The 72,089-nt window shown below is 45.8% G+C and overlaps 1 protein-coding gene across 2 annotated transcripts; it reads right to left on the reverse strand.

The window, feature by feature from the left end:
- Window positions 1-781: 781 nt before the first annotated feature.
- LOC144600318 (cytokine receptor common subunit gamma-like) lies at window positions 782-47,861 on the reverse strand. 2 transcript variants are annotated; one of them, XM_078411886.1, is made up of 7 exons: window positions 47,736-47,861; window positions 38,695-38,782; window positions 36,204-36,385; window positions 26,319-26,458; window positions 23,801-23,960; window positions 15,017-15,107; window positions 782-1,785 (listed from the first exon to the last, which is right to left on the reverse strand). In XM_078411886.1, exons 1-7 carry the CDS (start codon window positions 47,836-47,838, stop codon window positions 1,770-1,772), a joined length of 780 nt encoding a protein of 259 aa, XP_078268012.1. In that variant the 5' UTR covers window positions 47,839-47,861; the 3' UTR covers window positions 782-1,769. The 2 variants fall into 2 exon arrangements, with proteins under 2 accessions (XP_078268012.1, XP_078268013.1); XM_078411887.1 differs by lacking the exon at window positions 15,017-15,107.
- Between the last annotated feature and the right edge of the window lie 24,228 nt (window positions 47,862-72,089).

The raw sequence follows: 72,089 nt of genomic DNA on the forward strand, positions 1-72,089 counted from the left end.
AGCAATATCACCCCTGCACGTAATGAGGATTATGTGTGGAAAAGAGGTTTAACATAACAACGGCTCAATATCATTGAGTAAACTGAGGAGCTGAGGAGATGTCAGAGAGATTCTGAATGAAGGGCTCAGGGAAGAAGGACTGAGAGAGGAGGGGTTTAGTGGAAAGGGAGTCTGAAGGGGGATAAAGGCTAATCAGAGGAGTCAAGAAAGAGAGTTTGAGTAAAGTGATATGTGTGTCCACTGTTACATGTGTGGGTGCATTGTGTGTGTGTGTGTGTATGTGTGTGGATCCACATGTGTTTGTGTGGGTCCACTATGTGCGTGTGCATGTCTACAGTGCATTCAGAAAGTATTCAGACTCTTTCACTTTCTCCACATTTTGTTACGTTACAGCCTTATTTTAAAATGGTCAGGCAGTATCTCTGGAGAAAAGGAATAGGTGACGTTTCGGATCAAGACCCTTCTTCAGACTGAGAGTCAGGGGAAAGGGAAACAAGAGATATAGATGGAGACTGACCTGCTCACCCCTAAGGGAGAGGTGGTGGTAAGATGCTTTTAGTGATTTGTAGCACTCATTTTGAAAGGGTCCAGCTTGCAGTTCCAAAACCCCGACCTTTAAGATGATGAAATTCATTTCACAATTTTGGTTCAAAGTTATGAAACTGATAGATATTTATGTGATAAACATTAGATCAGAAACCAAACTGAGGATATGGCAAAATGAGAAATGCTGTGTACTCAAAAAAGTCTTTAATATGAAAGAAAACTAACAGAAAACATCAACAGCAACAAAATAAAAGCAAAGTATTTGATTTATTGTAATTTCATTACATGTTAATTGCTATGTTAATGTATCTTGTGTTTAGTTTCTAGTTTAGTTTAGTTTAGAGATACAGCACGGAAACAAGCTCTTCGGCCCACCGGGTCCACGCCGCCCAGCGACCCCCCACATTAACACTATCCTACACACAATAGGGACGATTTTTACATTTACACCATGTCAATTAAGGTCTCTGAGAAACGATCTCGGAGAAAACCCACTCAGTCACGGGGAGAACGTGCAAACTCCGTACAGACAGCACCCGTAGTCAGGATCGAACCTGGGTCTCTGGCACTGAAAGGCAGCAACTCTACCGCTGCGCCAGTCTAATGGCCTGGACAAAATCTTTCATGACATACCTTCCTGAGGTATGCACTAGGGCCACACCATAGTTTGAGAAAGGTCCAGTTTAGTCTAGTTTTAGTTGAGTTTAGTTTATTGTCACGTGTACAGTGAAAAGTTTTTGTTGCGTGCTAACCAGTCAGCGGAAAGACAATATATGATTATAATCGAGCCATTTACTGCACCCACGTTCTTTTGTTTTTGAAACTGGCGTTACTGGTTACGAGAGGATATTGTCCACTTTATGTAAATACTTGGATAAAATCGGTGAAAGGTGCTGGACAATCACTGTGGAAACTTCCATTGTTAATTGCCTGTAGAGCAGAGATGCCAGCAAGCATTGTCGAGCAGACAGCAATGTGAGGATGTTCTGTGCAGACATAGTCTTCAAGCAAGCATCATTGTGTTTGGGAAAGTAATGAAAGTCGTCGTGAGGGGCAGTGATGCCATCTTTGTTTTTCAGGTTGCAAGTTCACAGTGAATCAACGACCCTCTGAAAATTAAACTCAAGAGCAGAGAAATTGTTGTTCCTTAATGTAGGCATCCACTTTCCTTTGGGCACTTGAAGAGATGCACATGGTGGACTATCCTCAGCCAGGAGACTATTTCACTTCATGCACTTCCTTTAAAAAATGACACACAATGGACTGAGTTAACAACAAAGAAACAATGGCATGGACTTCATCTCCAGATAGCTCATTACTCCCATATTCTGTCTGTCAGTTTCTTTAGTTTAATTTAGTTTAGTTTTGAGATGCAGCGTGAAAACAGGCCCTTCGGCCCACCTAGTCCGCGCCGACCCGAGATCCCCACATGTTAACAACATCCTCCACACACGAGGGACAATTTTACATTCATACCAAGCCGATTAACCTACAAACCTGCACGTCTTTGGAATGTGGGAGGAAACCGAAGATCTTGGAGAAAACCCACGCGGTCAAGGAGAGAACAAACAAACTTCGTACCCATAGTCAGGATTGAATCCGGGTCTCAGGCTAAGGCACCAACTCTACCGCTGTGCCACCATGTTGCCCTATTCTTAAAAGGAACAGTTTGGATTAACCCCAATCCTTAGGTGATCCTGCTGGCTCGAAGGGCCGAATGGCCTCCTCCTGCACCTATTGTCTATTGTCTACCCTTACTGTAAGGAGGTCTCACACCATGCCAAGGAGGTCTCTCTCTCACCCTAAGCAACAATCATACCCCTAGACCAATGAGCCAATTCTTCTTTAAATTTGCTTATAATCTCTTACAGTTTTCAATTCAAAATGGTCTTGGTGATTCTTGAGTTGGTTTTTGATTCCAGAATCTGCATTTGCAAGTTTATAATTTCAACAGGGACTGCATGAACACAGGACACCTCTTTCAGGGAGAGTAGTGGGATGAACATGTTTTATCTTCCGTTTGATTTTTACCATTCAGAAGGAATCACAATGGCCTGGACAAAATCTTTCGTGACGTACCTACCTGAGGTATGCACTAGGGCCAAACCATAGTTTGAGAAAGGTCTAGTTTAGTTTACTTTTAGCTGAGTTTAGTTTATTGTCACGTGTATCGAGGTACAGTGAAAAGCTTTTGTTGCGTGCTAAGCAGTCGGCAGAAAGACAATATATGATTACAATCGAGCCATTTACAGACACATGATAAGGGAATAACATTCACACAGGCTGGCCATGAGAGATTATCAGGCTGGAAGTTGATTGATATTAGTTAGAAGTATCCCAAATATTTTTTGAATTAGGAATGTCACCAGGACCACAAGTTTCTACTTTCTCTAAACATTAGCAATAACGGAGATGTAAGTATAAAAAGGATAAGCCCAATCAATTATCCATTACTCTTCTGGAATTAACGAATAAGGATGAATATGAATTTATAGCGACTCATGTGGATAGAGGATGAAAATAGATACAACTATTCACTGTGACAATCCTTGACCGGGCAAGTAGAAAGGACAAGCCCTAATGAATCATAGTCATAGCATCAAAGAGCTGTACAGCACGAAAACAGGGCCTTCAGTCCACCTTGTCCGTGCCGACCAGTTTGGCATGTTTGGCCCATTTGCCTGCCTTTGGCCCACATCCCTCTAAACTAGGGTTGCCAACTATCTCACTCCCAAATAAGGGACAAGTTGACATCACCCAGCCAGCGGCCACGTGCTCCCGCTCCACCAATGGCGGCCACCCGGGCCGGGAGGCGGGTTGCTACGCAACCTCCTTTAGGCGGCACCTGGCCCTCTGGACCTAGACTGTTCGGACCTACACTAACCGGACCCACAGTGGGCCTCCGGACCTACACTGTCCGGACCTACACTGTCCTGACTTACACTGTCCGGACCTGCACTATCCGGACCTACGCTGTCCTGACTTACACTGTCCAGACCTACACTGTCCGGACCTACACTGTCCGGACCTACACTGTCCGGACCTACACTGTCCCGACTTACATTGTCCGGACCTACACTGTCCAGACCTACACTGCATCGTGACACCCAACCTTTGTATTCAATACCCTTCCCAATGAAGATATGGGTCAAACGCCTTCTTCACCACACTGTCCACCTGACTCGTCAGTTTTGGAGAACTATACATCTTTACTCTGGCATCCCTGTTCTGCAACACTCTCCAGGGCTCCACCATTTACTGCGTAAGTCCTGCCTTAGTGTGACATACCAAAGTGTAACACCTCACACTTTTTAGAGTTCAATTCCACTTGCCATTCCCTGTGCCACCTTCCCAAATGATCCATGTCTTACTGTAGGAAAATAACTGCAGATGCCGGTTCAAATTGAAGGTGGACACAAAATGATGGAGTAACTCAACGGGTCAGGCAGCATCTCAGGAGAGAAGGAATGGGTGACGTTTCGGGTTGAGAACCTTCTTCGGGTCTCGACCCGAAACGTCACCAATTCCTTCTCTCCTGAGATGCTGCCTGACCCGCTGAGTTACTCCAGCATTTTGTGTCTACCTGTGGACCTTACTATAAAATTCCTCATTGCCTACTGTATATCACTGATTTTGGTGTCATCTTCAAACTTACTGACAACGTTAGCTACATTGTCATCCAAGTCATTAATGTATACACCAAACAGCAGTTGGCCCAGCACTGACTCCTGTGACACTGCTCTGGGTCACAGGTGATCAGGAAAACCACCCCCCACAACTCCCCTTTGCCTCCTTCTTCCAAACCAACATTCAATCCAATTGGCCTTGGATTCCATGCAATCTAACCTTCTGTACACACCTCATCAAAGGCCCTGCTAAAGTCCATATAGACAACATCCACTGCACCGCCTCCATCAATCCTTTAGTGACTTTTTCAAAAAACTCTGTCAAATTATAAGTATAAAAAGTATAAAAAAATAAAAAGTATAAAAAATAAAGTGGGTGAGCTTGAGGCTCAGTTAGTCATGGGCAAGTATGATGTTGTGGGAATCACAGAGACATGGCTACAAGAGGACCAGGGCTGGGAACTGAATATTCAGGGGTATACGACCTATCGAAAAGACAGACAGGTGGGCAGAGGGGGTGGGGTCGCTCTGTTGGTGAGGAATGATATTCACTCCCTTGCAAGGGGTGACATAGAATCAGGAGATGTAGAATCAGTATGGATAGAAATAAGGAATTGTAAGGGTAAAAAGACCCTAATGGGAGTTATCTACAGGCCCCCAAACAGTAGCCTCAACATAGGGTGCAAGTTGAATCAGGAGTTAAAATTGGCATGTCGCAAATGTAATGCTACGGTGGTTATGGGAGATTTCAACATGCAGGTAGACTGCGAAAATCAGGTTGGTAATGGACCCTAGGAAAGAGAGTTTGTGGAGTGCCTCCGAGATGGATTCTTAGAACAGCTTGTACTGGAGCCTACTAGGGAGAAGGCAATTCTGGATTTAGTGTTGTGTAATGAACCTAATCTGATAAGGGGACTCGAGGTAAAAGAGCCATTAGGATGCAGTGATCACAATATGATAAGTTTTACTCTGCAAATTAAGAGGGAGAAGGGAAAATCGGAAGTGTCAGTGGCTGATGCTGCGGGAGCGGCTGCGACAAGTCTCCGGAGGCTCCGGCGCGGGCTGCGTGGATGTCGGAAGCCTGCAGGCCCCTGGGTGGGGGCCGACATCGGGAGCACCGGCAGTGGCAGAGGCAGCGTGTTCGCCCGCCCCGAATCGCGGGGCTTGGGTCGGCCCGCCTTAGACCTTTCACCGCCCGGCGTGGCCTGGAGTAGGCCGTGGACCTTTCACCGCCCAGCGGGCGCTCCAATGTCGGGAGCCCCGACGTGGCAAGTTCAACAGCCTAACCGCGGGAGAAGACGGCAGGGGAAGAGAAAAGACATTGTGGCCTTCCATCACAGTGAGGAGGGACTGGAGGAGACTCACTGTGATGGATGTTTCTTTTGTTTGGTGTTAGTGTATGATTGTATTTGTTATTGCATTTTTATTGATTATTCTTATTGGTCTTAGTGTTTCAACTGCGGGTAATGTTTCATTTCACTACACATTTATGTGTATGTGACAAATAAACGACTATTGACTATTGACTATTGATTACAGTATAGCAAAGGGGATTATAGAGGCATGGGGCAGGAGCTGGCCAGAATTGACTGGAAGGAAGCCCTAGCAGGGAAGACGGTGGAACAGCAATGGCAGGTATTCCTGGGAATAATGCAGAAGTTGCAGGATCAATTTATCCCAAAGAGGAGGAAAGATTCTAAGGGGAGTAAGAGGCACCCGTGGCTGAGAAGGGAAGTCAAGGACAGCATAAAAATAAAAGATAAGTATAACATAGCAAAGAAGAGTGGGAAGCCAGAGGATTGGGACTCTTTTAAAGAGCAACAGAAGATGACTAAGAAGGCAATACGGGGAGAAAAGATGAGGTACGAGGGTAAACTAGCCAATAATATAAAGGAGGATAGTAAAAGCTTCTTTAGGTATGTGAAGAGGAAAAAAATAGTTAAGGCAAATGTGGGTCCCTTGAAGACAAAAGCAGGGGAATTTATTATGGGGAACAAAGAAATGGCAGACGAGTTGCTTTGGATCTGTCTTCACTGAGGAAGATACAAACAACCTCCCAGATGTTCTAGTGGCCAGAGATCCTAGGGTGACGGAGGAACTAAAGGAAATTCACATTAGGAAATTCACAGGAAATGGTGTTGGGTAGACTGATGGGACCGAAGGCTGATAAATCCCCAGGGCCTGATGGTCTGCATCCCAGGGTACTTAAGGAAGTGGTTCTAGAAATCGTAGACGCATTGGTGATCATTTTCCAATGTTCTATAGATTCAAGGTCAGTTCCTGTGGATTGGAGGGTAGCTAATGTTATCCCACCTTTTAAGAAAGGAGGGAATGAGAAAACAGGAAATTATAGACTAGTTAGTCTGACATCGGTGGTGGGGAAGATGCTGGAGTCAATTATAAATGACCAATTTGTGGAGCATTTGGATAGTAGTAACAGGATCGTTCCGAGTCAGCACGGATTTCCGAAGGGGAAATCATGCTTGACTAATCTTCTGGAATTTTTTGAGGATGTAACTAGGAAAATGGACTGGGGAGAGCCAGTGGATGTGGTGTACCTTGACTTTCAGAAAGCCTTCGACAAGGTCCCACATAGGAGATTAGTGGGTAAAATTAGAGCACAGGGTATTGGGGGTAGGGTACTGACATGGATAGAAAACTGATAGAAAAGTGTGAACTATGAGGAAGATGCTATGAGGTTGCAGGGTGACTTGGACAGGTTGTGTGAGTGGGCAGATGCATGGCGGATGCAGTTTAATGTGGATAAATGTGAGGTTATCCACTTTGGTGGCAAGAACAGGAAGGCAGGTTATTATCTGAATGGTGTCAAGTTAGGAAAAGGGGATCTTACAACGAGATCTGGATGTCCTAGTTCACCAGTCACTGAAATGAAGCATACAGGTACAGCAGGCAGTGAAGAAAGCCAATGGAATGTTGGCCTTCATAACAAGGGGAGTTGAGTATAGGAGCAAAGAGGTCCTTCTGCAGTTGTACAGGGCCCTAGTGAGACCACACCTGGAGTACTGTGTGCAGTTCTGTTCTCCAAACTTGAGGAAGGACATTCTTGCTATTGAAGGAGTGCAGCGTAGGTTTACTAGGTTAATTCCCGGAATGGCGGGACTGTCATATGTTGAAAGACTGGAGCGACTGGGCTTGTATACTCTGGAATTTAGAAGGATGAGAGGGGATCTTATTGAAACATATAAGATTATTAAGGGATTGGACATGTTAGAGGCAGGAAACATGTTCCTGGTGTTGGGGGAGTCCAGAACCAGGGGCCACAGTTTATGAATAAGGGGTAGGCCATTTAGAATGGAGATGAGAAAGAACCTTTTCACTCAGAGAGTTGTGAATCTGTGGAATTCTCTGCCTCAGAAGGCAGTGGAGGCCAATTTTCTGGATGTTTTCAAGAGAGAGCTAGATAGAGCTCTTAAGGATAGCAGAGTCAGTGGGTATGGGGAGAAGGCAGGAACGGGGTACTGATTGAGAATGATCAGCCATGTTCACAGTGAATGGCGGTGCTGGCTCGAAGGGCCGAATGGCCTCCTCATGCACCTATTGTCTATTGTCTATAAATTTGTGAGACACGATTCAGTCTGTGCCTGGTAAATTCTATCTGGTAGAACCTATATGGTAGAGTCTATATGGTAGTCTGCGGTAGTCTATATGGTAGTCTATATGGTAGTCTATATGGTAGAGTCTATATGGTAGTCTATGTGGTAGAGGCTATATGGTAGTCTATATGGTAGAGTCTATGGTAGAATCTATGTGGTAGTCTATATGGTAGAGCCTATGTGGTAGTCTATATGGCAGTGTCTATATGGTGGAGTCTATATGGTAGAGTATATATGGTAGAGTCTATACAGTAGTCTATATGGTGGATTCTATACGGTAGAGTCTATGTGGTAGTCTATATGGTAGAGTCTATATGGTTGCCCCTATATGGTAGAGTGCATGCGGTAGAGTCTATGTGGTAATATGGCAGAGCCTATTATCTAGAGCCTATATGACAGAGTATATGGTAGAGCCTATATGCTAGAGCCTATATGGTAGTCTATATGGTAGGGTTTATATGGTAGTATATATGGTAGTCTATATGGTAGTCTATATGGCAGTTTATATGGCAGAGTGTATATGGTAGAGCCTATGTGGTAGAGTCCGTGGTAAAGTCTATATGGTGGCGTCTATATGGTAGAGTCTATGTGGCAGAGTCTATACGATGGAGTCTATATGGTAGAATCTATATGGTGGAGTCTATACGACGGAGTCTATATGGTAGAATCTATATGGCAGTCTATATGGTAGTGTCTATACAGTAGAGTCCATATGGTAGAGGCTATATGGTGGTCTATGTGGTAGTTTATACGGAGGAGTCTATATGGTAGAGTCTATATGTTGGAGTCTATATGGTAGAGTCTATATGGTAGAGTCTATAAGGTAGAGTCTATATGGTGGAGTCTATGTGGTAGAGTCTATATGGTAAAGTCTATATGGTAGAGTCTATATGGTGGAGTCTATATGGTAGTCTATATGGTAGTCTGTATGGTAGTCTATATGGTAGAGTCTATATGGTAGAGTCTATATGGTGGAGTCCATGTGGTGGAGGCTATATTGCAGAGTATATCTCCCCGAATCCCTCCATCAACTATTCCACTACTGACATTACCCTCGCCAGCCTCACCAGGGTAGCACCCAGGCTGATACTTAGTGCCCTTCTTAAACTACAATACAACTTGCCACCTTCCACTCTTGTGGAGCTTGGCCTGTGGCTCAGGATGAAGCAAATATCTCTGCAAGGGCCTCCCTGGTTTTCTCCACAGCTTCCCACAAGGTCGGATGCTAAACTCGGCCAGGCCCTGGGGATTTATCCTCGTTAATAGAGTTTAAAATTCTGCCAATATCTCTGCTTTAGTAAATCATATCTGATTTAAGACATCGCAACTCCGAAGCCTCAAATCCTTAGCTCTCCCTATAGCTCACACCCTCTAGTCCTGGCAACATCCTCGTAAATCTTTTCTGAATCCTTTCCAGCTTGACAATATCTTTCCTATAACATGGTGCCCAGAACTGAACACAATATTCTAAATGCAGTCTTATTATTTATTCGTAATTGTTAACTGTATGTTTGTGTTGTCATTTGTGAGCGGAGCACCAAGGCACATTCCTTGTATATGCACATACTTGGCCAATAAACCTATTCATTCATTCATTCATTCATTCATTCATCTCATCCTTTATGGGCCATTCCTAACCCCACTCACTCTCTGAGAAATGCAACTAAAATATGCCGCTGGCCAGAAGAGAAAATCTGCTGTCATTGCGTGCAATCCTCAATGATGAATTTGCTTTACACAGGGGCAGCCATCAGCAGTTCTGTTCTGTAGCTCAATAACAGTGATGGCAATGCTTCGCGCTGGGTCAAAAGAACTTCTGCAAAACACTAAAATAAAACAGAAAACAGACACAAAATGCTGGAGTAACTCAGCGGGACAGGCAGCATCTCTGGAGAGAGGGAATGGGTGACGTTTCGGGTCGAGACCCTTCTTCAGACTGAGGGTCAGGGGAAAGTCAGACTGAAGAAGGGTCTTGTCCCGAAATGTCACCCATTCCTTCTCTCCGGAGATGCTGTCTGACCCACTGAGTTACTCCAGCTTTTTGTGTCTATCTTCGGTGTAAACCAGCATCTGCAGTTCCTTCCTATACAAAATAAAACAGAAATCGGACGGAGATCAATGCGAGTCTCCAGCATGTGTAAGGAACATACACCGTGCTCTTAGTAGGGACCCTCTGAAGGGAAATGTTTATCCTTCAACCAATGCTGACTAAACAGATGAGTGGTTGATTATTGTCACTGCTACACGGGATGTCTTGCTGTGCACAAGATTGTTGTTTAAAATGCTTGCCGTGATTATATTGCAAGTACATGTCAAATGAATGTGTTACATGCAATTTGCTTTCTGGCTTCCTGAAGCCAAGAGTGCTGATATAAACACAACTTCTTCTGTTCGTGATCTGTGTTTTTTTTCTTTGCCGATGTTGATGAAACTCTTGTGTATTTCCACAACTCTCTTCCTAACAGTACCTATCCTTGGCCTACTGGCTTTACCTCGCACGGAACGTTATTCCCTTATCATGTATCTATACACTGTAAAGGGCTCGATTGTAAAGGGCTGCAGGCCCGGACATTGCAGGCCCGGGGGCCGCAGTAAGCCTGGACAATGTAGGCCCGGATACTGTAGGCCGGGTGGCCGCTGTAGGCTCGGACTGTGTAGGCCTGGACACTGTAGGCCGGGTGGCCGCTGTAGGCCCGGACAGTGTAGGCCTAGACCCTGTAGGCCGGGTGGCCGCTGTAGGCCCAGACAGTGTAGGCCCGGAGGCCCGGGTACCGCCAAACGGAGGTTGCGTAACAACCTGCCTCCCGGCCCGGGCAGCTGCCATTGGTGGAGCAGGAGCACGTGACCGCTGGCTGGGTGAGGTGACGTGGCCACTGGCTGGGTGAGATCACGTGGAGCGCTGGGCGGTGACGTCGCCCTTTGTCTGTTATTTGGGAGTGAGAAAGTTGGTAACCCCATGGTGAGGCCATATTTAGGGTATTGTGTTCACTTCTGGGCCCCATGTTATAGGAAAGATGTTGTCAAGTAGGAAAGGGCACAGAAGATTTGCAAGGATGTTGCCAGGACTAGAGGATCTGAGCTGTCGGAAGCAGTTAAGTAAACATAGAAAATAGGTACAGGAGGAGGCCATTTAGCCCATTGAACCAGCACCTCCATTTAATATGATCATGGCTGATCATCCAAAATCAGTACCCTGTTCCTGCTTTCTCCCCATGTCCCTTGATTCCATTAGCCCTAAGAGCTATACCTAATTCTCTCTTGAATATATCCCATAGAGTAGGCTGGGACTCTATTCCTTGGAGTGCAGGAGGATGAGGGGTGATCTTATAGAGGTGCATAAAATCATGAGCGGAATAGATCGGGTAGATGCACAGAGTCTCTTGCCCAGAGTAGGTGTATCAAGGACCAGAGGACAGGGGTTTAAGATGAAGGGGAAAAGATTTAATAGTAATCCGAGGGAAGGTCGTGTCTGACTAACTGAAGGTCGTGTCTGACTAACTTGAAGGTCATGTCTGACTAACTTGATTGAATTTTTTGAAGGGGTGACCAAGGAGGTAGATGGGGGTAGTGCAGTGGATGTGGTATACATGGATTTCAGTAAGGCTTTTGACAAGGTCCCACACAGGAGACTAGTCAAGAAGGTAAGAGCCCATGGGATCCAGGGCACCTTGGCAAAATGGATAAAAAAACTGGCTTAGTGACAGAAGGCAGAGGGTGATGGTAGAAGGGTGCTTCTGTGATTGGAGGCTGGTGTCCAGTGGGGTGCCGCAGGGATCGGTGTTGGGTCCCTTACTGTTTGTAATCTACATAAATGATCTGGATGTCAACGTACAGGGCATGATCAGCAAGTTTGCAGATGACACAAAGGTAGGGGGGCTGGTGAATAGCGAGGAAGGGATCTGCAAGCTGCAGGAAGATATAGATGAGATGGTCAGATGGGCGGAGCAGTGGCAGATGGAAATTAATCCTGAAAAGTGCGAGGTGATGCACTTTGGCAGAAATAACTTGGAGAGGGAGTACACCATGAATGGAAGGACCCTAGGGAAGACAGGGGTACAGAGGGACCTTGGAGTACAGGTACACAAGTCCTTGAAGGCAGCAGGACAGGTGGACAGGGTGGTTAAAAAGGCATATGGGTTACTGGCCTTCATTAGCCGGGGCATCGAATATAAAAGTAGGGGGGTAATGATGGAATTGTACAGAACACTGGTGAGGCCACAGCTGGAGTATTGTGTACAGTTCTGGTCACCACATTATAGAAAGGATGTGATAGCTTTAGAGAGGGTGCAGAGGAGATTCACCAGGATGCTGCCAGGGATGAAGGGCCTCGGCTATGAGGAGAGACTGAGCAGACTGGGGTTGTTTTCCCTGGAGCAGAGAAGGCTGAGAGGGGACATGATCGAGGTGTACAAGATCATGAGGGGCATGGATAAGGTAGATGGCGGGGAACTTCTTCCACTGGTGGAAGGTTCAACAACGAGGGGACATAGATACAGGGTAAGGGGAGGGAGGTTTCGGGGGGATGTGAGAAATAACTTTTTCACCCAGAGGGTGGTTGGAGTCTGGAACTCACTGCCTGGGGTGGTGGTGGAGGCGGGAACACTCACAACGTTTAAGAGGCATTTGGATGGGCACTTGAAATGCTACAACATTCAGGGCTACGGTCCAAATGCGGGAATATGGGATTAAAATTAGACTGTGTTGGTAACGGGCGGCGCGGACACGATGGGCCGAAGGGCCTCTTTCTGTGCTGTAGGACTCTATGACTCTATGACTCTAACTTTTCACACAGAGGGTGGTGGGTGTATGGAACAAGCTGCCAGAGGAGGTAGTTGAGGCTGGGACTATCCCATCGATTAAGAAACAGTTGGACAGGTACATGGGTAGGACAGGAGGGTTATGGACCAAGTGCAGGCAAGTGGGACTAGGGTAGCTGGGACATTGTTGGCCGGTGTGCATGAGTTGGGCCGAGGGCCTATTTCCACACTGTATCACTCTTTGCCTCTATGGCTCTATGTAGAGCCTATCGAGTGCAGGGTCTGCATTTGAGTATAAAAGGAACGGGCTTCATTCTCCAAAAGCATATTCTGTTCTGCTTTACCATTTTATACACTTACACCAATGTTATTTTCTAAATGGTCTCTAATGCTCCTGGTTTTGCGGAACTTTTTAGGAGTTTTCGGAATATACAAGTGATTCTCTCTTTTGAAGTGCATCTGGAGTGTGGGTATCATCACGTGTCAGGTGCGGTGGACGGATTATGAGCTGTTCTGTGATTAATGCAATTCCTTCCAGCTTCACTAAAATGTTAGGCAACGGTCGATGTGCTCTGCTTTCAGAAAAGTACACAGAGTGCTGGAGTAACTCAGCGGGTCAGGCAGCATCTGTGGAGAACATGGACACAGAGTGCTGGAGTAGCTCAGCGGGTCAGGCAGTATCTGTGGAGAACATGGATAGGTGACGTTTCGCAGAGTGCTGGAGTAACTCAGTGGGTCAGGCAGCATCTCTGGAGAACATGGACACAGAGTGCTGGAGTAGCTCAGCGGGTCAGGCAGTATCTGTGGAGAACATGGATAGGTGACGTTTCACAGAGTGCTGGAGTAACTCAGCGGGTCAGGCAGCATCTTTGGAGAACATGGATAGGTGACGTTTCAGGTCACGAACCTTCTTCAAACTGATTGTAGAAGGGAAAAGAAAGCTGGAACGGGGGGAGGCAAGACAAAGCATGCCAGGTAGTCGGCCGAGACAGGTGAGGGTTTTTTTTTAAACTGCACATGGTTGGAACAAAAGCCAGAGATAAGAGCCTACAGTGTCTGGGCCTACAGCAGCCCCCGGGCCTACAGTTTCTGGGCCTACAGTGCCCCCCGGGCCTACAGTGTCTGGGCCTACAGTGTCCGGGCCTACAGTGTCTGGGCCTACAGCAGCCCCCGGGCCTACAGTGTCTGGGCCTACAGTGTCTGAGCCTGCAGTGTCCGGGCCTACAGCACCCCCCGGGCCTAATACGGGACAGTTGGCAACCTTAGAGAAGGCCCAGGTCAGAAGGTCAACGAGGGAATGGGAAGGGGAGTTAAAATGGTTAGTATCTGGTAGATCCAGTAGGCCTTGGCGGACCGAGCATATGTGTACAGTGAAACGGGAGAGAGATTTTTTTTACTGCAGTATGTTGGAACAAAGGCTAGAGATAAGAACAGGAGGTTGATGCTAGGTCTCACTGATGTAACTCTGATGTAACTCCTTCTGCAACTCCCTGGTCAACTTATCCCTTCCTACCGAAACCCCCTCCTCCCCAGGTACTTTCCCCTGCAACCGCAGGAGATGTAACTCCTGTCCCTATAGCTCCTCCCTCGCCTCCATCAATGGACCCAAACAGTCTTTCCAGGTGAGGCAAAGGTTCATGTGCACCTCCTCTAACCTCATCTACCGCATCCGATGTTCAGGATGAGGCCCTTGTATTCACTGGAATTTAGGATGAGGGGGGATCTTATAGAAACGTATAAAATTATAAAAGGACTGGGCAAGCTAGATGCAGGAAAAATGTTCCCAATGTTGGGGGAGTCCAGAACCAGGGGCTACCGTCTAAGAATAAAGGGAAGGCCATTTAAAACTGAGGTGAGAAAAAACTTTTTCACCCAGAGAGTTGTGAATTTGTGGAATTATCTGCCACAGAAGGCAGTGGAGGCCAATTCACTGGATGAATTTAAAAGAGAGTTATATAGAGCTCTAGGGGCTAGTGGAATCAAGGGATATGGGGAGAAGGCAGGCACGGGTTACTGATTGTGGATGATCAGCCATGATCACAATGAATGGCGGTGCTCGCTCGAAGGTCTGAATGGCCTCCTCCTGCATCTATTTTCTATGTTTCTATGCCTCCTGTACATCGGCGAGACCAAGTGTAGATGAGATGCTGTTTGTTAAGCTTGCATTGTCGCCTTGTTATAAGAATGGGCGTGGGATGGAGAATTGAATGCCCACTCTCACTCTGGCCCACCTGTCTGCAGCTCCATACAAACCAAGCACAGCCTAATGTGTTGGGATACTTTTCTGTCCGACAAAGCCTGAGTTGCTTTGAAGCAAAAGGAATTAAGACAATGTTTCTGACATTCATGATCATTGGGCAAAACAATTTGTTAGTTTAAGGAGTCACCTATATTAGTTTAGGGGACGCAATAATACTAGTTTATTGCGTCACCTATAAAACCATAACATTAAATTAAATTAACTTGTACCCACTTTTTACAGATTCGGTATATTATGAATAAACCCAAAGCAGGCACAGTAGTAGCAAGTAATCCCAATGGACTGAAACTTCTTTGCTTATTTCCTGAAAAACAAAACAGTTATCTGAAGATGGGTCTCGACCCGAAACGTCACCCATTCCTTCTCTCCAGAGATGCTGCCTGACCCGCTGAGGTACTCCAGCATTTTGTGTCTACCTTCTATTTAAACCAGCATCTGCAGTTCTTTCCTGCACAAAACAATTATCCATCCTTTCTACCTTTTCGCCTTTCAGTTTCTCCCTCAATCTCCCTGAATTGATGAGACATGTTGCCAGTCCTTCTTTGTCACTGGGTTTCAGTCTGGGAAGTCTATATCGAGCACTGCCTTGGGAGAGCTTACACTAGAAAGACTGCGGGCCATTTAAGAAGGTGGCTTATTTAGGTGGAGGTTTATTATTGTCACGTGTGCCAAGGTGCAGTGAAAAGCACACTATCCAAACCTAGAAACATAGAAAAATAGGAGTAGGCCATTTGGCCCTTCGAGCCAGCACTGCCATTCATTATGATCATGGCTGATCATCCAAAACCAGTACCCCGTTTCTGCTTTCTCCCCAAACCCCTTGATTCCTTTAGCCCTAAGAGCTAAATCTAACTCTCTCTTGAAAACATCGAGTGAATTGGCCTCCACTGTCTTCCCTGACAGAGAATTCCACAGATTCACAACTCTCTGGATGAAGAACTTTTTCCTCATCTCAGTCCTAAATGGCCTGCCCCTTATTCTTAAAATGTAACACCTGGTTCTGGACACCCCCAACATCGAGAACATTTTTCCTGCTTCTAGCTTGTCCAATCCCATGAGAATGTTATATCTATATACTAAAACTCTTGTTTGTTTGTTTGTTTGTTCCTGAACTACAGCCAAAACGGTATACGATAGCGCAACAATTTTAGGCCCACCTTGCTCACCGTTGTCCCTTTGGTGCTAATGGAAGAAGTTTCATTGAAATCAGTGTTATATATTTAAAGTTATTCACATCTTAAAGTTTAAATCTATCTACTAGGGAGGGTGGGAGGGAGAGGAGGGAGGATAAGGGGGGTTGAGGGGGATGGAGTGGGAGTGGGGGAGAAGGGGGGGGAGGGAAAGGGGGGAGTGGAAGGGGAAGGGGAGGGGAGAGTGGGGGGTGGAGGGAGGGGGAGTGGGAGGGGGAGGGGAGGGGGAAGGGGGAGGGAGGGGGATGGAGGGCGGGGGAGGGGAGGAGGGGAGGGGATGAGGGGGATGGGGGGAGGAGGGGGGAGGGGGATGGAGGGCGGGGAGGGGAGGGGGGAAGTAGATGGTGCTGCACCAATGCAGGAGAGGTTTGGGCCCAACGGGTCCACTTGGTCTAGTGTTTCTATAAGATCCCCGCTCGTCCTAAATTCCAGTGAATACAAGCCCAGTTGACCCATTCTTTCATTATATGTCAGTCCTGCCATCCGGGGAATTAACCTGGTGAACCTACGCTGCACTCCCTCAATGGCAATAATGTCCTTCCTCAAATTAGGAATTATACCATACAGAGATGTAATCAAGACAAGCTCAACTACAATAGATAGCGCATAGGAGAAGTTATAGAGTGCAAAATATGAGTTCTACAGGCAAAATCCAATGTCCAGGACCAAGATGAGAACGTTTTTTTTCACACAGAGTGGTGAATCTGTGGAATTCTCTGCCACAGAGGGTAGTTGAGGCCAGTTCATGAGCTATATTTAAGAGGGAGTTAGATGTGGCCCTTGTGGCTAAAGGGATCAGGGGGTATGGAGAGAAGGCAGGTACAGGATACTGAGTTGGATGATCATATTGAATGGCGGTGCAGGCTCGAAGGGCCGAATGGCCTACTCCTGCACCTATTTTCTATGTTTCTATGTTTCTATGTTTCCTTAATGGGGTAGAGTGAATCAAACAGTACCCCAGCTAATGACAGTGAGTCAGACAGTCCCCTAGGTTCTGGGGATGAATCAGACCATACCCTAGCTCACCATCACCTTCTCAAGGATGATAAAGAATAGACAATAAATGCTGGCTTTACCACTGACGCCCAGATCTTGAAAATGGATTTAAAAGAATAGAAAGTCAAGTCAGGTCAAGTCAAGTTAGACACAAAATGCTGGAGCAACTCAGCGAGACAGGCAGCATCTCGGGAGAGAAGGAATGGGTGACATTTCGGGTTGAGACAACTTCTTCAGACTGATGTCAGGGGAGGGGGCGGGACAAAGATAGGATGTAGTCGGAGACAGTAAGACCAGTGGGAGAACTGGGAGGGGGGAGGGAATAGAGAGGGAAAGCAAGAGCTATCTGAAGTTAGAGAAGTCGATGTTCATATCGCTGGGGTGCAAACTACCCAAGCGAAATATGAGGCGCTGTTCTTCCAATTTGTGCTGGGCCTCACTCTGACAATAGAGGAGGCCCAGGACAGAAAGGTCATAGAAACATAGAAAATAGGTGCAGGAGGAGGCCATTCGGCCCTTCGAGCCAGCACCGCCATTCATTGTGATCGTGGCTGATCGTCCCCAATCAGTAACCCGTGCCTGCCTTCTCCCCATATCCCTTGATTCCACTAGTCCCTAGAGCTCTATCTAACTCTCTCTTAAATCCATCCAGTGATTTGGCCTCCACTGCCTTCTGTGGCAGAAAATTCCACAAATTCACAACTCTCTGGGTGAAAACTTTTTTTCTCACCTCAGTTTTAAATGGCCTCCCCTTTATTCTAAGACTGTGGCCCCTGGTTCTGGACTCGCCCACATTGGGAAGATTTTTCCTGCATCTAGCTTGTCCAGTCCTTTTATAATTTTATATGTTTCTATAAGATCCCCTCTCATCCTTCTAAACTCCAGTGAATACAAGCCTAGTCTTTTCAATCTTTCCTCATATGACAGTCCCTCCATCCCGGGGATCAATCTCGTGAACCTATGATCAGATTGGGAATGGGAGGGGGAGTTGAAGTGCTGAGCCACCGGGAGATCAGGTAGGTTGAGACGGACTGAGCGGAGGTGTTCAGCGAAACGATCGCCGAGCCTGCGCTTGGTCTCGCCGATGTAGAGAAATTGGTTTTTTTCCTACTCAAGTCAAGTCAAGTCAAGGTTATTGTCAAATTCACAAGTACGGGTGAAAGGGGGGTGAGGTGTGGAGGGATTCAGATACAATGAAAATCTTGCTGGCAGCATCACCACCAGCACATACTGTAGACTCAGACTATATATCTGATCTATAGCACAGAGATAAGTTGTACATAAAACACACATAAAATTCTGCAAGACAGCAAAAAGAAAAAAAGTCCGTGCAAGAAAGAAAATTGGTGCATAGCACACTTATGGAAAACAAGTCCACTGCAGTGCAGGAGATGACCCGGAAATGCTTTGTGGTCGAGGTAGGATTTGGGTTGTGTGGTTGTAGGAAAGTAGCTGTTCCTCCTCGAGTTTAGTTTGGTTTTGTTTAGTCTCTAGATACAGCGCGGAAACAGGCCCTACGGCCCAACAAGTCCATACCGACCAGCGATCCCTACACACACACACATACATACACACACACATACAGCGCGGAAACAGGCCCTACGGCCCACCAAGTCCATACCGACCAGCGATCCCTACACACACATACACACTAGGGACAACTTTACATTGCACCAAGCCAATCAAGAAATGCAGGAGAAGACGGACAGACTCTTACAAGCTGCAACAAAACCTGGTCTTACACCCAATACAGCAAAGACACAGGTGATGAGGATCCACTCCAAAACCAGCAACCCTATCCTCACGCACAGCACTGTCCTGGAGCAGGTAGAAACATTCATATACCCAGGCAGTGTTGTGGACACCACCGGAGGGGCAGATGCAGACATAAAAAGTAGAATCAATAAGGCTAGGGTGGTGCTTAACATGTTCAGGAAGATCTGGAGCTCAAAATACATCTCAATCAACACCAAAATACGCATCTTTAACTCAAATGTGAAGCAGGTAATGCTGTGTGGAGCAGAGACATGGAGAACAACAAAACACACAACAAACAGGCTGCCAACATTCATTAACACCTGCCTCAGGAGAATACTAAACATCTGGAGGAGATGTGGACCTGTGGAAAAGAACAAGCCACGATCCCATTGACTTACAAATTCGAAAGAGAAAATGGAGTTGGATTGGACACCCCCTCAGAAAACCTGCCACAAACATCACCCGGCAAGCCCTGAAATGGAACCCCCAAGGAAAAAGGAAAAGAGGTGGCCCCAGGAACAGCTGGAGAAGAGGGGTCCAGGCAGAAATGTCTGGGAGTGGGCTCAACTGGGCGGATCTCGAAAGAACGGCCAACGACCGAGTGAGGTGGAGGACATTTGTCAATGGCCTATGCTCCCTAGAGGAGCCAAGGGCTTAAGAAGAAGAAGAAGAAGAAGAAGCCAATTAACCTACAAACCTGTACGTCTTTGGAGTGTGGGAGGAAATCTGAAGATCTCGGAGAAAACCCACACAGATCACGGGGAGAACGTAAAAACTCCATACAGATAGCATCCATAGTCAGGGTCGAACCCGGGTCTCTGGCGCTGCAAGGCAGCAGCTCTTGTTCAGTTCTTGAGCTGGTATTTCAGCTAAAGACTGCCCATCAGGCAATCCAAGTGCTGCTTTGTCCACACCCAAACACTTGCACTTTCAGAACAAGGAGCAATGGGCACATCACCAGGCCGCCCATTCTCCACAGTTTTCAGTTCCCTCTCACCCTGGCTGAGAAGTGCTGAGACATTGCAGCTGTGATCTTTCAGGCCAGGTTAGATCAGAATAGTGCGATATGCAATAATCTCAAAATGAGCCTATTCTGCAGATGTTCTATCTCACCACAGCTGTAACGTCTGCTTCCTTCTGACTAAAGGGACCCTACCTGAGTTGGGGCCTAACTGGTGCAATGAACTTAGCTCTGGCAAGTGCCCTTAAATTTAGTTTAAAGATACAGCGCGGAAACAGGCCCTTTCGGCCCACCGGGTCCGCGCCGACCAGCGATCCCCGCACATTAACACTATCCTATACCCACTAGGGACAATTTTTACATTTACCAAACCAATTAACCTACAGACCTGTACGGCTTTGGAGTGTGGGAGGAAAACGATGATCTCGGAGAAAACCCACGCAGGTCACGGGGAGAACGTACAAACTCCGTACAGACAGCACCCGTAGTCGGGATAGAACCCGGGTCTCTGGCACTGCATTTGCTGTAAGGCAGTAACTCTACCAAAGTAATTTATACCAAACTAATTAACCTACAATTAACCTGAAGCATCATGAGAGGCCCTTCCCCATGAAAGGATAATTCTTAACGCCCATTTCCAAGTGGTAGTCTCGTAAGGATGACAATTTACAGCAGATACTCAACATGCCTTTGCAGATGCAAGGGAAATTCAAGGTGTTTGTTTTTGTCCTTACACTAATTTGGCAGCTTGGTAGTAATCACGAATCAGCCCGATCTCTTCCATGGAATTGCTCTTAGAATGGGAATGTGATCACACATTTACATTATTTAAGCTAAGAAGCATTTTAGGCATACATATCACTGGATTTTTATTATCCCATTAAAATCAATCTTCTCCATATAATTGGTGGCACGGTGGCACAGTGGTAGAGCTATTGCCTTACAGTGCCAGAGACCCGGGTTTGATCCTGACTATGGGTGCTTGTCTGTACAGTTTGTACATTCTCCCCGTGACCTGTATCAGGGGATATGAGGAGAAGGCAGGAACGGGGTACTGATTGTGAATGATCAGCCATGATCACATTGAATGGTGGTGCTGGCTCGAAGGGCCGAATGGCCTACTCCTACGAATGGCCTATTGTCTATTATCTATTGACCTGCATGGGTCTTGGGCCACCTCCCACACTCCAAAGACGTACAGGTTTGTAGATTAATTGGCTTGGTATGAATGTAAAATTGTCCCCAGTGTGTGTAGGTTAGTGTTAGTGTGTGGGGATCGCTGGTCGGTGCGGACTCAGTGGGCCAAAGGGCCTGTTTCCGCGCTGTATCTCTAAATTAAACTAAACCAAACCAAGATACATAGATTATAGGGATCAAACTGTGAGAAATTCAGGTATAAATCCACCTTGGTGGGGTGGGTAATGGCTGAAAGTTGGGCAAATATTGGGAAGTAAACAAGAGGCCATAAGAGTCAATAAGTAAAAAACTTTGAGGATATTTACCCGTCATTTTCCCAGCACCATTGAACGACAGGTTGGAAAGCTTGCATTTGCCCACGTCAGCGGCAGATTGTGCAGACCACGCCAAATACAAAATAAAAAGTGGGTGGTTGGTGGATAGGGGGTGCCAACTATCTCTCTCCCAAATACGGGACAAGGTGACGTCACCGCCCCGCGCCCCACGTGACCTCACCCAGCCAGCGGCCACGTGCTCCCGCTCCACCAATGGCGGCAGCCCGGGCGGCAGCTACGCATCCTCCGATAGGCGACGCCCGGGCCTCCGGGCCTACACTGTCCGGACCTAAAATGTCGGAAACCTGCAGTGTCGGGGCCTACAGTGTCGGGGCCTACAGCGTCCGGGCCTACAGCGTCGGGGCCTACAGCATCGGGGCCTACAGCGTCGGGGCCTACAGCGTCGGGGCCTACAGCATCGGGGCCTAGAGCGTCGGGGCCTACAGCGTCCGGGCCTACAGCGTCGGGGCCTACAGCGTCCGGGCCTACAGTGTTGGGGCCTACAGTGTTGGGGCCTACAGTGTCGGGGCCTACAGTGTCGGGGCCTACAGTGTCGGGGCCTACAGCGTCGGGGCCTACAGCATCCCGGCCTACAGCTTCCCGGCCTACAGCGTCCCGGCCTACAGCGTCCCGGCCTACAGCGTCCCGGCCTACAGCGTCCCGGCCTACAGCGCACCCCGGGTCTAATACGGGACATGGGCGGTCCCGTACAGGACAAACCAATGTAGCCCAAAATACGGGATGTCATGGCTAATATGGGACAGTTGGCAACCCCATTGGTGGAGGAAGCCTGAGCTGTTAAAGATAAAGCCACTTAGATGGCGAGAAAGGGTATAATGTTGAAAATGCAGGCTGTTACGTTTAGGTAGAAAAAGGGTAAGATTGAACTCTTCAGTGGAAATAGTATGTGGGTCTCTGATCGTGGCAGGGAAGTGGTAGACCGTATAAATACAGACATTGAGCAGAGGTCGTATGGTTATAACCTTCACACATTCTATCTCATGTCTAAAGAATAGTGAGTTTCTTTACAGTGTTCAGGAAAGCTTTGCGAAAGAAATAACATTGAACAAAGAAGGGGTCGGACGATGTTAAATGAGGTCCGGATAAAGAACTATGCATACTTAACCACCTAGTGCAGGATGAACATTCATTTAAAATAAATTACAATGTAGTCAAGATGAGTATAGTGTTTGAAAAAGGGATAAATCAAACCAACCACACATTCTAGGTTCAGGTAAAGCTGCTTTCAAAATGTTGTTCCTGAGAGAGTGGCTGGGCAGACACAAAATGCTGGAGTTACTCAGCGGGACAGGCAGCATCTCTGGAGAGAAAGAATGGGTCGAGGCCCTTCTTCAGACGGAGATAGAATGTAGTCGCAGACAGTAAGACTGGTGGGAGAACTGGGAAAGGGGAGGGGATGGAGAGAGAGGGAAAGCAAAGGCTATTTGAAGTTAGAGAAGTCAATGTTCATACCGCTGGGGTGTAAGCTATCCAAGCAAAATATGAGGTGCTGTTCCTACTACTGCCTGACCTGCTGAGTTACTCCAGCATTTTATGAATAATTACATCTTTAATGATCGACTCCAGCATCTTCCCACCACCGATGTCAGGCTAACTGGTCTATAATTCCCTGCTTTCTCTCTCCCTCCTTTCTTAAAAAGTGGGATAACATTAGCCCCTCCAATCCACAGGAACTGATTCTGAATCTATAGAACATTGGAAAATGATTACAAATGCATCCACGATTTCTAGAGCCATCTCCCTGAGTACCCTGAGATGCAGACCATCAGGCCCTGGGGGTTTATCAGCCTTCAGTCCCATCAGTCTACCCAACACCATTTCCTGCCTAATGTGAATTTTGTTCAGTTCCATCCTCTCCCTAGGTCCTCTGTCCCCTAGTACATCTGGGAGATTATGTCTTCCTCAGTGAAGGCAGAACCAGAGTACCTGTTCAACTCGTCTGCCATTTCCTTGTTCCCCATAATAAATTCACCTGTTTCTGTCTTCAATGGACCCACATTTGTCTTAACTAATTTTTTCCTCTTCACATACCTAAAGATGCTTTAACGATCCTCCTTTATATCATTGGCTAGCTTACCTTTGTACTTCAGCTTTTCTCCCTGTATTGCCTTTTTAGTTATCTTCTGTTGATCTTTAAAAGTTTCCCAATCCTCTGGCTTCCCGCTCATCTTTGCGATGTTATACCTCTTCTCTTTTATTTTTATACTGTCCTTGACTTCCCTTGTCAGCCATGGTTGCCTCTTACTCCCCTTAGAATCTTTCTTCCTCTTTGGAATGAAATGATCCTGCATCTTCTGTATTATTCCCAGAAAGTCCTGCCATTGCTGTTCCACCGTCATTCCTGCTTGATCGATCTTTCAAATAGTGCATGCACTATAGGTGGGCCAAGTCTGAAGAAGGATCTCGACCCAAAACGTCACCCGTTCCTTCTCTCCAGAGATGCTGCCTGTCCTGCTGAATTACTCCAGCTTTTTGTGTCTATCTTTGGGCCAATTGGATCTCCTTCTGGGCTGTAGGCTTCTATACTTCCAAGATTATACAACAGAAAAACATCATTTACCTGTGTCATTTCTACCCCAGTGAACAGGGGGGCTCCACTCACTCCACAACTTAGTGGTGCCACAGTATTTGTTCACCTTGCTTTTCACTTGAAAGGTGTAGAGCTTCTCTGGATCCACGCTTGGCAAATTGAAGTTTGTTTGCTGCAAGACAAAGGCTTTCTATGTGGAGAAAAACGAGAAGTCAATGGAAGATGATGGCATACCTCCAGACTATTCATGGGTCATATTCAATCGTCATATGCACCACATCCGGAATAATGACATTCTTATTGGCTGCAGCTTTACAGGCACATTAATGCAACAACACGACAAATGAACATAGAACAACTAATAAGACAATAAATTTTCAGTTGCACGAGGTATCGAGATCATAATAGTCGAAGTATGTGGTGTGACCTTATACAAAGTATAAAATGGGCGGCACGGTAGCGCAGCGGTAGAGTTGCTGCTTTACAGCGAATGCAGCGCCGGAGACTCAGGTTCGATCCTGACTACGGGTGCTGCACTGTAAGGAGTTTGTACGTTCTCCCCGTGACCTGCGTGGGTTTTCTCCGAGATCTTCGGTTTCCTCCCACACTCCAAAGACGTACAGGTATGTAGGTTAATTGGCTGGGTAAATGTAAAAATTGTCCCTAGTGGGTGTAGGATAGTGTTAATGTACGGGGATCGCTGGGCGGCACGGACTTGGTGGGCCGAAAAGGCCTGTTTCCGGCTGTATATGATATGATATGATATGATATATATATATGAAAGTCCCTTGTAGCCTAATATTTCGCTTAGTTTAGTTTAGTGATACAGCATTAAAACAAGCACTGTGGCCCACTGTGTCTGCATCCACCAGCAATCACCCTGTACACTCTCACTGTCCCTGAGTTTAGGGACAATTTACAATTTTAACTGAAGCCAATTGACCCCCTACCTGCATGTCGTTGGAGTGTGGGAGGAAAGCAGAGCACACAGAGAAAAACAATGCATTCACGGAGAGAACATGCAAACTCCGTAAAGACAGTACCCATAGTCAGCATCCATAGTGGCATTGAGAGGCCACCAGGCCGGCATCAGCAGACCTGAGCGCTGGAGTCGGGGCAGAGGGAAGGAGGAACTGTAAAATATGCTGCTCCTCAGCCATTTAGGGCTTTACAGACAAGAAAGAGGAATTTATAGTCTATCCTGGATCTCACAGGCAGCCAATGAAGGGAGTGTAATACTGGGGTGATATATTCCCTGTACTTGGTATACGTTAAAAGCCGTTCTGCGGCGTGTTGAATGAGCTGTAACTTGTTGGTGGATTTTGAAGACAGACGGGTAAATAAGGCATTACAGTAATCACGCCTGCTTGATATGAAAGCATGTATGAGGTTGTTACAGTCATGTTGAGTTAAGATAGGCTGTACTTTAGCAATATTTCTGAGGTGATAGAAAGCGCACTTTGTTACCATATTTATGTGAGATATAAAATTAAGATCATTGTCAATTATTACCCTCAGGCTTGTGACTTCTTGTTTGGCGTAGGCAAGTAGAGTTTCTGTCTTACAGCGCCGGAGACTCGGGTTCGATTCTGACCAGGGTGCTGTCTGGACTGAGTTTATACGTTCTCCCTGTGACCACGTGGGATTTCTCCGAGATCTTCGGTTTCCTGCCACACTCCTAAGATGTACAGGTTTGTTGACTAATTGGCTCAATACAAGTGTAAAGTTGTCCCTAGCGTGTGTAGGATAGTGTTAATGTGTGGGCTCGGTGCAGATTCAGTGGGCCGAAGAACCTGTTTCCGTGCTGTATCTCTAAACTAAACTAAACATTGTCCACGTGTGGCTTAACAGCAGTAGAATGGTTCTCCACAGACCAATCATGGTTGGCATGTGTGCATCAATGTAACATAACTCCTTTCTCCAGGATCAGGCCTTTATCATCCCAGATCCTACAGTGTTTTCATCAACTTCACACCTATGGTTGCCAACTGTCCCATATTAGCATCACATATATTGGGCTAAATTGGTTTGTCCCGTATGGGACTGCCCTTGTCCTGTATTAGGCCCGGGGGGCGCTGTAGGCCTGGACACTGTAGGCCCGGGCACTGTAGGCCCGGACACTCTAGGCCCAGACACTGTAGGCCCAGACACTGTAGGCCCGCGTACCGCTGTAGGCCCGGACAGTGTTGGCCCGGAGGCCGCTTAATGGAGGTTGCATAGCAACCCGCATCCCGGCCCGAGCGGTCGCCATTGGTGGAGCGGGAGCACATGGCCGCTGGCTGGGTGGGGCGTGGGGCGGTGACGTCACCCTTTGTCCCTTATTTGGGAGTGAGAAAGTTGGCACCCCTATTCACACCAGACATTTGCTACCAGTCTTGTGAAAGGAACTACACAGAGCAGTTTGATGCAACCTAGTTGGGAAAGAGAGACTTTCAGCCTAATTGCCTTTTGATTAAGGATGCCACATCCAGTTCTTAAAAATTAGTCGTTAGTCTTTATTTTCTAAGATAAAACTGATGTTAGTGGTGAGGTCACTGCCACTATGTACCTGCCATTCCTTGTCCATGTTCCGGTACCTGACTTCAAACTCCAGGCAAGCGACCGCTGGCATTGGGGAATGCCAACTCAGGAGAAGGCCGTTGTTCTCAGTGGCATTCACCACCAGGTTCCCAGGAGCAAAGGGTTTCACTGAAAAGTAGAGGTTTTGAACTGTTACAAAAGTGGTTGGAAACAAGCATGTCGGAGAGTGCAGGAAGGAACTACAGATGGTGGTGGTTTACACTGAAGATAGACACAAGGTGCTGGAGTAACTCAGCGGGTCAGATAGCATCTCTGGAGAGAAGGAATGGGTGACGTTTTGGGTCAAGGCTTTTCTTCAGGCTGACTCTACCTCTCCTTGAGTCCCAGTCTGAAGAAGGGTCTCGACCTGAAACGTCACCCCTTCCTTCATGTCAGAGAGAGTTTCTTTGAGAAAACATTGATGGTTCAGCTGAAGTAAAGTGAACAATTGGTCTGTGTTTCAAACTCCAGCATCAGTTTTGAACATATTAATGTGCGAATTGAATGCGAAGATTGAGTACTGACACATCAACATTCACACTATTCCTAAAATAACACTGTAAAAATAAAAACTGTGAGAGTTGAAACGAAAACTCACCCACCCACTATTGTCTGCTTTAAATTAGATTATGTGAGTATCTTTAAGAACTCTGTGTACCATGTGCTAGGACTCCATTGTTGTTTCAACCACTATTGCTAGTTAGTTGTTGTTTACCAGTTATAATGGATTTCTGCTAGAAATTCTGTCCCATTTACTTACGTTACTAGACAACAATACTGTATAGGAAAGCACTGTTGCATAAGATGCACAATATCCTGAACAAAATATAGAGAAGATCGTGTCCACTCTACACTGGCAATAACAATAGATTGTTACTGCTGAGGATGTCGCAAGTATGAGGGGAAAAAATATCAGATACATTTGTGAGTTGAAAAGTATGTGGTCATAAATAATATTTCTCGGCAAGGAATGGGTGGAGATATTCCTGAGAATAAATTCTGTCAGCAGAGTCTCAAAAAACCCAGAGAGCCGACCAATGTGAGAAGAGGAAGATAATCATAATCATAATAATCATAATCAGAATAATCATAATCATAATCATACTTTATTAGCCAAGTATGTTTTGCAACATATGGGGAATTTACCAGATGCTACCAGAAGCAGGATTGGAGCCATGCAAAATGCAGATATCGTAACGACTTGGATGGGAAGGTTTAATCCAGCCTCTTCAGGGATTTTTAGGAATTGCACGTTTGGTAAATGCAACATCAGAATCCAAGGAATGATGACAAATGCACTCAGATGAAAGCCACTAACTTAAAGGTCTAACCTTCAGACCTTCTCAGGTCAGGTACCATGGGATGGTATGGCATCCACACTCTCAGACAAGAAAAGTGAAACCAAATTGTTTAATCTGCAAGATCTGTGCTCGAGGATAGTCATGAGTATAAACAGGATAGTGAGACATGCGAGGATAGACACAAAATGCTGGAGTAACTCAGCGAGACAGGCAGCATCTCTGGAGAGGAACGGGTGACGTTTCGGGTCGAGACCCTTCTTCAGACTGATGTCAGGGGAGGGGGCGGGACAAAGATAGAATGTAGTCTGAGACAGTAAGACTGGTGGGAGAACTGGGAGGGGGGAGGGGATGGAGAGAGAGGGAAAGCAAAGGCTATTTGAAGTTAGAGAAGTCAATGTTCATACCGCTGGGGTGTAAACTACCCAAGCGAAATATGAGGTGCTGTTCCTCCAATTAGCGCTGGGCCTCACTCTGACAAGGCAGAAAGGTCAGATTGGGAATGGGAGGGGGAGTTAAAGTGCTGAGCCACCGGGAGATCAGGTAGGTAATGTAGAATAGACCATTGTTAGTTGGGAGAAGGTAACAACAAAGCAAACAGAGATAAAATGTAGTCGGAGGCAGTAAGACTGGTCGGAGAACTGGGAAGGGGGAGGGGATGGAGACAGAGGGAGATCAAGGGTTACTTGAAGTTAGAGAAGTCATTGTTCATACCGCTGGGGTGTAAGCTGCCCAAGCACAATATTGAGATGGGAGGTATTGGAGATGGTCCAAGTGAATTTGAGTGCAGGATGGAAATTAGTCGTGAAGTTACAGTCAGAGAGTTCTGCACGGGTGCAGGAGGTAGCACCGATGCAGTTGTCGATGTAGCAGAGGTAGAGCTCGGGGATAAGGCCAGTGTACGCATGGAACAGGGATTGTTCGACGTACCCTACAAAGAGGCAGGCATAGCTGGGGCCCATGCGAGTGCCCATAGCTATGTCTCGGATTTGGAGGAAGTGGGAGGAGTCGAAGGAGAAGTTGTTGAGGGTAAGAACCAGCTCTGCTAGGCGGAGGAGAATGTTAGTAGACGGAAATCGGTTGATTCTGCGGTCGAGGAAAAATCGGAGGGCTTTAAGACCTTCCTGGAGGGGGATGGAGGTGGGGAGTGACTGGATATCCATGGTAAAGATGAGGGAGTGAGGGCCTGGAAAATGGAAGTCATTGAAGAGACGAAGGGTGTGTGAGGTGTCTTGGACATCGGGAGGAAGGGATTGGACCAGGGGGGATAAGATGGAGTTGAGGGACACAGATGCAGCGTATACAGAGGAATTGGTAGGGGATAGAGTCTTTCCAGGAAGCAAGGTGGGAAGGACTTTTTTTGGCACAGATGCGGCGTAGATGGAGGATTGAGACATGCGTACCAGGACATGTTCGTGAACAGGCCTGGCTCAGGGCGTGGGATTGGTGGAGTGGTCTTCTTCAAGGTCTGATCACATAGGTCCCACTCTGGTGGGATAACAGCTGGGCACGCGAATGCCCAAAGACAGCAAGGGTGTGAGCTACATGTACACGTGGAAACAAAGGGAGGCTGAGAAAGGAATGAGGGCTTCTGATGGTGATCTTTATCTATCGTAGACACGGGAGAAAGGTGTGTAGAACAAGCACAACGAGACAGCATTCATGAGCTGGACATGGAGATCAAAGGATTGCAGGGGGGAATGATAAGTAGAATTTATTATTAGTTCCCTCCACAACTGTTGAAGAGTGGATGATCAGCTTGTGCATCACACACCCATGGCAAATTTAAAGCCTTTTTCCATTAAACCAGAATAGATTGGTGTTAGGAACCTCTGTGGGAGGGACTTATAGAGACGTATTAAATTATAAAAGGACTGGACGAGCTAGATGCAGGAAAAATGTTCCGAATGTTGGGGGAGTCCAGAACCAGGGCCACAGTCTTAGAATAAAGGGGAGGCCATTTAAAACTGAGATGAGAAAAAAACTTTTTCACCCAGAGAGTTCTGAATTTGTGGAATTCTCTGCCACAGAAGGCAGTAGAGGCCAATTCACTGGATGAATTTAAAAGAGAGTTAGATAGAGCTCTAGGGGCTAGTGGAATCAAGGGGTATGGGGAGAAGGCAGGCTCGGGTTACTTTGTGGATGATCAGCCTTGATCACAATGAATGACGGTGCTGGCTCGAAGGGCCAACTGGCCTCCTCCTGCACCTATTTCCTATGTTTCTATGTTTCGATGAATGATGCAGACTATTGAATTGTGGTTTTGTTTGTATTATGTTATTAGTGAGAAGATAGAAAAATAAATCAATTTATGTGTGGTAAATTTGTTGATGTTGACTGTAAATGTATTTCTGTAAATAGTTATTAGTAAATTTGAGTATAGTATAAATAGTGTGTAACTAGTTAATTGAAAAATAATTATCTGCAGATTGTTATTTTTTATCATTTTTCTTCTTATCACTTTTAGAGGGACAAATATAATATCTATTATGTGATATGCCTTTTGAGATATTTTGAAATTTGCGAGTGGCACGGTGGCGCAGCGGTAGAGTTGCTGCCTTACAGCGCTTTGAACGCCAGAGACCCGGGTTCGATCCTGACTATGGGTGCTTGTCTGTAGGGAGTTTGTACGTTCTCCTTGTGACCTGCGTGGGTTTTCTCCGAGATCGCTTTCCTCCCACACTCCAAAGACGTACAGGTCTGTAGGTTAATTGGCTTGGTATAAATGCAAAATTGTCCCTAGTGTGTGTAGGATAGTGGTAATGTGCGGGGATTGCTGGTCGGTACGGACTCGGTGGGCCGCACTGTATTTCTAAACTAAACTAAACTTTATGCGCCAGTCTGGCGATGGATAAATTGTAGAGCCAACCACTTATTGTGTGTAGTTTTCCATTATTGACGGATTTGGCTCGATGCTCAACTTCATTGCTTACTTTATGAAATGTACTGTAGAGAAGAATCTTCACACTGTCACATAGAAATATCCCTGATCAACATGGTATTTAAAGCTGGAGGAAAGAACTGCAGATGCTGGTTTACACCGAAGATAAACACAAAATGCTGGAGTAACTCAGCGGGACAGGCAGCATCTCTGGAGAGAAGGAATGGGAGACTTTTCGGATCGAGACCCTTCCTCAGACTGAGAGTCAGGGGAGAGGGAGACACAGAGATAAGGAAGGGTAAGGTGTGAAAACAACACATCAAAGGGGATGCTGCTCAAGGAAAATGTAAAATAGATCATTGTTAGCTGGCAGGAAGATGACAATGAAACATACAGAGATAGAATGTAATCAGGGGGACAGTCAGACTGGTTGGAGAACTCAGAGTGACAATAGACAATAGGTGCAGGAGTAGGCCATTCGGCCCTTCGAGCTAGCACCGACATTCAATGTGATCATGGCTGATCATTCTCAATCAGTACCCCATTCCTGCCTTCTCCCCATACCCCCTGACTCCGCTATCCTTAAGAGCTCTATCTAGCTCTCTCTTGAATGCATTCAGAGAATTGGCCTCCACTGCCTTCTGAAGCAGAGAATTCCACAGATTTACAACTCTGACTGAAAATGTTTTTCCTCATCTCTGTTCTAAATGGCCTACCCCTTATTCTTAAACTGTGGCCCCTGGTTCTGGACTCCCCCAACATTGGGAACATGCTTCCTGCCTCTAACGTGCCCAACCCCTTAATAATCTTATATGTTTCGATAAGATCGAAGGGGAGGGATGGAGATAGAGGGAAAGCAAGGGTTACTTGGTTAGATAAGTCAATGTTCATACCGCTGGGCTGTAAGCTACCCAAGTGCAATATGAGGTGCTGTTACCCCAATTTGCGCTGGGCCTCACTCTGACAATGGAGGAGGCCCAGGACAGAAACGTCAATAGACAATAGACAATAGATAATAGGTGCAGGAGTAGGCCATTCAGCCCTTCGAGCCAGCACCGCCATTCAATGCGATCATGGCTGATCACTCTCAATCAGTACCCCGTTCCTGCCTTCTCCCCATACCCCCTCACTCCGCTATCCTTAAGAGCTCTATCCAGCTCTCTCTTGAAAGCATCCAACGAACTGGCCTCCACTGCCTTCTGAGGCAGAGAATTCCACACCTTCACCACTCTCTGACTGAAAAAGTTCTTCCTCATCTCCGTTCTAAATGGCCTACCCCTTATTCTTAAACTGTGGCCCCTTGTTCTGGACTCCCCCAACATTGGGAACATGTTTCCTGCCTCTAATGTGTCCAATCCCCTAATTATCTTATATGTTTCAATAAGATCCCCCCTCATCCTTCTAAATTCCAGTGTATACAAGCCTAATTGCTCCAGCCTTTCAACATACGACAGTCCCGCCATTCCGGGAATTAACCTAGTGAACCTACGCTGCACTCCCTCAATAATGTGGGCATGGGAGGTGGAGTTAAAGTGTTTAGCAACCGGGAGATCCAGTAGGTTTAGGCAGACTGAGTGGCGGTGAAGCTATTTTGGCACTACCAGGGGAACACTCTGCATTTTCCATTGATACATTAACGCGATTCTTGGCACATAAACATAAATGGGCCAGTCAGCAATCCAATCCATTTATATATCCTCATAAGAGAATTTATTCCATAAGATAGACACAAAATGCTGGAGTAACTCAGCGGGACAGGCAGCACCTCGGGAGAGAACGAATTGGTGACGTTTGGGTCGAGTCCCTTCTTCAGACTCTCGACTCGACACGTCTCGACCCAAAGCATTACCCATTCCTTTTTCCCAGAAATGCTGCCTGTCCCGCTGAGTTACTCCGGCATTTTGTGTCTTTCTTCTGTTTAAACCAGCATCTGCAGTTCCTTCCTACACTTATTCCATCAGGCATTCAACAACAAATTCAGTCTGCAATCATTCACTCCAGTTCTCTCACAGTACATTTTAAATAAACTCCTCCAATGTATCCTTATTTCGATCATTAAAAATCTGGAATATTTAATTTCTAAATATCATTGACTTCCAACTAGATTCAGCTATGTTTCTTAGCCTTTGACCTTAGACCAAAATATCAGAAGCAACAGTGTTATAGTATTTTCACTTCTCCTTCACTACAGGTGGTGCCCGGCTTACGATGCTTCCACTTGCGATATTTTGACTTTGCGATGGTGCAATTGGCAGGGACCCATAGCGAACAGCCACTCGTCTCCGGCCACGTGATCGCGTGCATTAAATGCATTTCGAACTTACGATATTTGCGGTTTGCGATGGGTTTTTTGGAACGTGACCCCATCGTAAGCTGAGAATGATCAGCCATGATCACATTGAATGGCGGTGCTGGCTCGATGGGCCGAATGGCCTCATCCTGCGCCTATTGTCTATTCAGGAGCGCCTGTAATCTGTTAATTAGCCATTGTTACAATCTATAACTGTTACTTATTCATTGTTGCACCCCTTTATCCAAGAATCTAATCCTTTAAACTGTTGTTGCAACTTAATAGTATTGACGTAAGTAATATTCATTCCTGTGAACAGTAAGAAAAAGCCTCAAAATCTACGGATTTACAGAGAAAGCAATGATGGAATATCCAGCAATGGAGGTGAGGTTGAGTGGAAGTTCAAATGGATGGGTAATTCGTAAAAAGAGATGGGGATACTGAGCCTGAAGCAAATGGGAGATAACTACACGGGGGGATTGGAAACAGAGGGACATGTTTGGTAGATCATACTCCAATGTGTTCAGAAGCCACAAAGAAGCTTTATTTTTCAACTAGGTAAGTGCTGAATAGTGATTGGCCTTGACTTGCAGCGAGAAGAATTTTCCATCGTTGACCACAGCATAAACAACAATTTCACAATCCTCCCCATCAAAATCAATATCTCTTTAGTCACCGTTAGGTCTCGTGTATGTTTGAACAAAGTATTTCCATGACAGAAATTACCTCCATTTAATTAACGTTGGAGGCTTCTTTTACCAAACGCAAAATTTTCCAGTTGTGTACCATTTAAAAATGACACAGCAAGTTTAGTGCAATTGAGATTTTGAATTATTTAAAGCACAACATTAATTCAAACTAGTGACTGGGAAAACACTCACTGGTTTAATTCACCTTTAAGCCAAAGGTTTCACGGGTCTCCAGTTACCTGTCGGTTTAGGGTACGGCATGTATTTAACTTTATGCATCTTTCAGACCCCAGTACAATGCTTTTACTTTCTCATGGTAATTAATAATCTTTAGAGTAATACTGGCACATTTTAATTTTCCTCATGATTTTACACAGTGTCACGGTTAAACTGGTGCATTCCATATCAATAAGTGTGTGTTGTGAGATATGTGTTGCTGACATTCACTATGGAATATTCTGGAATTATTTAGTTACATTCAAAAGATAGCATTAATCTTTGCTTCGTTAAGCCATGGACCATCCAAACAGGCCATGCAGAGCAGACTACCGGGCATTTGGTTGCCGTGGAAATGATCAATGATGAGATGAAGTCAATGGAGAAGTGGACTAAGGCTAGATCTGACTGCTAGAGTTATCTATTGCCTGTTTTAAAAGATCAAAGAGCAGTCCCACCTGACGCAACCCATCCACCTTTCACCAACGTCGATGGGGTTTGTACCAGAATGTTCGGTTTGGTTTATTTAGATTTTTAGATTTAGATTTAGAGATACAGCGCCGAAACAGGCCCTTCGGCCCACCGGGTCCGTGCCGCCCAGCAATCCCCGCACATTAACACCATCCTACACCCACTAGGAACAATTTTTACATTTGCCCAGCCAATTAACCTACAAACCTGTACGTCTTTGGAGTGTGGGAGGAAACCGAAGACCTCGGAGAAAACCCACGCAGGTCACGGGGAGAACGTACAAACTCCGTACAGTACAGCACCCGTAGTCAGGATTGAACCTGAGTCTCCGGCACTGCATTCGCTGTAAGGCAACAACTCTACCGCTGCGCCACCGTGCCGCCCTTTTTGTTACGTGTACCGAGGTACAGTGAAAAGCTTTTGTTGCGGGTTATCCAGTCAGCAGAAAGACAATACATGATCATGGGAGACCTTGCATAAACCAAAAGGGAAAGTTCAGATCATCCCAACATTATTTTGTTTTAACGTCTGTGCATCAATTGTTAACAATGTCCAGTTATAAAGCTAAAACAGTGCTTTGTATATCAGAAGGAATCATAATCAAATATTTTAGTATGGTCCCAGAGGGGGGTTTTGGAAAGGAGGGTGTTAATATCAACAGACTGGGATGTGTGGGAATGAACTGCAGATGCTGGTTTAAACCGAAGATAGACACAAAAAGCTGGAGTAACTCAGCGGGACAGGCAGCATCTCTGGAGAGAAGGAATAGGTGATGTTTTGGGTTGAGACTCTTCTTCAGACAGAATGGAGGTCTGAAGAATGGTCTCGACCCGAAACATCACACATTCCTTCTCTCCAGAGATGCTGCCTGCTCCCCGCTGTGTTACTCCAGCTTTTTGTGTCTGTTAACAGACTGGGAAAAGGCTATATGAAAAGGCTATATTGGAAAATATGACATGAAAAATTTATAAAATATGAATAATAGTCGGAGAAACTGGTATTATTCATTCCATTAATCTGCACCAATCCATTTTTAACTCTCCTCGAGGGTCGAGACAGTAAGGGGAAGGGAGGGAGAGTACAAGAAAGGGTGAAGGCAATGAAGGTGCAAGGCAGCATGAGGCTGGCGTGAAGAAAGCATGAAAAGATGGCTTTAGATAAGGCTACGATAGTAAAGAGATTGAAAACGGTAGATCCAAAAGGTTACGTATGGTTACAAAGGTGGAACAACAGGGCACTTGCTCAATCTAGAAAAAGGAAAACTTACAACTACCATCAGGAAAATTCTCTTCTGGCATCACTTTGCCAATGCATGGATTGGCCAACATGGAGCTACAGAGGTTAATGGGTTTGGTTTAGTTTAGAGATACAGCACGGAAACAGGTCCTTCGGCCCACTGGGTCCGCGCCGACCAGTGATCCCCACACACTACCACTATCCTACACCCATTAGGGACAATTTTTACATTTTACCAAGCCAATTACCCTACAAACCTGTGCGTCTTTGGAGTGTGGGAGGAAACCGAAGATCTTGGAGAAAACCCACGCAGGTCACGGGGAGAACGTACAAACTCCGTACAGACAGCACCCGTAGTTGGGATGGAACCCGGGTCTCCGGCGCTGCATTCGCTGTAAGGCAGCAACTCTACCGCTGCGCCACCGTGACTGCCCACTGAAACGGCAACTAAACTTCCAACTGTCTTGGTTGCACTGGGGACTGTGGGCTTTTGCTTTGTTTTGTACTAATATTAGATTTTTTAATTGATTTGTGTTTGTTTTTATTACGTTACCTATTGAGTACTGTGTTTCCAGATCCGTTATGCTATGGCAAGCAAGAATTTTATCGTTCTGTTTTGTTACATATGGCAATTAAACACTCCTGTCTCTTGACTATCCTTGAATCAGTTAAGCAGATGAGCATTAAAGAGTCGGAATAGTAGAGTGTAACTTCCTTAACTGTGAAGTTTCACAGTTAACAATTTTGAATTGACCCCTCATGCAGCCTGCGTGTTATTTACAAACACTCTTACCTTGGTTCTGGAGCTGAAACTTTTGGGGTTCTCTTGAAATATCTCCTGAGCCATTGGATCCATTTCTGAAAATGTAAAAGTCTGTGAATTGTTTTATCTCACTGGCTGAGAAATGACATCCTACGTTGTAGCCATGCTGCTGAATGTGGTTCCTACATTCCTGGGGTGGTTCAGTGTTATACCTACAAGAGGCGGAAAAGAGATGCTGTTCAATTTTTATTAAATATATATTAGCAAATGAAGGCTTCAATGTCAACAAAAAATCACACAGTTAGCACCTCACTACATTGTCAAATTATTCACAATTAGAGAGAGCTGCCTAGAAATGTATCCCAGATAATCTACACTGGGGACAGAAGGAGAGATAGACCAGCCATGATTGAATGGTGGAGTAGACTCGATGGACCGAATGGCCTTATTCTGCTCCAATGATTTATGAACTTATGAACACTAATGGTATATTCGCCCAACCTCTCCTTGTAGCTAGACACACAATACTGGAGTAACTCAGCGGGTCAGGCAGCATCTCTGGAGAGAAGGAATGGGTGATGTTTCGGATCGAGACCCTTCTTCAGGCTGATGTCAGGGGAGGGGGCGGAACAAAGATAGGATGTGGACGGAGACAGGAAGACAGTGGGAGAACTGGGAAAGGGGACGGGATAGAGAGGGAAAGCAAGGACTATCTGAACTCTCCTTACAGCTGCTGCCCCCAACTCCAGGCAGAATTGTACACAGTGTGGCCAAACTAAAGTCCAATAATTTCTGTCCCTGAAATTGATTCGTAGTGGACATGGTTGGGGGTAAGTGTCAGTGCACACTTTTGAAAGGACAGCTAAATCGTTCCTTTGAGCCATTTGTACTTTAGGCAATTGTTCACAAAGTCAAGGGCCTTCAAGTTCCAGCATCGGTGGTCAACTGATTTCAGCCTAAATTGTGCGGCACGGTGGCGCAGCTACTGCCTTACAGCGCCGGAGACCCGGGTTCCATCCTGACAACGGGCGTTGTCTGTACGGAGTTTGTTCGGTCTCCCCGTGACCTGCGTGCATCTTTCCTGAGATCTTCAGTTTCCTCCCCACTCCAAAGACGTACAGGTTTGTAGGTTAATTGGCTTGGTAAATGTAAAATTGTCCCTCGTGTGTGTGTTGAGTAGTGTTAATGTGCGGGGATCGCTGGTCGGCACGGACCTGGTGGGCCGAAGGGCCTGTTTCTGCGCTGTATCTCTAAACTAGACTAAACTAAATGTTTGCTGCGCAACTCCAAAACATAGTTGAGAGTCAGAAACAATGGAGTGACAGCAGCCTCACATGCAGGCCACACTAGGTGAAGACATCAAGGTTTGTTTCTGAGAGAGGATTTCAGAAGCAGACGGGTGTTCACAGCAATCTCTCAGCTCAATGGTTGGATGAATAAACCTCTGATTAGAATCTCCACCCGAAACATCACCCATTCCTTCTCTCCAGAGATGCTGCCTGTCCCGCTGAGTGACTCCAGCATTCTGTGAAACGTCACCCATTCCTTCTCTCACGGCGTGGGGTGCGGCTCGGCTGCGGGGCCTAACATCGCCCGGTGCGGCTTGGCCGCTGGACTTTACATCGCCCGGTGCAGCTCGGCCGCGGGACTTAACATCGCCCGGTGCGGCTCGGCCGCGGGACTTTACATCGCCCGGTGCAGCTCGGCTGCGGGACTTAACATCGCCCGGTGCGGCTCGGCTGCGGGTCTTTTCATCGCTGGTGCGGCTCGACTGCGGGACTTAACATCGCCCGGTGCGGCTCGACCACGGGACTTAACATCGCCCGGTGCGGCTCGGCCACGGGACTTAACATCGCAGGTGCGGCTCGACCACGGGACTTTACATCGCCCGGTGCGGCTCGGCCACTGGACTTAGCTGCGCAAGGCTTGGTCGCGGGCCTTTCATCGCCCGGTTCGGCCGCGGGACATTTCAGCGCCCGGTGCGGGGACTGTGCGGGTCGGTCGGGGACGAGCTGTCTGTCCGTGGGCGTGGGGAAGAGAGTGGAAGTTTTGTTGCCTCCATCACAGTGAGGGGGTGTTTGGAGTCACTGTGATGGACGTTTGTGTTGGGGTTATGTGTCTTGTGTTCTTTTTTTCTATGACTGCTATGTAGTTTCGTTCGGTACTTCGGTGCCGAACGACAAATAAAGCTCTGTTATACCTGTTATACATGTTATGCTGCCTGTCCCGCTGAGTGACTCCAGCTTTTTGTGTCTATCTCTGATGATGATTGACTGGTTGTGAAATCAAATTAGAATATAAGTGTTAAAATGGTTCAGAATTGAACTAACGTAATATTAAACCCTGAATGTCTGATATTTCACGATTTATTCTCTGGAGTCATTTACCTCGGATGCAAAAACAAGAACATCTATTGATCTTAGTGCATTGAAACATCAACATGTGGAATAAATTCTTAGTGATAGAAAAGTGTAGCAAGGCAGCAATGCCTTGAGCAGTTGCCCCTGGCTGGCATACTCACCAGTGATACAGAGTGTAATTTACTTCCCCTTCACTGTGGGCCCATGTACACTCCATGAACTCCTCGTTATAGAAAATGCAATTGGCATCTACAGTCAGATTGGAACACGGAATTAGTGTAACTCATCATGGAGACCTGCACTACACAGAGAGCCCAGTACAGAGCGAGACAATTAGGGATATACACCGATCAGCCAAAACATTATGACCACTGACAGGCGATGTGACTAACATTGATAAACTTTTTACAATGCCACCTGGCAAGGGGTGGGATATATTAGGCAGCAAGTGAACAGTCAGTTCTTGAAGTTGATGTGTTGGACGCAGGAGAAATGGGCAGGAGTAAAGACCTGAGCGACTTTGACAAGGGCCAAATGGTTATGGCCAGACGACTGGGTCAGAGCATCTGTGAAACGGCAAGGCTTGTGGGGTGCTCCCGGTCAGCAGTGGTGAGTACCGACCGACAGTGGCCCGAGGAGGGACAAACCACAAACCGGCGACAGGCAGGGTGTTGGGCGCCCAAGGCTCATCAATGCGTGAGGGCAACGAAGGCTATCCCGTCTGGTCTGAACCGACAGAAGGTCGACTGTGGCACAAGTCACAGAAAATGTTAATGGTGGTCACGGGAGGAATGTGTCACAATACACAGTGCATCGCACCCTGCTGCGTATGGGGCTGCACACGGAGGACCAACAGCATATTAGGCAGGTGGGCATAATGTTTTGGCTGACCGGTGTATACAATGTTGTGAAAAGTTAGGGATACCAGGTAGGAAGGCCTGTGATAGCTTAGAAAGCAGGAGAGGCATCTACAGAGTACAAGGTGGAAGATGTAATAGATCATTGTAGCCTTTTGGACTCGATATTGCGTTCAAAAATCTGAAATAATAACTCGGCAAATTACTGCACTTCCATCACGTTCACTTCTATCTGGAGTCACGGAGGGAGAGGTGTGAGGGAGGGGAGTGTGGGGGAGGGGAAGGGTGAGAGGAGGAGGAGGAGGGAGGGGAGGAAAGGGCAGTGGGTGTGAAGGGTGGGGAGAAGGGGACAGGAAGTGGGTGGGAGAGGAGGAAGGGGAAGTGGGAGAGAAGGGGAGGGAGGGAGGGGATGGAGGGGGGGAGGGCTGGGAGGGTGGAGAAGCACGAGAGGAGGGGGAGGGAGGAGTGGAGGCAGACGAGGAGGTGGGAGAGGGGAGAGGAGGTGGGTGGGAGGGGAGGAAGGGAAAGGTGAGGTTAACCCAATCATTCCTGGGATCATTCTCGTCTTTTGTTTTCCGACTGGTCTTTGAACCATAATCTCCGAGTTTAAGCTGGTACATTAACAATCATAGGCCCGGACAAATGACCCAGGAACCTGTGAGTGAATTCCACCATTACAGCCGGGCAGTTTAAATTCACGTCATTAAATGCATTCGCAATTAAACATAAGGTCAGTAGGTGTTCTTAAAAATAATAGGTGATTGCAAAAACCTGTGTTGCTGGATATTATCCTTCTGGGAAGGTTGATATTTGATGTCATCTTTCTGGGAAGGTTAATAGGTTGATATTATCCTTCTGGGAAAAGAATCTGCTTTTCCCTTTAATTTCAGTGAAGGCCCTGTCCCAGTTAGGCGTTTTTTAAGGCGACTGCTGGCGACTGTCATTAGAAGGCCGCCGAGAAACCAGTGATTGGACCCCCCCTAGGACAATGTCTACGACAAACTACAACAACCTACCACCTAGTCGACGTCAAGCTATGGCAAGCTACCGACAACCGGCGACCCAATCGTCACAAGTAGGACGTCCACCTACGACCGCACCTACGACAACAACCGAAGTCAACCTACGTCCACCCGCGACAAGCTAAGACCCTGAAGACTGAAGACAACTGAAGACAATTCACGTTTCACCCAGTTTCCCTTTCAAAGGGGGTGTATGGTAGGGTTTCCAATTATTCTGCATCATGACTATTTGAAAGTGATGCCATGAGAAACTACTCTGAAATACAATAACTTCATGCATCAATTTTCCATCAAAATGTCAGGAATTTCCTTTATTGATATTCAAACAATTTTTTTTTAAAGGTTGATAAGAACATACAACAGTGCATACAAAAATATTGTAATAAACTTCAATAAACTTCAAACTTCAGACTTTAAAATTCAAACTTTAAACAGAATACAAGTGCAAAAACATACAAAACCTAACGTCATTTATGGACACATTACACTGATGGATGGAAAAATGTCCCTACATTTTAGCGCACGCACTGAGAGGGAAAAATACCTTTTCCACAAATATTAGCTATTAGATTCTCTAATTCTAGGACTGGTATCCAAGCGAGGAATGAATTATATATAAAATTCACACGTCGATTGTTTGAAATCAGTGATACCACACAATACAATACAATATATCTTTATTGTCATTGTACAAGTACAACGAGATTAAGAATGCCACTTCCATATTGATGCTATAAAATAAATAAAACACAGCGAAAACAAAAACAACAAAAGGAGGGGGAAAATAAGTGCAAAAAGGTTCATGCAAGGTCAGTTGTGCCAGATGGCCCTGGGGGCAGAGGCAGATCATGGGGGGCTCTCAGCAGGTCCGATTCAGAGCAGCTGTAGCTCTAGGAATAAAGCTGTTTCTTAAAAGGGCCTGTCCCACTTAGGCGATTTTTTAGGTGACTGCCGGCGACTGTCAAAGTCGTAGCAGATCGCCAAAATTTTCTTTTACCCTACGACAATGACCACGAAAATTCCCCTGGCTAAGAGATTACACCGTCATCGGAAACATCGCAAAATTCCCACGCTTATCAATGCTTCTCCGGCGTCCTAATTTTTGCTGAAATCACTGACAAGTCTGTAATTACTTGAGAGTTCTGAAACATAACATCTTGCCTGAGTTACTTGAAAACCAAGCTTCACGGTAACAAGGCAAAACTGGATTGACTTCCAGTTTACTAATAGCAGTATGAAGAAACTTAATTTTAAACATGGTTGAATGGATTTTTGTGCGGAGTGTGGACATTCTTTGAAAATGTACGGGAGATGCATATCTGGTTTCTGGGTTGCATATCTGGGTTGGGAGCCCACTTTAAATGTAATGGCTGATGGCTATAAACATCGCGAAATTCCCACGCTTACCTGACCGTCAAACTGTCGCCTCCAATCTACCTGTCAAATGTTCTGACGGTAAATAAATTGGTTAAACACAAGTATTTTATGGTATCTTCAAATGATTTTACTTAATTTAATATTACGTGCTTCAAAATGCATCTGCGACAACCTAGCAAACCTGGGGACAGCATGCAACAGCGCCCGCAATAAGCAACGATACCTGGCGATAAGCCAGCTGTCGCCGAGAGATTTCTATCTGGAAAATATTGCAGCGACGCGCTGAGATCCACTACGATTCTTGGAAGACTCCTCACGATCATGCCCGCGACACCCCGGCAAACGTTCGGCGACAGCCTAGTCGCCGGCAGTCGCCTTAAAATCACCTAAGTGGGACAGGCCCTTTAGTCTGGAGGTGCGGGCGTAGAAGGCCTTGTACCGTCTGCCAGATGGAAGTAGTTCAAACAGACGGTGGCATGGGTGTGTGGTGTCCTTGTAGATGCTGGTGGCTTTCCTGAGGCAGTGTGCGTTGTAGATGTCCTCCAGGGCTGGCAGCTGTATCCCAATGACCCACTGAAGAGCTCTCCTGTCCACTGCCGTGCAGCTGAGACACCACACATAGATGCCATATGTCAGTGTGCTCTCTGTGGTGCAGCGGTAGAAGGTTATCAGCAACTGTTAGGGCAGACCAGCCTTTTCCAGCGTCCTCAGGAAAAACAGCTGTTGCTGTGCTTTCTTGACCAGCGCAGCGGTGTTAGTGGACCATGTGAGGTCCTGGGAAATGTGTGTGCCCAGAAACCTGAAGCTGGACACTCTCACCACTCTGTCCCCATTGATGAAGACTGGAGCGTATTCCTCATTCTGTGGCCTTCTAAAGTTGATGATTAGCTCCTTGGTCTTAGCTGTGTTTAGGGACAGGTTGTTCTCTGAGCACCAGCTCGCCAGTTCTGCACCTCCGCTGTGTAGGCTGATTCATCGCCGTTGGAGATCAGCCCGATCACCGTTGTGTCATCCGCAAATTTGACGATGGTGTTGGTGGCGAATGCAGGGACACAGTCATGTGTGAAGAGGGAGTAGAGGATGGGGCTCAGTACACAACCCTGTGGTGTGCCGGTACTCAGAGTGGTGGTGGAGGACAGGTGGAGGCCCAGTCTCACTGCCTGAGGGCGCTCCATCAGGAAATTTAGGATCCAATTGCAAAGTGATGAGCTGAGGCCTAGCTGGTGGAGTTTGGTGATGAGCTTGGTGGGGATGACCGTGTTGAAGGCAGAGCTATAGTCTATGAATAGCATCCTCACGTACGTGCCCTGTCTCTCCAGGTGAGTCAGGACAGTGTGAAGAGCCAGAGAGATGGCGTCCTCTGTGGATCTATTTGCTCTGTATGTGAACTGATGTGGGTCCAGTGAGGCAGGGATGATAGCTTTGATGTGGGAGAGGACCAACCTTTCGAAGCACTTCATTACTATCGCTGTTTCCACACTGTAGTCGTTCAGATTGCTGATGTTTGTTGGTGGTGTATAAAAGATATTTATCAGAGTTTAGAGATACAGCATGGAAACAGGTCCTTCGGCCGATCGGGTCCGCGCCGACCAGCGATCCCCGCACATTAACACTATCCTACACACACTAGGGACAATTTTCACATTTACCAATCCAATTAACCTACAAACCTGTACGTCTTTGGAGTGTGGGAGGAAATCGAAGATCTCGGAGAAAACCCACGCAGGTCACGGGGAGAACATACAAACTCCGCAAAGACAGCACCCGTAGTCGGGATCGAACTCAGGTCTCCGGCGCTGCATTCGCTGTAAGGCAGCAACTCTACCGCTGCGCCACCGTGACCGCCGTGGTGGATACAATCATGAGAGGAATTGTGTGGACGGTAGGAATAGGTCGGGTCGATGTACAGAGTCTCTTGCCCAGAGTAGGTGAATGGAGGACCAGAGGACAGTTTAAGGGAAAGAGATTTAATAGGAATCTGAGGGGTAACCTTTTAACACAAAGGGCGGTGGGTGTATGGAATGAGCTGCCAGAGGAGGTAGTTGAGGCTGGGACTATCCCAACATTTAAGAAACAGTTAGACATGGATAGGGTAGGTTTGGAGGGATATGGACCAAACACAGGCAAGTGGGACTAGGGTAGCTGGGACATGTTGGCCAGTGTGGGCAAGTTGGGCCGAAGGGCCTGTTTCCACACTGAATCACTCTATGACTCTATGTTCATCCCGAATGCACAGAGATCTCCTGGCTTTAAGGCACTTCAGTTAAACAGATTGATGATGGTTTGAAGCATATAATGAACCAAGCAACAACTGGGAGTTGCATTTAAGGTAAATGTGAAGCCTCCAAGGCAATGATCTAATACACTGAGAACTTCTGATTTCAGTTGCAATTTCAATTTTTCACTTCCTCTGTGGGAAAGTACACTGAACTCATGATCCTCAATTGTCTTGGATAGACGTCAGCATTTAAATTATTATTTTACAGGAAACATAAAGGACTAATCTGTGACACTGGACTGGACAAGCTAGATGCAGAAAAAATGTTCCCAATGTTGGGGGAGTCCAGAACCAGGGGCCACAGTCTAAGAATAAAGGGGAGGCCATTTAAAACTGAGGTGAGAAAAAACTTTTTCACCCAGAGAGTTGTGAATTTGTGGAATTCTCTGCCACAGAAGGCTGTGGAGGCCAATTCACTGGATGAATTTAAAAGAGTTAGATAGAGCTCTAGGGGCTAGTGGAATCAAGGGATATGGGGAGAAGACAGGCACGGGTTACTGATTGTGGATGATCAGCCATGATCACAATGAATGGCGATGCTGGTTCGAAGGGCCAAATGGCCTCCTCCTGCACCTATTTTCTATGTTTCTATGTTTCTGCGACACACTTTATGATCTGCAATAATGCAGTCAATTTCCATTATACAATGTCCGATATTGTGAAAGGCCTCGAAAGAATGGATGAGGAGAGGATGTTTCCACTAGTGGAAGAGTTTAGGACTAGACGTCATTGCCTTAGAATTAAAGGATGTTCCACTAGGAAGGAGATGAGGGGGATTTTTTGAGTCGGAGGGTGGTGAATGTGTGGAATTCATTGCCACAGCCCTCTGTGGAGGCCTAGTCAATGGCAGAGATAGATAGATTCTTGATAAGTACGGGTGTCAGGAGTTATGGGTAGATGAATGGGGTTGGGAGGGAGAGATAGATCAGCCATGATTGAACGTAGACTTGATGGGCCAAATGGTCTAATTCTGTTCCTATCACTGATGAACTTATGAATGACGGTCATGCACAGATAATGAAAAGCAGTTATTGGACACAGAATGAATGGGTAACGTATATTGTTTCGATTACGTCAAAAAGAATTACTGGCTGGAATTTTGTGGATCTGAGTGTAGACAAAGGTCACAACATAATTTTAACTGGAAGGTAGACACAAAATGCTGGAGTAACTCAGCGGGTGAGGCAGCACCTCAGGAGAGAAGGAATGGGTGACATCTCAGGTCGAGACCCTTCTTCAGACTGATGTCAGGGGAGGGAGCGGGACAAAGATAGGATGCAGTTGGAGACAGGAAGACAGAGGGAGAACTGGGAAGGAGGAGGGGAAAGAGAGGGACAGAGGAGTAATCTAAAGTTAGAGGAATCAATGTTCATACCGCTGGGGTGTAAACAGCCCAAGCGAAATATGAGATGCTGTTCCTCCAATTTCCGGTGGGCCTCACTATGACAATGGAGAAGGCCCTTGACAGAACGGTCAGACTGGGAGTGGGAGGGGGAGTTGAAGTGCTGAGCCACCGGGAGATCAGGTTGTTTAAGGCGGACTGAGCAAAGGTGTTGAGCGAAACGAATGCCGAGCCTGCGTTTGGTTTCGCCGATTAAAAAAAATAATTTAGATTTAGATTCTACAGCGCAGAAACAGGCCCTTTCGGCCCACCAAGTCCGCGCCGCCCAGTGATCCCCGCACATTAACACTATCCTACACACACCAGGGACAATTTTTACATTTACCCAGTCAATTAACCTACAAACCTGCACGTCTTTGGAGTGTGGGAGGAAACCGAAGATCTCGGAGAAAACCCACGCAGGTCACGGGGAGAACGTACAAACTCCATACAGACGGCGCCCGTAGTCAGGATCGAACCTGAGTCTCTGACGCTGCATTCGCTGTAAGGCAGCAACTCTACCGCTGCGCCACCGTGCCGCCCAGATGTAGAGAAGTTGACATCTGGAACAGCTGATACAATAGATGAGGATGGAGGAGGTGCAGGTGAGCCTCTGCCTCACCTGGAAAAACTGTTTGGGTCCTTGGATGGAGTCGTGGGGGGAAGTAAAGGGACATGTGTTGCATCTCCTGCGATTGCAGGGGAAAGTGCCCGGGGAGGGGATGGTTTGGGTGGGAAGGGACGAGTGGACATGGGAGTTACGGAGGGAATGGTCTCTGCGGAAAGCAGAATGGGGTGGAGATGGGAAGATGTGGCCAGTAGTGGGATCCCGTTGGAGGTGGTGGAAATGTTGGAGGATAATTTGTTGTATACAACGGCTGATGGGGCGGAAGATGAGGACAATGGGGACTCTATCCTTGTTACGAATGGGGAGGGGGGAGCAAGAGCGGAGCTGCGGGATATAGGGGAGGCCCTAGTGAGAGACTCATCTATAATGGTAGAGGGGAAGCCCCGTTTCCTAAAGAATGAGGACATCTCTGATGCCCTAGTGTGAAACACTTCATCCTGGGCGCAGATAACTGATCCCAAATGGTCAACATTATATTCAATGATTCATGATGGTTCTCCAGTTTGATTAAACCAGTAGTTCACTCACAGACCCATTAGTTTATACATAAACTATTTGAACCAAGTCCATAGTCCATTCTTAAGCATGTATTATTCTAAGTTGAAACCATCAATCTAATCCAGCAACATCTAATTCAACTCAACGTAGAATGGGGAACCATCATGTGAAACAACAAGTAATTATAATTGTATTCACATAACTATGAGGTATTTGTGATTATATTATGAATCAAATAGCAGCAAAATCACAATTATTATTCAGCAATAAAAATCAAAACATGTATTAAATTTTCAAATCCATAAAAATATAAAGTTGCTGCAAGACTTTTTTTCTCTGCCTACTTCTTTGATTCCATGCATTGAACCATTTATTTTCTACTAGACCAAGTGTTGGGCCCAAACCTCTCCTGCATTGGTGCAGCACCTTCTCCTCTCCCCTCCCACTCCCCTCTCCCCACCCCCCCTCTCCCTCCCCCTCCCTCTCCTCTCCCCTACCCCCTTCCCCCCTCTCCTCCCCTCCCTCCTCCCTCCCCCTACCCCCTTCCCCTCCCCCCAACTCCATCCCCCTCAACCCCCCCTATCCTTCCCCCATCCTCCCTCCCTCCCTCCACCCCACTCCCTCCCACCATCCATCCCCCCTCCCTCCCCCCTCCCTCCCTAGGTGATAGATTTAAACTTTAAAATGTGAATAACTTTAAAAATATAACACCAATTTCAATGAACCTTCTTCCATAAACACCAAAGGGACGACGGTGAGTAAGGTGGGCCTAAAATTGTCGCGCTATTGTGTACCGATTTGGCTGTAGTTCAGGAACAAACAAACAAACAAATGAGAGTTAGTATATAGATAATGTAACAGGCAATAGATTACAACAAGAGACACTGTGTCATTGTGAGTAATTGCTTCAAGAGTGCAGAACTCTTTGTAGGTGTTTAACTGCCACAAACATCTCCTAACCTTTCTCCAGAGATAACAAGCAAATCCATGTGAAAGTCGGAGACAAAGAGCAAAGTTTGGCTATCAGCCAAAATGATCTCTGCAAAGTTAGACAAATAGAGCACACAATGTGTGCCTGCGTTGATCGACAGATTGCTTTTTTTTCCTGTCAAAAAGTATGTTAAAAATATACTAAAAAGGCTTTGAAAAGACTTAGCTCACCAGATGACTGTGTGCTTGGTTCCACATTACATAAAATCATTATTGAGACGGAAAAATATATCTTCAGCTGCGTTTGTGTTCTCCAGCGAAATTCCTCTCCCATTTTTAAGCTTCTACCTTGATTAAATATTTCCTTCCTTAAACTTAGTTACTTTATACTCTCTGGTTCACTCATTCTGCTTCCCCTTTCAATATAACTCATGTTCCTTCTGTTTCGGGGAAATCTTTTTTTTTCTTTTTTTTTTTTTGGAAAGCATATGTTCAAATAGAAATAAAAGACACATTTGTTACAGAATTCTTACATAGCTTCAATTTTTAAATTTTTAAAGAGAGAAAATAAAAAATAAAGAAGAAAGGAAAAAAAAAACAACAAAAAAAACTATAAACTATTGGGAAGAGAGAATAAGAGGATTAAAAAATATATATATAACTATAAAAATTAAAGGTAGTAGATCCGGGAGACAATAACCACAGTTGTACATCCAAGCCTTAACTCAAGTTTCAACTTTTAATTTTTAATTTTTATTTTAGTCCTGTGCCAAACCCATTTACTTTTCTAAAAATTCAATAAATGGAGACCATATTTTAAAAAATAACTCAGGTTTGTCAATTAAGGCAAATCTTATTTTTTCCAAATGCAGGGTCTCTGTCATTTCCGTAGTCCACATTTTAATTGTGGGGGTTATTGATTTTTTCCAAAATTTAAGTATTAATTTTTTCGCAGTTATTAGACTGTAATCAAGAAAATGTATCTGACTTGTTGTAAAGTTTGTAGTATGTTCTGATAATCCTAATATAATTAATTTTGGATCCATATCCAATTGCTTGTTGATAACTTTAGAAACTATTTTAAAAATCTCCAACCAGAAGTTTTGCATTTTTATACAAGTTACGAAAATATGAGTTAAATTAGCTTCTTGACATTGACATTTATCACAAATAGGAGAGATATTAGGAAAAATCCTATTTAATTTCGTCTTCGAATAATGTAATCTATGTATTATTTTAAATTGTATTAAGGAATGTCTAGTATTTAATGAACATTGGTGTATATGTTGTAAACTTTCATCCCATATATCTTGCATTATGAGTTGATTCAATTCGTCCTCCCATGCTCGTCTATAAGATTCTGATGACGGAATGTCAGTGTCTAGGAGAGTATTATAAATAAAGGATATTAATTTATTTGAATTATAATGTCGATTCGGGGAATTTTGTTCCTTATTCGGTTTTTGTCCTCTTTAATTTTTTTTCAAATAAAATCAGTTTTGAACTCAAAGGCATGCATATGCAATTTAATCCGGTATTATGAGGACACTGAGCAAAAAACTCATGGTGGAGGGACTGCAGATAGACACAAAATGCTGGAGTAACTCAGTGGGTCAGGCAGCATCTCAGGAGAGAAGGAATGGGTAAGGTTTCGGGTCGAGACCCTTCTTCAGGCTCTCTCACTGCTCCCGCTCTGTGATTCCTCCTGCCCTCCAACTCTACGACCATGTTTTGACCCAGACTCGCTACCACAGCCACGTCTTATTTAAATTTAAAGGATCAGTCTGAAGAAGGGTCTCAACCTGAAACGTCACCCATTCCTTCTCTCCTGAGATGCTGCCTGACCTGCTGAGCTATTCCAGCATTTTGTTTCACCTTCGGTTTGAACCAGCATCTGCAGTTATTTTTCTATACAAAGGAACTGCAGATGCTGGTTTAAACTGACGATAGACACAAAAAGTAACTCAGCCGGGCAGGCAGCATCTCTGGAGTGAAGGAATAGGTAACATTTCGGATCGAGACCCTTCTTCAAAAAACTTATGGCTTCCAGCTCTGTTTGTAGACTTCCCACTTTGGGCCCAACCAGAATTTAAGATACCTACCCTCCTTCCACTGCTTGTCACAGCAGTTCCCTGTCCCTGCTATAGACAATAGACAATAGACAATAGACAATAGGTGCAGAAGGAGGCCATTTGGCCCTTTGAGCCAGCATCGCCATTCAATGTGATCATGGCTGATCATTCTCAATCAGTACCCCGTTCCTGCCTTCTCCCCATACCCCCTGACTCCGCTATCCTTAAGAGCTCTATCTAGCTCTCTCTTGAATCCATTCAGAGAATTGGCCTCCACTGCCTACTGAGGCAGAGAATTCCACAGATTCACAACTCTCTGACTGAAAAAGTTGTTCCTCATCTCAGTTCTAAATGGCCTACCCCTTATTCTTAAACTGTGGCCCCTTGTTCTGGACCCCCAACATTGGGAACATGTTTCCTGCCTCTAACGTGTCCAACCCCTTAATAATCTTATACATTTCGATAAGATCTCCTCTCATCCTTCTAAATTCCAGTGTATACAAGTTCTACCCTCTACGCCCCACACGCCCCACCATGTGCCAGTACCTTCTGGAGGCTCTCACAACTGAGGACCTTGCTGTCCCATGGACCTATCCTCGACCTCATCCTTCACCAGATCCATGCCTTCAGCCAGTGCTTCTTCATTTACCTGATGCCTGTCAAGGATTGCAAGCTCCCTGCCTCCAGATCAGGGCCTCCACCAATGCTACAGGACCCAATCTCACTCCCGCCTGCCCCCAGATCGTAGACCCCCATTACTGACCACCTCTAGGTCGGGACCTTTAACACCAACACCGCTGCGTTCCATGGCCCTTGCACTAATGCTGACCATGACCACGGCACCTCCCCTCACCCCCCATTCCTGCAGAACTCTGCTGTGCCCCCCTCCTCTTTAGACGTTAGATTTTGGAGATACAGCGTTGAAACAAACCCTTTGGCCCTCTGAGTCTGCACCGACCTGCCATCACCCCGTACACCAGCACTATCCAGTAAAGATAATTTACCATCAACAGAAGCCAATTAATGTACAAACCTGTACGTCTTTGAATTGTGGAAGGAAACCAGAGCACCTGGAGAAAACCCACGTGATCACAGGGAGAACGTATAAACTCCATATAGAGAGCACCTGTAGTCAGGATCGAACCCACGTCTCCTGACGCTGTAAGGCAGCAACTCTACCGCTGCCCTAACACCACCTCCTTCCAGAGCATCTTCCCTGAGCCCCCCTCCCTCCCTCTGCCCTCTCCAGAGCCCATCTCTGACCCCATCCACCATCCCCCCTGCCCTCAACCTCTTCAATATTGAATGGTAAGTCCTCTGCCTTATGTTTGTCCCTCTACACCCACACCTAACGAGCTCCAAGCCCGCCAAAGAAAGACACAAAGGGCTTGCCTGGCTCAGCAGGTCAGGCAGCATCTCTGGAGAAAAAGGATGGGTGAGGTTTTGGGTCGTGATCTTCCTTCAGGCACCCTTGTTTCTATTGATTTGCAACAGTTGCCACTGCCTCCTTTCTCTGGAAAGGCGTCCATGACGAGATTTTCATCTCTGCCATATTGACCCTCTCACCTTCTCCCCACCTGTTACCCAACGCAATCTCAGCCCCTCCCAACCCCCAGCCCTCCACTCACTCAGAAGCAAATACAGGTACGTTATTAAAGCCGCCGCCGGCAAGAGAGAAGCCATTGTGGACTGGCAGGCTGACCTCCACCATGCAGTGGCCAGGCCCCAGCTCTCAGCCACCTCATTATATACCATGTGACCATGAGCCCACAAACCAACATCAGGCCACCATCTCCCACACCTTTACTGATCTCATCACCACTGGTAATCTTCCCTCAACACTCCCCAACATTATAGTCTGAAGAAGTGTCTCGACCCAAAATGTCACCCATTCCTTTTCTCCAGAGATGCTGCCTGAAACAGACCCGCTGACTTACTCCAGCTTTTTGTGCCTATCTTATGGTTTACCAACTCCACGTAGCTCATTTAATGTGGATAAGTGTGAGGTTATCCACTTTGGTGGTAAGAATAGGAAGGCAGATTATTATCTGAATGGTGTCAAGTTAGGAAAAGGGGACGTACAACGAGATCTGGGTGTCCTAGTGCATCAGTCACTGAAAGGAAGCATGCAGGTACAGCAGGCAGTGAAGAAAGCTAATGGAATGTTGGTCTTCATAACAAGAGGAGTTGAGTATAGGAGCAAAGAGGTCCTTCTGCAGTTGTACACGGCCCCAGTGAGACCGCACCTGGAGTACTGTGTGCAATTTTGGTCTCCAAATTTGAGGAAGGATATTCTTGCTATTGAGGGCGTGCAGCGTAGGTTTACTAGGTTAATTCCCGGAATGGCGGGACTGTCATATGTTGAAAGACTGGAGCGACTGGGCTTGTATACACTGGAATTTAGAAGGATGAGAGGGGATCTTATCGAAACGTATAAGATTATTAAGGGGTTGGACACGTTAGAGGCAGGAAACATGTTCCCAATGTTGGGGGAGTCCAGAACAAGGGGCCACAGTTTAAGAATAAGAGGTGGGCCATTTAGAACTGAGATGAGGAAAAACTTTTTCAGTCAGAGAGTTGTGAATCTGTAGAATTCTCTGCCTCAGAAGGCAGTGGAGGCCAATTCTCTGAATGAATTCAAGAGAGAGCTAGATAGAGCTCTTAAGGATAGCGGAGTCAGGGGGTATGGGGAGAAGGCAGGAACCTTCTCTACTGATCTACTGAGATATGGAAGGGTGTGAAAATGAGAGATCAAAGGGGACGAGGCTCAAGGAAAATGTAGAATAGATCATTGTTAGCTGGGGGAAGGTGACACCGAAGCACACAGATATAAAATGTAATCAGGAGGACAGTCAGACTGGTCGGAGAACTAGGATGGGGGAGGGATGGAGAGAGAGTGATCAGCTGATTGAGAATGATCAGCCATGGTCACATTGAATGGCGGTGCTGGCTCGTAGGGCCGAATGGCCTCCTCCTGCACCTATTGTCTATTGTCTATTTCTGACTCCTTCCCAAAATCCACAAACAGGACTAGCCGGTTTCTGCTTTGCTTCACTTTAGAAATACAGCGCGGAAATAGGCCCTTCAGCCCACCAAATCCATGCTGACCAGCAATCACCCCATACACTAGCACTATCCTACGCACGCCGGACAATTTACAATTTACAGAAGTCAATCAACCTACAAACCTGTACGTCTTTGGAGTATGGAAGGAAACCGGAGCACCTGAAGAAAACCCAGCAGTCACAGGGAAAACGTACAAACTCTGCACCGACCCCACCTGTAGTCAGGATTGAATTCTCTGGAGAAGGTGGGATAATATGGAACTAGTGTGAGCGGGTGATCAGTGGTCAGCATGGGCTCAGTGGGCCGAAGGGCCTGTTTCCACGCTGTATCTCTGAAAAGCCTGTTCTTTATAAACCTATTTGTGTCTCTACGGCAGAAAACTGCTTGAGGAATTCTTCCTTCTTCATTCATGAATCGGGTGATTGTGGAAAAATCACTCGAGCTAATCTTCCAGTCCCAACTCTTCATGAGAACATTTAATTATACCTGTCCCCCTAGCCTTCCCTATACTTCCAGCAAATATTTATTTCATTGAAAGAAATACCAAAACAGTGTGTTTTTTAAATGGTTTTCACTGTGGCTCGTTATCAGTTCCACTAACATGAGTTTTAATTAACTCTCTTTTATCTTTACATGAATAAAACTATAAATAGAAGTAACTTCCAGTGCTGTTCCCTTGACCAAGCCTCAAGTAACCCTTGCTTTCCCTCTCTCTCCATCCCTCCCCTGTCCTAGTTCTCCGACCAGTCTGACTGTCCTCCTGATTACATTTTAGACAATAGACAATAGACAATAGGTGCAGCAGGAGGCCATTCGGCCCTTCGAGCCAGCACCGCCATTCAATGTGATCATGGCTGATCATTCTCAATCAGTACCCCGTTCCTGCCTTCTCCCCATACCCCCTGACTCCGCTATCCTTAAGAGCTCTATCTAGCTCTCTCTTGAATGCATTCAGAGAATTGGCCTCCACTGCCTTCTATGCTTCGTTGTCACCTTCCCCCAGCTAACAATGACCTATTCTACATTTTTCTTGAGCTTCGTCCCCTTTGATCTCTCGTTTTCACACCTTACCCTTCCATATATCTGTGTCTCCTGCTCCCCTGACTCTCAGTCTGAAGAATGGTCTCAACCTGAAGCATCACCCATTCCTTCTCTCCGGAGATGCTTCCTGCCCCGCTGAGTTATTCCAGCATTTTGCGTCTATCCTCTTTCTTAATAATTTGCTGTTGAGCTTCCCCAGAAGAGGGAAGTGATTTGAAATTGGGAAGGGTAATGAATAATATCTGTAATAAAGTGCTTAAGCACACGCTAAGATACAAGGCATCATTTTATTGAAGCACTTACATCATAGGACCTGCAGTACATTACATCTCCGAGCTGCTACATCTCCGAGCTGTTACATCTACTGCCTGACATAGGTGAGTTCTTAATATTATAAAGCACCTACTAGGCGGGACTATTACTAACAAGCACTACGATTGGCTAGCATGCAATAGCCCATCTACAATATCCTTTAATAGATCCCTTTAGCCAACAGATCAGGCGATTTAGCACTGGTAATCCTCACAAGGAGCAACTTAGTATGAAAATTAGATCTAATTTCTAAACCACTTAATGACATGTTTAGAATCAACATGGACCATTCAATTGGATATTCAGGGTTTCAATAGACATTTGAAAGGAAGAGATTATGATGTTAACATGACTGCCACAGAGCTGATGGAATCAGTTGAATCAGCTGATAAGTTTTAATGAAACAGCATTTTCCCATGTGCTAAAAGTGGCCGAAGCATTGCTCCTTCATTTCCACCAACGGTCGGTCGGTCGGCCTAGCAAATTAATTGCCTGTTCGATTTGACAGCTCTCTGTGGAGACCCAACCATGAAAAGAAGAATTGGGAGGAGGATACTGGGTATCCAGCAGAGTATAACATGGCAAAACAACTGTGGGGCAAGCTGCATGCTTCAGTAAGTTGTGCAGTGAATTCATTCTGACACCACAGAGCTGCAAAAGGTGAACAGATTAAACACAAGCAAATTAAATTGCAGTCATGCTATTCAATCAGTCAAGGAAAGTAAATGACCTTTACAACAGATCTCGGACAATTTGCATAATTTCTTACGCACGAATTATGACTTTCAGAACAATTATTGTTCCACCAAATACAAATACAGAGCCAGTAATGGGTTGATTGTAATGTCATTGACAACAGAGAGAGCAGTGAAAATGTTGAGTCTCATTGTCTGTAACTCGTTTTCACCTAGCCCACAGCTAACAATGGCCTGTTTCCTTTATCAGCGTTACTTTTTTGCATATCTTTCATTCATTTGTTCTATATATCTATATATCACCGTCTATATCTCTCATTTCCCTTTCCCTGACTTTCAGTCTGAAGAAAGGTCTCAACCCGAAACATCACCAATTTCTTTTCTCCAGAGATGTTGTCTGACCCGCTGAATTACTCCAGCTTTTTATTCCTATCTGGTTTAAACCAGCATCTATACAAGAAATGTTTAAGATATTGTTATTGGGGTTTTTTAAATGTTTTTTCATAGTTTTTTGTGAATTTCAATGCAGGTATTACTTAGTTTGAAATTTTTGTGATAAGTTTTAGTTTTAGTTTTTAGTTGTAGAGATACAGCGTGGAAACATGCCCTTCGGCCGACCCATTCTGTGTTGACCAGCGATCAAACATATACTTGCTCCATGTTATGCACAGGGACATTTTACAGAAGCCAATTGACCTGCTAAACCTGCATGTCTTTGGAATGTGGGAGGAAACCAGAGCCCCCCAGAGGAAACCCACACAATCACAGGGAGAATGTGCAATCTCCTTACAGACATCGCCTGGGGTCAGGATCAAACCCAGGTTTCTGGCGCTGTATGGCAACAACTCTACCGTTGCGTAATTGTGGCGCCCCTAGGTTAGATGTATTAAAATGTCACCATTACATTTACATGCAATACCTATTGTAATGTTTCTTCACATACCACCCCCCCTCCCCTCCCCCGGCCCTCCCACCACCTCAAAGCAAAAAAAAAAGCTTTGCCCTATACATTGTCAGGACATGTTTAATCAAAGACAGACACGAAATGCTGGAGTAACTCAGCGGGTCAGGCAGCATCTCTGGATAGAAGGAATAGGTGATGTTTCGGGTCGAGACCCTTCTTCAGACAACCGAAGCATCATCTATTCCTTCTCTCCAGAGATGCTGCCTGTCCCATTGAGTTACTCCAGCATTTTGTGGCCATCTTCGGTTTAAACCAGCATCTGCAGTTCCTTCCCACACATGTTTCATCAACGTAAAGCACCTGTTCATTTAACTTAGATTTAATTCATTTGCATCATGGTTAAAGAAAACCTCAAGTAACATTGGGAACGAAAGGGGAAAATTACAGTGTTTAAAAAGCGTACAGGTATAAAGATGCAAGTAAATGCTGAGTCCGTGGATGTACCGAAGCACACTTCAACTTTGTGATTCACCTCACAACAGATAGATGCCAGTGGTGTCAGGTGACCGTTCATGATTGAATAGCCTGCAATGTTAACTGTCCCTGCTCATAAATTTACAACAGTCATTAATGAAAGGGGATTTGCAGAATCAAGGACTACAGAATCTGTCAAGGAGGAAGAGGTAACGAAGATGAGAAAATGGACAAGAAAAGTCAAATGGACTTACTGAACTTTAAGGTGAAGTGGCACAAATTGATTTTGTGTGGTTTTAGAAGACAAAGAGTCTTTTCAAAGGGCTGTGAAGGCATGGGCTGTTTGATTACTTGGTCAAGGCTATTTTTTCATTGGTGTTACAGTGACCATTGAGACGAATCGCTAGCCACCATTTATCCAAGATAACATTAGGGGGAAAAAGAATAGACTATCTGTTGATGCGGCGGTAGAGTTGCTGCCTTACAGCGAACGCAGCGCTGCAGACGCGGGTTCCATCCCGACTACGGGCGCTGTCTGTACGGAGTTTGTACGTTCTCCCCGTGATCTGCGTGGGTTTTCTCCGAGATCTTCGGTTTCCTCCCACATTCCAATGATGTACAGTTTTGTAGGTTAATGGGATTGGAAAATGTAAAAATTGTCCCCAGTGGGTATAGGATAGTGTTAATGTGCGGGGATCGCTGGTCGGCGCGGATCCGGTGGGCCGATAGGGCCTGTTTCAGCGCTGTATCTCTAAACTAATCTAATCTGCTCTAATGAAGGCTGCACATGGCATAACATCCTTTAACATTTGAGCAGAAGGAACTGTGAGGGTGTTTTACTTTGACACAATGCTAAAATAGCACCAGAAAGATTGTGATCTGATGGGTCTCGATTCAGGATTGAATCATAGGGTTCATTTTCTATTGAACGGAGGTTACACTCATCAACTGCTGTGTTGAGAAGTGTGTAGGAAGGAACTGCAGATGCTGGTTTAAACTGTAGATAGACAAAAAATGCTGGAGTAACTCAGCGGGAGAGGCAGCATCTCAGGAGAGAAGGAATGGGTGACGTTTCGGGTTGGGACCCTTCTGCAGAACGGTCTGAAGAAGGGTCTCGACCCGAAACATCACCCATTCCTTCTCTCCAAAGATGCTGCCAGACCCGTTGAGTTACTCCAGCGTTTTGTCTCTATCTGCTGTGTTGAGAACATGCTTTATCATCTGAAAAAGATTTAATATCCATTTCTCCTCTCTGACACTTTCCGATTAATTACACAAATGGAATAAAAATGAAATCAAAAGAATTTCATTGTCCCATGTTGGAACATATGACAATTAAACGCTCCTGACTTGACTATTAACAAAAGATTTTATATTTTTCTGGTGCTTCTCACATCCCAAAGTATAGTAATTATTATAACAGAAGTGAATGAATAGTTGGTTGGTTCCCACGGTAACGATCGAAAGGTTCGGCGGGACTGTCATATGAGGAAAGATAGGCAAGACTGGGCTTGTACTCACTGGAGTTTAGAAGGATGAGAGGGGATCTTATAGAGATGTATACAATTATGAAAGGACTGGACAAGCTGGATGCAGGAAAAATGTTCCCAATGTTGGGGGAGTCCAGAACCAGGGGCCACAGTCTAAGAATAAAGGGGAGGCCATTTAAAACTGAGGTGAGAAAAAACCTTTCCACCCAGAGAGTTGTGGATTTGTGGAATTCTCTGCCACAGAAGGCAGTGGAGGCCAATTCACTGGATGAATTTAAAAGAGAGTTAGATAGAGCTCTAGGGGCTAGTGGAATCAAGGGATATGGGGAGAAGGCAGGCACGGGTTACTGATTTTGGATGATCAGCCATGATCACAATGAATGGCGGTGCTGGCTCGAAGGGCCAAATGGCCTCCTCCTGCACCTATTTTCCATGTTTCTATGTTTCTATGTTTCTATGATCGGATGGTCTGAATACTGGAAGGAACTACAGATGCTGAAAGCAGAAGAGGCTGGAAACACTCCATTGATCAATCAACATGCAAAGGATAGAGGAATAGAGGTAGTATTTCAGATCAATGTCAAAGGCTTGGATAGAATGGATGTGGAGAGGATGTTTCCACCAGTGGGAGAGTCTAGGACTAGAGGTCATAGCCTCAGAATTAAAGGACGTTCTTTTGGGAAGGAGATGAGGAGGAATTTCTTCAGCCAAAGGGTGTTGAATCTGTGGAATTCTAAGCCACAGAAGGCTGTGGAGGCCAAGTCAGTGGATATACTGCATTTACGACAGAGATAGATAGATTCTTGATTAGTGCAGGTGTCAGGGATTATGAGGAGAAGGCAGAGGAATGGGGTTAGGAGGGAGAGATAGACCAGCCACGATTGAATGGCCAAGTAGACGTGATGGGCCGAATGGCCTAATTCTGCTCCTAGAACTTATGCTCTTATGATCTTATGACTTCATCACAGCAGACAGACAGTCTGTTTTTTTTCTGATATTTGTTACTTTAAGGATAATCAGTGGCAGCACCAGCCTGGTTTCTCCACAAAATCCCAAGAGATTTTGCCCCGTATTTGAGAGAGGAACTTTATAGATGGGATGGAAAATGGAATAGCTTGCTTGAACTTAGCATTCTACAGTCTGCTTTGATATTTTGTTTTGCCTATTAAGTTTTTCTGTGTTCTTTTAAATGTTTAGACCATTTGCTCATTTGGATTAACCCTGTTGGGCCCATCTGCCTATTAATTAATGTGTCGGAAGGAACTGCAGATGCTGGTTCACACTGAAGATAGACACAAAATGCTTGAGTAACTCAGCGGGACAGGCAGCATCTCTGGAGAGAAGTGTCTGAAGAAGGGTCTCGACCAGAAATGTCACCATTTCCTTCTCTCCAATGATGCTGCCTATCGGAGTTACTCCAGTATTTTGTCTCGATCGAACAATCGACATTGTACATTGGTTTAGTTCTATTATTGTCACATGTACCAAAGTACAGAGAAAGGCTTTGTTCGGCATGGTCTCCAAACGGATCAGATATACCCTTAGAAGATTCTCAACCCAAAACGTCATCTATTCCTTTTCTCCAGGAATGTTGTCTGTCCAGATCAGATATACCATACATACACCATACAATCAGTTCATTTCAAGTACAATAGATAGAGCATAATTTTAGACTATTTCCCCATTTGATTGACAATGTTGGGACCAACTGGCTATTAATTCATGTGTCGGAAGGAACTGCAGATGCTGGTTTATACTGAAGAGAGACACAAAATGCTGGAGTAACCCAGCGGCACAAGGCAGCACCTCTCGATAGAAGGGATGGGTATTGTTTCGGTCAAGACCATTTCTTCAGACTCTGCATTTTGTGTCTGTTTTGCCTATTAATTCACCTCTGTTATAATTATTATTACATTTAAAATATTTATTGGGCATGAGATACCTTGGAACGTGGAAGCACTGGACAGATTCACAACCTAATTCTGCTCCTAGAACTTATGCTCTTATGATCTTATGATCTTCACCACAGCAGACAGTCTGAGTTTTTTTCTGATATTTGTTACTTTGAGGATAATCAGTGGCAGCAACACCAGCCTGGTTTCTCCACAAAATCCCAAGAGATTGTGTCACGTATTTGAGAGAGGAACTTTATAGATGGGATGGAAAATAGAATCTTTTCACTTGCTTGTTGAGCTATCACATGTCCCCCGTCCTCCCCAGAAATTTGTAGAAGGATAGTCCTAGATTTCAATTAGAAAGATTTATTGCTGAATATCAAAGAAACAAATGACACTGTTGCAGGTCTGACTGGCATTAGGAAATTACTATGCAGGGCCATTAGATCAGTGGCTGATGACCTGTACTCTCGAAAGTACTATTTGCAGTGTAGAACCTGTGGTGATGTCAAACAGACTTGCCAATGCCACGGCTGGGATGTAACAAACGCCAGAAAAATTCAAGATCTTCTGCCACGAGTCAAGTCGAGCGTTTAATTGTCATATGCTCCAACAATGGAACAATGAAAGTCTTTTGGTTTCTTATATTTCATTTTTATTCACTTGTGTAACTAATCTGAAAGTGTTCTCTGAACACTACTTCGTGCATTCTATGTACCTGGAACCTCGCAGAAAGTATTTAAGAAAAATGTTACAGGGCACCACTTGTTTCATAGGTGACTAGATAACATCCTGTATATTTTCCCCAGTGACTTCACTAGGTGGTTTGATGTCACAAAGCTTTTGATGTCAGATTAACATGGAGGACGAAGCAGAAATTTTATCCAGGTGAGCTGACTTAACAAAAAGATATGTTCATCTACGTCAGGTATGGAGGTGAGCTGATCTAACATTACACTGGTCTTAGATATGGAGAAGTATCATTTACAATTCCAATAACAGTCCACCTAGGCCTATGTGATCTCCTGGTTGCTAAACACTTTAACTCCCCCTCCCTTTCCCACACTGACCTTTCTGTCCTGGGCCTCCTCCATTGTCAGAGTGAGGCCCATCGCAAATTGGAGGAACAGCACCTCGTATTTCGCTTGGGCAGCTTACAATGCAGCGGTATGGATATTGATTTCTCTAACTTCAAGTAACCCTTGCTTTCCCTCTCTCTCCATCCCACCTCCATCCTAGTTCTCCCACTAGTTTTACTGTCCTCCTGATTAAATATTACTGATTGTATGCCGTGTTGTCACCTAACAATGAACTATTCTATATTTCCTTATCAAGATATGCTTTGATCTATCGTTTTCACATCTTACCCTTCCATAGCTCTAGACCCTCTCAGTCTGAAGAAGGATCTCAACCTGAAACGTCACCCATTCCTTCTCTCCAGAGGTGCTGCCTGACCTGCTGAGTTACTCCAATATTCGGGTCTATCTTCGGTGTAAACCAGCATCTGCAGTTCCTTCCTACACAGTCACTTAACATAGAAACATAGAAAATAGGTGCGGGAGGAGGCCATTTGGCCCTTCGAGCCAGCACCGCCATTCATTGTGATCATGGCTGATCATCCACAATCAGTAACCCGTGCCTGCCTTCTCCCCATATCCCTTGATTCCACTAGCCCCTAGAGCTCTATCTAACTCTCTTTTAAATTCATCCAGTGAATCGGCCTCCACTGCCTTCTGCGGCAGAGAATTCCACAAATTCACAACTCTCTGGGTGAAAAAGGTTCTTCTCACCTCAATTTTAAATGGCCTCCTCTTTATTCTTAGACTGTGTGGTCCCTGGTTCTGGACTCCCTCAACATTGGGAACATGTTTTCTGCATCTAGCTTGTCCAGTCCTTTTAAAATTTTATACGTTTCTATAAGAACCCCTCTCATCCTTCTAAACTCCAGTGAATACAAGCCCAGTCTTTCCAATCTTTCCTCATATGACAGTCCCGCCATCCCGGGGATTAACCTGGTGAACCTGCAGGTATTGCGGAGGCTTGGGATACCACTAAAGATTTGACAATTGCACTGCAGTTTGGGACAAATTCAAAAATAATAGCGGTGGTACACAAGGCCTCCGCCTGGCAGAGCTGGTTCTTACCCTCAACGACTTCTCCTTTAACTCCTCTCACTTCCTCCAAATCCAAGGCGTAGCTATGGGCACTCGCATGGCCCCCAGCTATGCCTGCCCCTTTGTCGGGTACGTCGGACAATCCCTGTTCCAGGCCTGCACCGGCCCCATCCCCGAACTCTACCTCCGCTACATTGACGAATGCATTGGTGCTACCTCTTGTACCCATGCAGAACTCACTGACTTCATACATTTCACCACTAATTACCATCCTGCTCTTAAATATACTTGGACCATCTCCGACATCTCCCTACCGTTTCTGGATCTCACCATCTCCATCACAGGAGACAGACTATTGACCAACATCTACTACAAACCCACTGACTCCCATAACTATCTAGACTACTCCTTTTCCCACCCTGCTTCCTACTCCCAATTCCTCCGTCTACGCCGCATCTGCGCCCAGGATGAGGTTTTCCATACCAGGTCATCGGAGATGTCCTCATTCTTTAGGGAACGGGGGTTCCCCTCTTCCATTATAGATGAGGCTCTCAGTAGCATCTCCTCTATATCCCACAGTTCCGCTCTTGCTCCCCCTCTCCCCATTCGTAACAAGGATAGAGACCCCCTTGTCCTCACCTTCCACCCCATCAGCCGTCGCACACAGCACATTATCCTCCAACATTTTCACCACCTCCAACGGGATCCCACTACTGGCCACACCTTCCCATCTCCACCCCTTTCTGCTTTCCGCAGAGACCGTTCCCTCCACAACTCCCTGGTCCACTCGTCCCTTCCCACCCAAACCAGCCCCTCCCCAGGTACTTTCCTCTGCAACCACAGGAGATGCAACACCTGTCCCTTTACCTCCTCCCTCGACTCCATCCAAGGACCCCGACAGTCTTTTCAGGTGAGGCAGAGGTTCACCTGCACCTCCTCCAACCTCATCTACTGTATCCGTTGTTCCAGGTGTCAACTTCCGTATATCGACAAGACCAAACGCAGACTCGGCGATCGTTTCGCTGAACACCTCCGCTCAGTCCATCTTAACCAACCTGATCTCACCGGTGGCTCAAAACCTTAACTCCCTCTCCCACTCCCAATCTGACCTGGGCCTCCTCCATTGTCAGAGTGAGGCCCAGCGCAAATTGGAGGAACAGCATCTCATATTTTGCTTGGGTAGTTTACACCCCAGCGGTATGAACATTGACTTCTCTAACTTCAAATAGCCCTCGTTTCCCTCTCTCTCCATCCCTTTCCCAGTTCTCCCACTAGTCTTACTGTCTCCGACTACATTCTATCTCTGTCCCGCCCACTCCCCTGACATCAGTCTGAAGAAGGGTCTCGACCCGAAACGTCACCCATTCCTTCTCTCCAGAGATGCTGCCTGTCCCGCTGAGTTACTCCAGTATTTGGTGTCTATCTGCAGTTCTTTCCTACGTCTTTCACTAATCTGTACATTTCAACGAGGTTCCCCCTCATTCTTCTAAACTCCAGTGAGTACAGGCCCAGTGCCGACAAACACTCACCTTAGGTTAACCTGCTCATTCCTGGCATCATTCTTGTAAACCTTCTTTGGACCCTCTCCAGAGCCAGCACATCCTTCCTCAGAAATGGTGCCCAAAATAGACAATAGACAATAGACAATAGGTGCCATTCGGCCCTTCGAGCCAGCACCACCATTCAATGTGATCATGGCTGATCATTCTCAATCAGTACCCCGTTCCTGTCTTCTCCCCATACCACAATATTCCAAATGCGGCCTTACCAGCGCTATGTAAAGCCTCAACATTACTCCCTTCTTTTTGTATGCAAGCCCTCTTGAAATAAATGCTCGCATTGCATTTGCTTTCTTTACTACTAATGTATCTTGCTGAAGAGTAAATAAATATAAGGATAAAAGCATCTAAAAAGTAGCAATGATTTTAAGTATCAGTGAGTTGTTCCTGTAGGAGACATGAGCGTATTTGAGTGTGGTTATCCCTTTATGGTTTTCTGCATCTGAAACAGTGCAGTATAAAATGACCCACTTAAAACCTTGGGTTAGCGGGGTCCATTTGCAGAGCAGCTGTTGTGGGCTCGACAATGTTGGATGGGGAAAGTTGGGATCTTGAACATTATCTTGGCTGCACCATTTCTGTTTCTAACGCATCCTCAAGATTCATTGTTTTTTGGTGGAGACTTCCTCTTGACAACCCAATATTATTGAGCAAGCTCGGGCTGTGTGAATTGTGCACGGCAGACATTCAAATCTGCATCAGTGTACGTCTGAACTGGTGCAGATAAATCAGGCTTCTCCAATTCCAGTGATGTTTCCAATGAGTGAAGAAAGATCCTTCCTGTTGCAGCATGGAAATGAAGTTTAGACAATAGACAATGGACAATAGACAATAGGTGCAGGAGGAGGCCATTCAGCCCTTCGAGCCAGCACCGACATTCAATGTGATCATGGCTGATCATTCTCAATCAGTACCCCGTTCCTGCCTTCTCCCTATACCCCCTGACTCCGCTATCCTTAAGAGCTCTATCTAGCTCTCTCTTGAATTCATTCAGAGAATTGGCCTCCACTGCCTTCTGAGGCAGAGAATTCCACAGATTCACAACTCTCTGACTGAAAAGGTTTTTCCTCATCTCAGTTCTAAATGGCCTACCCCAAATTCTTAAACTGTGGCCCCTGGTTCTGGACTCCCCCAACATTGGGAACATGTTTCCTGCCTCTAACGTGTCCAACCCCTTAATAATCTTATACGTTTCGATAAGATCTCCTCTCATCCTTCTAAATTCCAGTGTATACAAGCCTAGTCGCTCCAGTCTTTCAACATATGACAGTCCCGCCATTCCGGGAATTAACCTAGTAAACCTACGCTGCACGCCCTCAATAGCAAGAATGCTTGTTCTGTGCTCCAGATAAAGTTATAAGGATGTAATACAGAACATATTGACAAGAATAAAGGGATTGAGCAGATGAGCAAGGACTCATGAAGTGAAGTGATGTGTAGGAAGGAACTGCAGATGCCGGTTTACACCGAAGATGGACACAAAATGCTGGAGTAATTCAGCGGGACAGGCAGCATCTCTGGATAGAAGGAATGGGTGACGTTTTGGGTCGAGACCCTTCTTGAGAAGTCTGAATGAAAGGAAGTTTGACAAATGTGTCGGAATAGATAAGGGTGAATCAGTGAATGTGGTGTGTTTAGATTCTCTGAAAGCCTAGAGAAAAGCTCAGTCAATAGAACACTTGGAGACCAGGGCAATATAATGGCATGGATTGAGAATCATTTGGGAGACCCAGTGTAAGCAGTGGGAATAAGGGTGCTTCAGCCAAACACCAAGTGCTGGAGGAACTCAATGGGTCCGGTTATATCAGTGCAGGCAATGGGCAGGCAACATTTTAGGTCAGGGCCCTTCTTCAGACTCGGCACTTTGAACAAGGGTCCCTTCCCCAAATGTTGTCTGTCCGTTCCCTCCACTGCTGCTGCCTCATCTGCTGAGTTCCTCCAGCATTTTATGTTTTGCCCAGGTTACCAGCATCGGAAGCGTTTAGACAATAGATAGACAATAGACAATAGGTGCAGGAGTAAGCCATTCAGCCCTTCGAGCCAGCACCGCCATTCAATGCGATCATGGCTGATCACTCTCAATCAGTACCCAGTTCCTGCCTTCTCCCCATACCCCCTCACTCCGCTATCCTTAAGAGCTCTATCCAGCTCTCTCTTGAAAGCATCCAACGAACTGGCCTCCACTGCCTTCTGAGGCAGAGAATTCCACACCTTCACCACTCTCTGACTGAAAAAGTTCTTCCTCATCTCCGTTCTAAATGGCCTACCCCTTATTCTTAAACTGTGGCCCCTTGTTCTGGACTCCCCCAACATTGGGAACATGTTTCCTGCCTCTAATGTGTCCAATCCCCTAATTATCTTATATGTTTCAATAAGATCCCCCCTCATCCTTCTAAATTCCAGTGTATACAAGCCTAATTGCTCCAGCCTTTCAACATACGACAGTCCCGCCATTCCGGTAATTAACCTAGTGAACCTACGCTGCACGCCCTCAATAGCAAGAATATCCTTCCTCAAATTTGGAGACCAAAACTGCACACAGTACTCCAGGTGCGGTCTCACCAGGGCCCGGTACAACTGTAGAAGGACCTCTTTGCTCCTATACTCAACTCCTCTTGTTACGAAGGCCAACATTCCATTGGCTTTCTTCACTGCCTGCTGTACCTGCATGCTTCCTTTCAGTGACTGATGCACTAGGACACCCAGATCTCGTTGAACATCCCCTCTTCCTAACTTGACACCATTCAGATAATAATCTGCCTTTCTATTCTTACTTCCAAAGTGAATAACCTCACAGTGTCTCTCTTCCTTCTCAACTTGACGAGTCGCGACTAATGGGGTGTCTCAGGGGCCAACTTTTCACAATCGATGTCAATAATTTGATTGATGGGACCAAACGTCATGTTACCCCATGTTTTCTGATGGCACCAAACTAGGTGGGGTTTTGAACATCGAGGGCTCATCAGGGGATAAGGACAAAGCTAAGAGGCTGGGCACTGTGCAGCCTGTTGGGGAAGGGGGAAATGAGAAAGGGGAGCAGGAGTATACTGGTGCTAGAGCATTCAGCTTTTCATTGTTCTCTGCACATAGAATTCCTGTGCCAATCACACAGTGTGGTCTCCTGCGTGATTTCACTGGCGTTAGAGTCCATGACAAACTGTTGGAGCACTCCTCTTGTTGTTTAGAGAACCAGCAACACTAAATAAACGGATTTGTATCTCCCTTCCTTCTCTTTCATAGGCAGGGGTGAGAATAGACAATAGACAATAGACAATAGGTGCAGGAGGAGGCAATTTGGCCCTTCGAGATAGCACCACCATTCAATGTGATCATGGCTGATCATTCTCAATCAGTACCCCGTTCCTGCCTTCTCCCCATACCCCCTGACTCCGCTATCCTTAAGAGCTCTATCTAGCTCTCTCTTGAATGCATTCAGAGAATTGGTCTCCACTGCCTTCTGAGGCAGAGAATTCCACAGATTTACAACTCTCTGACTGAAAAAGTTTTTCCTCATCTCCGTTCTAAATGGCTCACCCCAAATTCTTAAACTGTGGCCCCTGGTTCTGGACTCCCCCAACATTGGGAACATGTTTCCTGCCTCTAACGTGTCCAACCCTTTAATAATCTTATATGTTTCGATAAGATCCCCTCTCATTCTTCTAAATTCCAGTGTATACAAACCTAGTCGCTCCAGTATTTCAACATATGACAGTCCCGCCATTCCGGGAATTAACCTAGTAAACCTACGCTGCACGCCCTCAATAGCAAGAATGTCCTTCCTCAAATTTGGAGACCAAAACTGCACACAGTACTCCAGGTGCGGTCTCACTAGGGCCCTGTAATACTGCAGAAGGACCTTTTTGCTCCTATACTCAACTCCTCTTGTTATGAAGGCCAACATTCCATTGGCTTTCTTCACTGCCTGCTGTACCTGCATGCTTCCTTTCAGTGACTGATGCACTAGGACACCCCAGATCTCGTTGTACGTCCCCTTTTCCTAACTTGACACCATTCAGATAATAATCTGCCTTCCTATATGAAGGGTGATGTGGTGAGTCAGGCTTTTGGCGAATCCTGTGAGGAAAAAATTGGGCTTTAAAGATCTGATGGAGTCCACTGAAACAAGAACGTGGTGGAGACAAAATGGGTAGCATGCAGGAAGTGCTCAAACTAGATGCTGGAGTGCCAGAGAGAAAGGCAAGGTAAACCCTGGAATAAATCAAACCGGAAAGGGGAAGCATTGGAAGGTTGAGACCGTCTATATGTGGCCAATGGAAACGTGAAGCATCGGAAACTTTGAGGCCAGTGTTAGAGTAAGAAAACGGTGGAATGAGGATGAGGTGACCTGTAGAGGAAAAAGTGAATACAATGTGAGGACAGAAGGGAAGATGGCAACAAACGGTGACGATAAATGTAATAGTTGGCGAGATGAATGAATAGATGATGAATAGAGTAGATGATGGTAGATGAATACGTTTATTGGCCAAGTATGTGCATATACAAGGAATGTGCCTTGGTGCTCCGCTCACAAATGACAACACAAACAATTAAGAATTAAGAATAAAGCATAAGATGTGAGTAACATGAGTGTGTGGAGAGAGGACATGTGTTTTGCACGCTCAGTTCAGTGCTTTAAAATTCTCATGTGACAACATACTGAAGGACACGGTGGAGCAGTGGGGATAGAGGGGGTTCTACGTGAGTCCATTGATGCGATGCTGCAGAGCTGGAGAGTTAGATGGTGATATGAGACACAAAAAGCTGGAGTAATTCAGCGGGACAGGCAGCATCTCTGGAGAGAAGGAATGGGTGACATTTCGGGTCGAGACCCTTCTTCAGAATGCTGCCTGTCCCACTGAGTTACTCCAGCATTTTATGTCTATCTTCGGTTTAAACCAGCATCTGCAGTTCCTTCCTGCACATAGATGGTGATGCTTGCCTTTACTGCTTCACAAAGGCCACTGAATCCGCTCCTCTCTTGAATCTGTAAAACGGGTGAAATTAGTCCCACCACCCACTCTCTCATCCACCACTCAGGACTGTTTCACCCTTGCCTGGGCTCATCCATAGGGGTGCCAAGTTTCTAATTCCCAAATAAGGGACAATAGACGAGCTCACTGCCCCACGCCCCATGTGACCTCACCCAGCCAGCGGCCACGTGCTTCCACTCCACCAATGGTGGCCACCGGGGCTGGGTGGTGGGTTGCTATGCAACCTCCGTTTGGCGAACACACTCGGTCACGCTCCCCGAACACACTCCGTTAGCCTACACTGTCCGGGCCTACAGCACCCCCGGGCCTAATACGGGACAGGGGCGGTCCCGTACGGGACAAATCAACAGCCCAAAATACGGGATGTCCGGGCTAATGTGGGACAGTTGGCAACCCTAGTCATCCGTGTGTATTTTGAGAAAGGAGCTAAACCTAACTCTTCCTCAATTCTTTGGTGGGACATTCCGTGAAAAAGGAAGTAATTCTGACTGATCAATCTTTTTTAAAAGGCCTTCCCTGATAAATATCAGATGCAATTACCATTCTGCTTTAAACAGGCCCAACATTTTATACCCAGGCTCGTTCCATTGCAAATGGGAAATCCAATTTTGCGTTCATTAAATGCTGCTGAGATCTCAAACCTAGAGTTCACACCAGAAGTTGCCTTTAAATGCTTTCTGCTGGCTAATTATTCCGTTGAGTTGGAACAAGGAGTTGTGTTTCAGTTTTAAATTGTGGAAGCTCCCTTTGGTAAGATTCGTCCGCTGATGGTGCATTTTTATATTTCTGATTTTAGATGGTAAGCATTTTCTTGCTAACCCCAACTGTCCTCTCAGAAATTTCCTGGTATTCATGGAAGAAAAGCTGAATATTCAGAATCCAGGTAGAGGATAAAATTAATCAAGGCTTTGAGACTTTACTGGAGGTAATTGCAGGAAGTTAATCAGTATCCGTTGCAAGAGCACACTCCACATTTCTACACAGGGCGCAACGGTAGAGTTTCTGCCTTACAGCGCTTACAGCGCCAGAGACCCGGGTTCGATCCCGACCACGGGTGCTGTCTGTACAACGTTTGTACCTTCTCCCCGTGACCTGCGTGAGTTTTCTCCCAGATCTTCGGTTCCCTCCCACACTCCAAAGACGTACAGGTTTGTAGGTTAATTGGCTTGCTATAGATGTAAATTGTCCCCAGTGTGTGTCGGATAGTGTTACTGTGCAGGGATCGCTGGTCGGCGCGGGCTCAGGGCTTTATGGCCTGTTTCCACGCTGCATCTCTAAACTAAACTAAACTAAATCTATGGCAAGAAAACAGGTTTGTTAGACAGTGGGAAATGAAATGGAAATGCCTCCTGAGAATGAAATCTGTGAGGCGTAGATCGGTTGCAGATATGGGTGTAGATATAGAAGATGGAGTTTAATCTTGGCAAGTGTGAGTTGTTGCACTTGTAAGGGGAAAATATGCAGTTAATGGCAGGGAGCTTAACAACATTGATGTAGAGGAAGAACTTTGGCTCCAAGTCCGTATCTCCCTGAAAACAGCAACACAAGTACAGGCAGATAGAATGATAAAGAAGGTGAATGATCTGCTTGCCTTCAATGGGCAAAGCATAGAGTGTAGGAGTCAGGAAGTCATGATGCAGCTTTTAAACTTCGGTTAGGCTGTATTTGGAGTATTGTGTGGAGTTCTTTCGAAGAAGAGTCTCGGACTGAAACGTCACCCACCCCTTCTCTCTGGAGATGCTGCCTGTCTCGCTGAGTTACTGCAGCATTTTGTGTCTATCTTCGGTGTAAACCAGTATCTGCAGTTCCTTCCTACACATTCCGATCTTGTATTTGTGCACGATTGTACGCAGGGCAGGATTTGACTGGATAGTTTGCAAAACAAAGCTTTCCACTCGTGCATCTCAGGACACCAAGCAATAATAAACTGAACTGAAAAGAGAGGGATAGGTATTGAACTAATTGTAACCGTTTCCATAATATAAATCCCGTTTCTCTGCAGATACTGTAGACTTGTACGACGAGCAGCAGAATCTAAAGTTTCTGTTCCGAATCAAAGATCTGAGTGAAAATATCGAAAATCTATTTGAACATCGAGGAATCTACTATGCGTGCAAAATTGAACGTAAGGGTGCCAACGTTTGTATTTTGAGAGGACAATTTTCAATGCTAATGCTCTCCAACATTCACTTCCATTGACTTGATGAGTTTGAATGCACAGGAATGGGTTTTAATGCACCTGGCCACTCTCAGCTTCATACTTATTTGGCAAGACAAATTTTGCCTTCAAACACTTTTTTCACCTGTTCAATATTACTTTTGATATATTGTCACAATTGAAATTGGGTTGTGATGTACAAGTTTGGGGATGAAGGAGCCCTTGTACAGTATGGTATTGGTCCTAGAAAGCTTCGCAGTTCTTTCTTGTCAGTTGGTGCCTTTCAATTCACTGGCTTTAGTTTAGTTTAGTTTAGAGACACAGGCCCTTTGACCCACCGAGTTAACGCTGACCAGCGATCCCCGCACACTAACGCTATCCTACACACACTAGGGACAATTTACATTTATGCCAAGCCAATTAACCTACAAACCTGTATGTCTTTGGAGTGTGGGAGGAAACCGAAGATATTGGCGAAAACCCACGCAGGTCACGGGGAGAACGTACAAACTCCGTACAGACATCACCCGTGGTTGGGATTGAACCCGGGTCTCCGGCGCTGTAAGGCAGCAACCCTACGGCTGCGCCACCGTGCTGCCCGACAACCCTCACCTTATCTTGACTTGGTTTTACTCCGATTTTACCGCAGACGGAGTAAAACCAAGTCGGAGCTAGCAGTAGAGTTACTGCCTTACAGCGCCAGAGACCCGGGTTCAATCCTGACCATGGGTGCTTGTCTGTAAGGAGTTTGTACGTTCTAAAGTTTAAAGTAAAGAATTGACATTCTGATGTTTTAACGAAGTACTTCTCAGCATTCAATGTGTAAGTGACATTGTAGACATTGTTGATGCCCTTCGGTCTTTCATCTTTCTGATAAATGGGAACGTTGTTTGGTAGTAGGCTGCAATCGAGGACTATTCTTGGTTGTAGGTGAACAAATCCACACTGGAGGACATACTGTAGGTTTAAGGTGGAGGGGAAAAATGTTTATAGGTATCCAAGGGGTAACTTTTTCACACAAAGGGCGGTAGGTGTATGCAACAAGCTGCCAGAGGAGGTATTGAGGCACGGACTATCCCAACATTTAAGAAATAGTTAGACAGGTACATGTATAGGACAGGTTAGGAGGGATATGGACCAAACATGGGCAGATGGGACTAGTTTAGCTGGAACATGTTGGCCAGTGTGGGCAAATTGGGCCGAAGGGCCTGTTTCCATGCTGTATCATTGTACGACTCTTTGACTCTATGACCGAAGGTGTGCCTTGGCCTTGGTGGAGTCTCACTGGTTATCATTTGTTTGAATCTGTTGAAATCTTGTTCACGGGAGGTAGTCCACTGGAAATCAACATCCTCTTTCAACATCTCTCCAAGGTTGGCTGTGTGGTCTGCATCTAGATCACACGACTTAACTACGTCATTAATTTGCAAGTCACAACCCAGTTTCATTTGTGACGACATAACAGCTTTAGTTGTAGACTCTATACCAGTGGAGCATGTTCCAACAATCTACTGCAATCCTCAAAATCCAGCCTTTCCTCGTTGGTTGTCCTTATCAGCGACCTGATTGAGGTGTTCAATTGAAGGCCATTCGGTGAAAAACTGGAAGTATTTCTCGAATGATGATCCTTACATGCTGAAGGTAGCGATAAGCAAATGTCAAGTGGCCAAATTAAATTGTTGTCAGAGGTGGAAGGATTGTTGAGGTGGAACTAGGCCATAACAATTGTGGTACTGGAAATGGGACCCCAGCATGTCGAGATCGTTCATGCATGTTTTGCACCAAAGCAAGCAAATCAGCTTCCAATAGTAGCA

The sequence above is a fragment of the Rhinoraja longicauda genome, chromosome 15 (assembly GCF_053455715.1).
Source record: "Rhinoraja longicauda isolate Sanriku21f chromosome 15, sRhiLon1.1, whole genome shotgun sequence".
In the NCBI taxonomy this organism is placed as follows: Eukaryota; Metazoa; Chordata; class Chondrichthyes; order Rajiformes; family Arhynchobatidae; genus Rhinoraja; species Rhinoraja longicauda.

What these genes read in the sequence shown, in the direction of transcription:
- LOC144600318 (XM_078411886.1), bottom strand. Translation starts at nt 47,838, where the DNA reads ATGGGAGAGGAATTTCGCTGGAGAACACAAACGCAGCTGAAGATATAT. An exon ending in AATTACACTCTGTATCACTG is followed by an intron (nt 36,386 to 38,694) that starts GTGAGTATGCCA and finishes CGCCTCTTGTAG; the next exon opens with GTATAACACTGAACCACCCC. An exon ending in GTTTCAGCTCCAGAACCAAG is followed by an intron (nt 26,459 to 36,203) that starts GTAAGAGTGTTT and finishes TCTACTTTTCAG; the next exon opens with TGAAACCCTTTGCTCCTGGG.